General features: G+C 33.3%; 1 pseudogene; it reads right to left on the reverse strand.

Moving 5' to 3' along the window:
- Window positions 1–36,034: 36,034 nt before the first annotated feature.
- On the reverse strand, window positions 36,035–37,620 carry LOC141514989 (aspartate--tRNA ligase, cytoplasmic pseudogene; annotated as a pseudogene).
- Window positions 37,621–67,885: the final 30,265 nt, after the last annotated feature.

Consider the following 67,885-nt stretch of genomic DNA (forward strand, 5'->3'; position numbering starts at 1 on the left):
GACTGTCTTTACTCCACCATCTTGGCTCCCTGATGAATTCTTTTAATGATTGTTTTACCCTCTGGTTCTAGTATATTTAGGGCCATTGTCCTTGATTATTTCTTCAAAAATGCTGTCAGGTTAGCATTGTACATACAAAACTTTGATAAACATGTCTACAGATTTGTCATTAATGGTATGGAGAATTACGATTAAGGGAAAGAGATACATAGGAGATAAACTTTTAAAGAATTTGTTCTTTCATCTTAAACACTATTTTCCCTATTTGTTAGAGAGATTTTTTTTGGTTTGGCTTTTGCAAGGCAGTGGGGTTAAGTGAATTGCCCAAGGTCACACACATAGGTAATTATTAAGTTCAGAGGCTGAATTTGACACGGGTCCTCCTGACTCCAGGGCCTGTGCTCTTTCTACTGTGCTATTTAATTACCCCTAGACAAACAGATATTTTTAAGGCAAATGTTTCGCTTATCATTTTTAAATAATATTTATGTTTTTGCATGTTTTTGTGGGTTTCCATATATATATATATATATATATATATATATATATATATATATATATACACACATACATGTATGTATATATATGCACACGTGAGTGTATTTTTAAATTCTCTATGTTTGTAGATTGATAGTGTATGATATTTATAGAAACATGAATATATTACAGGAAGATCAATTAATAAATCAACCAATCTCATCCTTTAATTTTTAGCAAACTGATGCCCAAATATATGAAGTGAATGATCCAGTATAACATAATAAGTTCTATGTTCAGGATTTGTAGAAAACTCCTTTAACTATAAATTTATCTCTCCTTCCACTGCAATATACTATGTCTGTCTAAACCTCATTTTTTAATGTTCTCTATCCCTCCATTCTCTTTTTTGTGAAAATGGAGACATGATGACAGCTATATTATTTTCTTCAAAGGGCCCAGGGAGAAAAAAAAAAGCGAGATGTTTGGACATTGCTTGGTTTGTAATAGGTTATTTGCCCTTGAAGAGGATGGAATGGTTTGATATAGCTTTTGGACAGAGAGAGAGCCTTCTGTTTTAATAATGAATTTTTATTTTAAATGAAACTGACTGCTTGTATAAGTACAGAACTACCCGAGTGAATATATCTAATCATCTAGAAAACAGAGTGCCCTAGGCTACAAAATCGGAGGCAGTTCTAATCCCTTTGGTATCTGTTATATTATTTATATTTCACTCTTTATATTTTTTCACTTATACATATACACACACATGCATATACAGACACTTTCTTAAGCAATTATGTTGCATTTTGTATAACCCAAGTTTCTAAAGAAGGAGCCAACTTGGTCTTGTTGAAGATCTCTGTAACTCTCACATGAACTCCCTGACTTTCTGGTTGCTGTCATAATTACTAATCTCTGGTTAACAATGAAAGTTTCTCATCAATTTCTTATGCTCTTATGATGATAATATTATTAAGGGAGAGCTGGATAAGTTTGTTGTTGAGAATTATCCTCTTCAAAGCTCATTTAGCAGAGTGTACAGTCTCCTTCCAAGATACATTTTTCACTTCACTTAATAAAGTCTAGCAATCATAAAACTATATCATATCATAATTTGGAGTGACCTCAAATGACTTCTAGTGTAATAATATCCCTTATTTCATTTATGAGAAACTTAATTTCCAAGGAGCTATCATATATCTAAGGACAATATTTACTATGCTTTAGAATTCCATATGTTCTTACATGTATACATACACATGTGCATATATGTCCACATGTGAGTATATGATAAATACACCATTTGTGTGTATATATATATTATTATATATCCACTAATATGTTATTTTATCCCAATTCATTTGTCATTAATGCAGTAGAATTGAGGGCCAGTGTTGAGTTAAAACTGTGAATTTATCTATATAGGAAACTTCAACATTGAAATGTCATCTACTGATACAAATTTATAATTCATTTATAAATCACAGTATTAAAGGTACCTGAAGGAATATGTATGTTTGTGTGTTTGTGTGTGTGTGTGTATATGCATAAGTGAAGTTAATTGATTTTTCCATACTTACAAAGTCAATAAGCATATCTTGAATCTAATCCTTTCTGACTTCAGGGTTTGTCCTCTAAACATTCTCCTTACTGCCTCAGCTTTTAATGAGATATAAATTCTTCATTGAATAAATAACCAAAACACAGGATAGGTAATCAGGAGAAATGAATTCTAAATCTGGTTTCTATTATGACCAAAATTTGTGAACTGATTTCCTCTCCTCTATAATAGAGACTTTGGACTTGATATACTTTTAGAATTTTTAAGCTTTACATGAGACTTCATTTGTCTATTAATTTGAAAAGTTCTGAGTAGCCTAAAATAAAAAGTATTTATTTAGACCATACAGAATGCAGTGCACTATATTAGTAATTGGGATGCAAAGACAGAAAATGTACTTGAGTTGATAAGGACATTACTTGCTCCAATATATTTGATGAAATAAAAAAACATAAAGAACAAGTAACAGCAACAGCTGGATTCCTTAAAAATAATAAAGATTACATATTTATATTTAAATACAAACACATATACATACACATATATAATCTATCTATATAGATTAAATATCTATCTATCTATGTATATATATGTATGTATATATATATATATATATAGAGAGAGAGAGAGAGAGAGAGAGAGAGAGAGAGAGAGAGAAAGAGAGAGAGACATAGACATTCATATATCACCACTCTAAGAGCTAGAAGGTTCCCTGATTTAAAAATCATGCAAATTGCACAGCAGTTAACCCTTAGCTAGTTCGGCAACACCACTGGTGTTCTTTGAAAAAGGGAGACATTTTCTAATGAATTAGTAGAAGCAGAAGTAAGCCTCAGAGGTGTGACTTTGTAAAAGAACTACCCATTGAAGAAGAAGAACCCAGAGCATGACAGGGAATAACTCTTCACATCTTAAAGATGAGGGTATTTCCGTTTCTGTGTTTCCCTGCACCTTAGTTATAATTTGAAGTATTTTAACAAAGTTGCCCTTTTTGACCATTGGTAAACACTACAACCATTTACCTATGTATCCTTATGCTAAAGAATATGTTTTTTCTTGCTGTAATTTATTCTCCTTGAGTTTAATTTCTTTGTATTTATCCTTTTTTTTTGTATTCCCAGTGCTCAAATACAACGTTCTTCACATAGTTAGGAAAGAGGAATAAAGTTAAGGTCTGTCCTTCTCATTTCACTGGTTTAGGAAAGGGCTAGATAGAAACCTTCTCTACTCACTTGATATTTTGTCTACAACTTAAATATTTAGATTCCAGAAAGGTAAAGAAATTTGCTAGGATCATACAATCTGTGTATCAGTGTTAGAAGATGAACTTGTGTCTTCCCACCTTTAATGACAGAATTCTATAGCAAATGAGGAAAGAATTGGGGAAAATATCAAGGTGTTTTATGTTAAAAAGAAGAGGAGAAAAAGGAGTTCAGATTGACTGAAAGTTTGGAAGTGTTTTGGATATATTTTGAAGTTATCAAACCTTCAATAAACCATATCTTCCTGACTCAATCTGATTGAATTTCCACCAAACCTAAGATATGCCTTATGATATACAATGTATAACCAGGTAAATATATAAATGAGATACAAGAGAAGATGACCAATATATGTTATACTGTTGTATAAGGCAAATAAGCTGAACCTTGAAGATAGAGATCCTAGGAAATGAAAACAACTTTGTGCAAGGGTACAGAAGTGAATGGTATTTGATTTATTTGAGACTTGATTTGTCATTAACTCTTTCCTAATTATTATTATTTTAGTACATGATGGGAATTGGTAATTGTTTGTTTGTTCGTTTTGGTTTGTCACTTTGATTTTTTTTTGCTTTTGTTTTTATTCCTCTTCACTTATTGGAACTCCTTCTCCAGTCCCCAAGCCATACTCTTGACAAGTTCACTGCTACCTTCTCTCTTTTTTAAATCTCTAAAGTCACAGAAACTTCCCATTGATTCTGATGCATGTGTAGTGGGTTACTGGTGGAGATTTAGCCCAAAAGAAACTAGTCATGCCCACTAAGTCCATTATGACTATATGGCACTTTAGGGCATGTGACATATTTTCACATACATTCTGATCCTATCTGGTCCTCTGGGAGGAAAATAATAGATAGGAAAATAAAAAGATTTCATATCTTTGGCTCCATTTTAGAGATACGAATTCAAGGCTCAGAAATGTTAAATGATTTCATCCATGCCAGATAAGTAATAACTGCTGTAGACAGGCAACTTCAAATATCAAGCTTTTAAAATAGAGATCCATCCTTTTCATTCAAGAAATCAACTTAAAAATCATTAAATGTGGGGGAATATATGAAACGTGACTTGACTCATTAATCTTGCCCCATTCAGGTCATCAGAAAGGTTTGCCCAACTTTCTGACCTCAAAATCCTCAAATCAAAAATTGATTTCTGAGAAATACATTGCAAATATTATTTTTCATCATCTCATGGGATTTTTTTCCTTTATGTGCAGCAATTACAGTTATAAAATATTGATGCCATACTTCCAGGGGTAACCCCTTGGCACATAGCAGAATGTGAGAGAACACTGCATTACTACTTAAGGCAACTGTACAGCAAGATGCCATAAAAGAAAATGTACTGCTGAGAAAGTCAAAATTAAAGAGCTTGAAATGTATCTCCTTGTACTAAATAATTTATAAATGCAAAGATGTCAACTGGGGGAGGAGGGACAGAATGTTGTAGAAAGCATACTTGATTCAAAAATATTAACATGTGATGATGCTGTTGAATATTTTCATTCATGCCCCATTCTTCATGACTCCATCTGGAGATTTCTAGGCAAAAATATTGGAGTGGCTTGCCATTTCTTTCTTCAATTCATTCTACATATGAGGAAATATGAATAGAAGGATGAAGTGATTTGCCAGTATGTAAGGCCAGATTTCAGTTCAGAAAATGAGTCTTTCTGATTTAGGGAAAGTCTACACCTTGCACCAACAAGATTCCTTTAAAATATTTTGTTATTTATCGGTTGTTGCTGACTCTTCTTAACTTATGTACCATTCATGGGGTTTCATGACAAATATACCAGAGGGGTTTGTTATTTCCTTCTACTGGAAATTACAACAATAGCTGAAGTGATTTATTCTGGTTTACACATCTTTGAACTCGGATATTTTTGATTCCAGGCCTAGCGCTATATCCATTGAGATATGAGAGATATGAGTTAAAATCATTCATTACCCAGAAAATTCCTGGATATTTCTAGTCTTCACTTACCCTTGCATTTGAGATTCTTTTATTTCCCTAAATTCCTTTGCTGTTTGTTCTTACTATTTTTCCATTCTTTCTGAGATTTCTTAAAGTTGCCCCAAGCTGTCATGTGTATACTTTAAAGACTTCATGAGTTTTTCAATTCACTACTCCAGCTTCAACAATAATTTCATCACTTACTTTTAGATATATGCCATCATAAAGCATAACCAAAATAAAATGAATCAAAAATCAATATCCACTCTGTACAATCCATGCTCCTACTGGGGTGGCAGGCATCAAAATCCCATTTCTTTTTCATTGGACAATTTCTTTTCCTATGTCACTGTATTGTATCCTAGAGAGACTCCTCATATATGAATTCAAAGTATAATTATCCAATTTCCAAATTGTCTAAAGTGATTGGAAAATTATCCCCTATGGTACTGACTTCAGATTCTGACTTAAATAATTCTGATATTGCAGCTTGATCAACTCTAGAGTTTTACCCAATGGGAGAAGCTTATGTGTACGTATCAAGTCATTACCATTGCATGAGAGAAATATAAGGTTGTTCTGAATATTTCATGAAAGTCATGATGTAATGCAGTAATCTGGACAAAGACCACTGAGGGAACTAAGAGAAAAGGGAATTGATTCCTATTATAGGATTCAAACTACACATACAATAGGAACATTATAAATGTTTGTTGAATGAATTTTGAAAAGTTTATTCTTTTTGCAGGGAAAAGTACTATACTCAATGTTTTAGAAAAGGGCTGAATAATTTCTATTATATCACTATAGCAGAATTCAACTGTGCTATGAAAAATAATAAATATGAAGAAACAAAGATATGAAAAATATATGTGCAATAAAGGAAGGAAGAATTTAGAACACTAACAATGCAAGGTAATGATGATAATAATGATGATGATAAGAGCTATTGAAAATTAATACAAAAATAGATTGCTTTAATTTACATTTCTCTGATAAGTAATGATTAGGAGCTATTTTTCATATGACTATGCATTGCTTCGATTTCCTCAGCTGTAAATTTTCTTTCAATAACCTTTGACCATTTGTCAATTGGGAAATGGCTTATTTTTTTGAAAATTTGACTCATTTCTCTGTATATTTTAAAAATGAGTCCTTTGCGGGGGGGTGGAGCCAAGATGGTGGCATGAAGGAAGCATTTCATGAGAACTCCAACCCCCAAACCCCAAAAAAGCAAGTAAAGGATGGCTCTAACCAAAATTTAGCTGGGCAGAACTCACAGAAAGATTAGTGATACATTTTCCCAGTCCAAGATAAGATATAACTTCCTGGAAAGGTTTGCTTCACCAGGACTGGGGGTTGGGAAAAAAGCTGTGGTGCACCCCAGCCCAGCCCAGCCCAGAGATCACTGACAACAGCTTGAAGGGGCAGAGAGAATTCTACTCCACCAGAATGAGTGTTGGGTGAGGAGCACACGCAGAAGAATCTGCAAGGAGAATCTGGAGAAAGCAGCCTGCACCCCCCAGAGAAGATAAGGGAAGTCTGCAGAAATGTCTCTGCTCTTCCTGGGGTAGAACTCTGCTGTTTTCCTACACTCACTTATTGCAATTTGGGTTTCCATACTAAATAACCAAGCTGGATCTCTCCTTATAGCCCGAGGGCAGAGGGCAGTACTGAGGTCATCTGCATACCAAAGAACAGGCTAGAAAGCATAAAACCTTGGAAAAATAAAGGTCCCAGTGGGGTGTCCCATTAAAAAAAAATAAGCCAAAAGCCTTGGAAGTGCTGTAAATCAGTCTTGTACTGAGGAAAAGAGTAAACAACAAAAAAAGAAGACTGATCATAGAGAATTACTTTAGTCCCAAGGAAGATCAAAACACATACTCAGATGATGACAAAATTGAAGCTTCCTTATCCAAAACCTCCAAGAGAAATAGAAAATGGGCTCAGACTATGGATAAGTTCAAAAAAGACTTTGAAAAGTAATTAAGGGAGATAGAGGAAATATTGGGAGGAGAAATGAGAGCAATGCAGAAAAATCATGAAAACCAAATCAAAAGCTTGGAGAAAGATATACAGAAGAATGAAGAAAATTTATGTTAAAAATCAGTTTAGGCCTAATGAAAAAGTAAAACAAAAGGCAAATAAGGAGAAGAATGATTTAAAAATGCAGAATTGGCCAGCTGGGAAAGGAGATAAAAAAAGCTCTCTGAAGAAAATAACTCCTTCAAATGCAAAATGGAACTAAAGGAAGCTGATGACTTTGCCAGAAATCAGGAAGAAATAAAATTCTTCCAAAAAAAGCCCAAAATTAGAAGAAAATGTGAAATATCTCACTGGAAAAACAACCAACCTTGAAAGCAGATCCAAAAAGAAATAATTTAAACATTATTGGGCTATCTGAAAGCCACGACAAGAAGAGCCTAGACTTCATTTGTCAAGAAAAAATACAGCAAAATTGCCCTGATATCCTAGAAGCTGAGGGTAAAATAGAAATCAAGAGAATTCACCAGTCACCCTCTGAAAGGTATCCCAAAAGAAAAACTTCCAGGAATATTTTAGCCAAATTCCAAATCAAAGAGAAAATTCTTAAAGCTACCAGAAACAGACAATTCAAAAACCGAGGGTCCATAATCAAGATTTACACAGGATCTAGTAGCATCTACATTAAGGATGCGTAAGGATTGGAATATGATATTCTGGAAGGTAAAAGATCTTGTTTTACAACTAAGAAACAGCTACTGAGCAAAACTAAACATCCTCTTTCAGGGGAAAAGATGAACTTTCAATGAAACAGGGGACTTTCATACTTTTCTATCGAGATGACCAGAGCTGAACAAAAAGGTTGATCTCCAAGTACAGGACTCTGCTGAACCAAAGAGGGAGTGGAAGAGAGGGAAGAACTATGAGGAACTTGATGATGTTGAACTGTTTATATTCCTACATGGAAAGAAGATATTGATAATCACATGAACTTTCTCATTTATAAGAGCTGTTTGAATGAGCACATATAGACAGGACATAGGAAGGAGCGTAATATAATGGTATGATGTGGTAAAGTGATGGAGTCAGTGGGCGAAGGGGGAAAGTACTGCGAGGAAGGAAAAGGAGATGAAGAAGAAGGTGAGAGGTTTCACATAAGAGTCAAGAAAAAGTTTTTCAATGGAGTGGAGGGGGGAAAGGTGAGAGAGAATGAGTGAGCCTTCATTTTCATCAGAAATGGCTCAGGGAGGAAATGACATAAATACTTAATAGGGTGAGGAATTCTGTCTTGTCCTGGAGAAGGATGGGAGGAAAGGGACAGGATGAAGGGGAATGGGGGGAGGGAAGGGGGAAATAGGTGATAGAAGAGAGGGAAGATCGAGGGAGAGGGTACTCAGATGCAACACACTTTTGGACAGGGCCAGGATGAAAGGAGATAGAGAATAAAATAAATGAGAATGGGGAGAAATAGAGCGGAAAGACAGCTAGTAATAGCAACTGTAGGAAAAATATCGAAGCAACTTCTCTGGTGGACTTATGATAAAGAAAGCAACTCACCCCAGGGACAGAGCAATTGAAATCTGAACACAGACTGAAGTACATTCTCTCTCTCTCTCTCTCTCTCTCTCTCTCTCTCTCTCTCTCTCTCCTTGAGGTTTCCCATTTTCTTGGCAGGGAGGGGGTTTATGTTTATTGTTATGTTTACTCATAACATTCAGTTTACTTCAATGTAGGGCATGTAAACAATTTAAACACTGTTGGACAGCATTCTGTGGGGGTAGGAAGGGAGGAAATTGTAGAATTCAGAGCCTTGCAAAAAATGATGGGTATGTATTACTATTGTATCTAATTGGAAAAGAAATGAAATGTCAAATATATAAAAACAAAAGAATTACCAAAAAAAAAAAAGAACTGAATCTTTTGTCAGAAATACTAGTTGCAAAATTTCTTTCCCAATTAACTACATGTCTTTTGATCTTGGTTACTGTAGTTTTGTCTGTGCAAAAGCTTATTAATTTAATACAAACTAAATTATCTAGTTTGTTTTTCATGAAGTTCTCCATCTCTTCCTTGGTCATAAACTGCTTCCCTTTTCATAGATCTAACAGGTAAACTAATCCTTTATCTTTTAATTTGCTTATAATATTGTTATTATGTATAAATGTTGTATCCATTTTGATCTCATTTTGGTATAGGGTATAAGGTGTTAGTCCAAGGTTTGTCCATAGTAACTTTTATCAATGAGAGAGTTTTTATCCCAATATCTGAAAACTTTGAGGTTATCAAACAGCAGATTACTATAATCATTTCCTGCTGTTGCACCTAATCTATTCCACTGATGCACCTCACTATTTCTTAGCCAATAACATATATTTTTGAAGCCTGTTGCTTTATAATGTAATTTTAGATCTGGTAAGGTTAAACCACATTCTTCTGCACTATTTTTTTCATTGAGTCCCCAGAAATTCTTGACTTTTTTTCTTCACATAATTTTACTTGCAACTTTTTCTAACTCATTAAAGATTTTTTTTTTTGCAATTTTGATTGGTAGGGCACTAAATAAGTAGTTTAGTTTTGGAAGAATTTTTATTTTTATTATATTACCTCGACCTATCCATGAACAGTTGATGTTTGTGCCATTATTTAAATCTGATTTTATTTGTGTCAGAAGTATTTTGTAAATTCTTTTTTGAAAATTTTTTGAGTCTGCCTTGGCAGATAGAATCCCAGCTATATTATATTGTCTGAGGTTACTTTTAATGGGATTTCTCTTTCAAGCTCTTTCTGCTGTATATTGCTAGTCATATATACAAATGCTGATGATTTATGAGGGTTTATTTTATATCCTGTTGCTTTCCTAAATTTACTAATTATTTCTCGTAGTTTTTACATGACTTTGGGGGATTCTCTAGGAATGCCATCATGTCATCTGCAAAAAGTGAGAGTTTTGTCCCTTCCTTCCCAATTCTAATTCCTTCAATTTCTTTTTATTGTCTTATTGCTGAAGGTAGCATTTCTAATACAATATTGAATAGCAGTGGTGATACTGGTCATCCTTGTTTCACCCCTGATATTATTAGGAATGTTTCTAGCTTATCCCCATTATATATAATTATTGTTTATGGTTTCAGATATATACTGCTTATTATTCTAAGGAACAATCCATTTATTCCTAAACTCTCTAGTGTTTTTAGTAGGTATGGGTGCTGTATTTTGTCAAAACTTTTTCAGCATCTATTGATAGGATCATATGATTTCTGATAGCTATGTTTTTGATATAATTATTTATACTAACAGTTTTCCTAATATTGAACCTACCCTGCATCCCTGGGATAAATTCTACTTGATTGTAATATGTTATCTTAGTGGTAACTTATTGTCATTGTTTTGCTAAGCTTATATTTAAGATTTTTGCATCTATATTCATCAAGGGAGATAGGCTTATAATTTTCTTCCTCTGTTCTAAATCTTCCTGGTTTAGGTATCAGCTCCATATTGGTGTCATAGAAAGAGTTAGTCAGAGTTCCTTCTTCAACTATTTCTTTCAAAGAGTTTATATAGAATTGGAACCAATTGCTCCTTAAATATTTGAAAGAATTCACTTGGAAATCCATCTGAAAATGGAGATAGTGTTAATTAGGTAATTAACTTCCTATTCATTTAATCTAGGCTACTTAAGAATTTAGTAAATATTCACCTTTTAAATGCAGATTGTCAAATTCATTGGCATAGCATTTGGCAAAATAATTCAATATTATTACTTTAATTTCCTCCTCATTGGTGGTGAGTTCACTTTTTCCATTTATGATACTAGCAATTTGGTTTTCTTTGGTTTTTTTTGGTAATTCAATTGACCAAAAATTTATTAATTTTATTAGTTTTTTCATAAAACAAGATCTTGGTTTCATTTATTAGTTCAATATTTTTTCTTGCTTTCATTTTTATTAATTTCTCATTTAGTTTTTAGAATTTCTAATTTGGTATTTAAATGGGAGTTTTAAATTTGTTTGTTTTCTAATTTTTTTACTTGCATATTTGTTTCATTGATTTTTTTTCTTTCCCAAATTTATTCATGTAAGCATTTAAAGATAAACTATATCAATCCTGACAGCTACCTTGAGTGTATCCCATAAGTTTTGGTATGTTGTTCCTTTACTGGTGTTATCTAGGATGAAAGAATTCATTTATAACTTGTTACTTGATCCACTCTTTCTTTAAAATGAGGTGCTCAGTTTTGATTTAGTTCTGGGTAAAAATCTCCTTGGCCCAATATTGCATTTTATTTTTAGTGTAATATGATTTGAGAAAGATGTATTCACTACTTCTGCCTTTCTCCAACTGATCATCAGGTTTTTATGTCCTAGTACATGGTCAGAGTTTTTCTGTAAGTGCCATGTACTGCAGAAAGAAAAACTATAATCCTTTCTCTCCCCATTCAATATCCTCCATAGGTCTATCTTATCTAGTTTTTCTAACAATTTATATACCTTCTTAACTTCCTTCTTATTTATTTTATAATTAGAATTATCTAAATCTGAGAGCAGGAGTTTCAAGTCTCCCAGTAATAGAGTTTTGCTGTCTATGTCTTCCTGTAGCTCTTTCAACTTCTCCTCAAAGAATCTGGATGCTGTACCATTGGTTGCATACATATTTGGTATTGAAATTATTTTATAGTCTATGGTACCTTTTAGAAAGATATAGTTTCCTTCCTTATCTCTTTTAATACTATCTGTTTTTGCTTTTTTTTTTTCATTTCAGCTGAAGCAAAATTTATTTTGCTCCAACCTTTTACCTTTACTCAATATGTATCTCTCTGCTTCAAATGAGTTTCTTGTAAGCAGTGTATTGTAGGAATCTAGTTTTTAATCCACTGTGCTATCTACTTACATTTTAAGACAGAGTTCATCCCATTCACATTCAAAGTTACAATTACTGACTATTTATTGCCCTCCATGCTATCTTCCTTCTGTTGGAATAGCAGTGGTGATAAGAGGCATCCCTGTTTCACCCTCAGTCTTACTGGGAATGCCACTAGCTGATCCACACTGCATAAATTGTTTCTTCATGGTTTCAGAAACATACTGCTAATGATTGTAAGGAACAATACATTTATTCTTATGCTCTCTAGTGTTTCTAATATGAATGGATGTTGTATTTTGTCAAAGGCTTTGTCAGCATCTATTGAGATAATCATATGATTTCTGTTAGGTTTGTTATAGATATAGTCAATTATCGTAACAGTTTTCATAATATTGAACCAACCCTGCATTCCTGAGCTAAATCCTGCTTGGTCATAGTGCATTATCCTAGTAATAACTTGCTGTAATAGCATTGCAAAGATTTTATCTAAGATTTTTGCATCCTTATTCCTTAAGGAAATTGGTCTTTCTCTCTTTTGGCTCTTCCTGGTTTAAGTAACAACATCATAATGGTGTCATAGAAGGGGTTAGGCAGAATTTCATCTTCATCTATTTTTCCAAAGACTTTATATAGAATTGGAGCCAATTGTTCCTTAAATGCTTGATAGTACTTTTGAATCCATCTGTCCCTGGAGATTTTTTATAAGGCAGTTCAATGATAGCTTGTTGAATTTCTTTTTCTGAGATAGCGTTATTTAGGTATTTAATTTCTTCTTCACTTAACTAAGGCAGGTTATATTTTTGTAAATTATCATACATTTTAATTATTTATCAAATTATTGGTATACAGTTGGGGAGAATAATCCTAAATTATTACTTTAATTTCCTCCTCAATTAGTGGTAAGTTAACCTTTTTCATTTATGTTACTAGCAATTTGGGTTTTTTCTTTCTTTTTTAATGAAATTAAAAAGACATTTTAACAATTTATTGTTTTTCCATAAAACCAATTCTTGGTTTTATGTATTAGTTCAATAGTTTTCTGGCTTTCAATTTTATTAATCTCTCCTTTAATTTTTAGAATTTCTAATTTGGTATTCAATTGGGCATTATTAATTTAATTTTTTTCTAATTTTTAGTTGCATGTTTAATTCATTGAATTCCTCTTTCTCTATTTTATTCATGTAGTCAGGTAAAGATATAATATATCCCCTCATAATTGCCTTGGCTGAATCCCATAAGTTCTGGTATATTGTCTCTTCATTCTCATTATCAATGAAGAAATCATTAATTCTCTTTATATTTTGTTATTTGATTCACTTATTCTTAAAATGAGGTTATTTAATTGCCAATTGGTTTTAAGTCTGTCTCTCCATGACCTTTTATTGTATATGATTTTTAGGGTATTATGATATGAGAAGGAAGTATTCACTGTGTCTGCCTTTCTGCATTTGATTATAAGGTTTTTATGCCCTTGGTCAATTTTTGTGTAAGTCCCATGTCCTGCATTTTCTTTTTATTCCCCATTCAGTCTTCTCCAAAGATCTATCATGTCTAGGTTTTCTAACATTCTTTACTTCCTTAACTTCCTTCTTGTTTATTTTATGGTTAGATTTGTCTAAATGTGAGAGAGGGAGATTGAGAACTTCTACCAGTAGAGTTTTGTTGTCTATTTCTTCCTGGCCCTCATTCAACTTCTCTAAGAATTTGGATGCTATACCACTTGATGCATACATAATTAGTATTGAAATTTCTTCCTTGTCTATTTTACTTTTTAAGAAGATAGAGTTTCCTTCCTTATCTCTTTTAATGAGATCTATTTTTTCAGTGCTTTGTCTGAAATAAGGATTGCTACCCCTGCCTTTTTCACTTCTATGGATCTAAATATATATTCTGTTCCAACCTTTCACTTCACTCTCCTTCAAATGACTTTCTTCTAAGCAGCACATTGTAGTATTCTGGTTTTTAATCCACTCTGCTATTCACTTACGTTTATTGGGAGAATTCATCCCATTCACATTTAAAGTTATAAATATATTATTGCCCTCTATGCTATCTTCCCTCTGTATTTTTCCCTTTTTTAACTTTATCCAAATTCTCCTGTATTTTACTTCTGAATACCACGTCCTTCAGGGTGTTTGCCCTCTTATAACCAGACCTCCCCTATCTTTGCCTTTTCCCTTTGCCCCTTCTTCTTTCCCTTCCTTCTGTTAGTTCTTCTTTCCTGACCCTCCTCCTTTTCTCTTTTAATATTTGAAAGATGAATAAGCTTATTAACTTAACTGCATGTGTGTATATTAATCCTTCTTTGAGCCAAAATTGATGAAAGATTTAGGTGGTTTTCACCTCCTCCATTCTTCCTGTCTATTGCAATAGGTACTTTGTGTCTCTTCTTGTAATGTGATTTACTCCATCACTTTCTGAATTTTGTGGATTTGAATTCTGTTAAGAGGCTCATTTTGTAATAGTTCTGAAGGAAAGCCAGGAGACCCAATGCAGTTCCTGGCTTCTCTCTGCCATCTTGTCTGAAAGTTCCCAGTTACATTATTTAAATGTATAAAAGCAGAAGCTCCAAAGCTACAAATAAATTAGTATTAAGTATATAATTTCACTCATCACAGATTTATTCCTTGAATACAAAATCTGAGACTAAGTAGTATATTTAATCCAGTTACCAGAACCTGAAAACCTAACATAACAAATAGGCCATAGGCACAGAAAAATGGAATTACTTGGAAATGATATTTTTTTATACTAAACATAAAAAAGACCTCTCATCCCCTTTTGGTGGATATCAAAATTGAGAAAAATGCATTGGAACTTCAAAAGGACTGAATATTTAACTAAAGGATTCATATAGATACTGGTAGAACAATGAGTATCACATTAAAAAAATGAATGATGGAAAATAAATTTATCCAAGTTTTATACCATGTCCACATAATTAATATGGCTTTCCTGACTCTAGAGTGAGTTGTTCTTCAACTATGCTATGCTTCCTCATTTATCTATATACCTATATCTTTTATATAATGACAGCTTTAGAAACTTTGTAAATTTTTTCCTGAAATCTCTGTTGACCCAAAATTAATAGTACTTCCTATTTCATCTAGTGAGTTACTCTCTCAGAAAAAGAAAGAAAGAAAGAAAGAAAGAAAGAGAGAGAGAGAGAGAGAGAGAGAGAGAGAGAGAGAAAGGAAGGAAGGAAGGAAGGAATGAAGGAAGGAAGGAAGGAAGGAAGGAAGGAAGGAAGGAAGGAAGGAAGGAAGGAAAGAAGGCAAAAAGGAAGGGAGGGAGGAAGAGAGGACTGATGAAGGGATAAAGTAAGGAAGAAAAGAAATAAATAAACAAAATAAAGAAATAAACTTGCTTTGGCATGACCTGTTCTTTAGGAAAACTTACTCCACTGCTTCCATTCCATATGGTATTCACATACCATATTTTAATTTCATATATGTTTTAGAATATTAGTCTATATTGAAGTTAAATAGAGCACCTTATGATTACAAGCTCTATTCTCTTTTTCTTTGTTTAATTTTGGTTTTTTGGCAGAGGTAAACAATGATAATTAGTATATAATTTGTTTTTTTCCATTCCTCTGGTACACATCCTGTTCTTCATGATCTTCCAAAGATCACCCCTCTGTAATCCCAGCAATTGTATATAGTCCATCTTGTTCTTGTCACCTGACCTCATTTAGAAGAGTTATATTCTACCTTACATTATATTCTATTATCTTAGATTTTGTCTATTTGAGAAGGAATTTCATTTCATCTTTTCCAGACTTAAGATCAGTATTTGAAGAAGAAAACAGAAGCAAAGTAATAATTTTTAGACTTGTTTGTCATATTCAGCCATGATTATAACACCATTTCTACATTACTACCAGAGAGCAATCTTAACTGTTTTTAAATTTTCTTATTCTCCACATAAATAAAAAAAAATTTTGGCCTTTAATTATTTACTGTCATTAACAGCTTATTGTTTTTGGTCATTTTTTTTTTTAGATTTTTCAAGGCAATGGGGTTAAGTGGCTTGCCCAGGGCCACATGGCTAGGTAATTATTAAGTGTCTGAGGTCACATTTGAACCTAGTACTCTTGACTCCAAGGCTGGTGCTCTATTCACCATGCCACCTAGCCACCCCTCACTGTGCCACCTAGCCACCCCTCTGGTGATATTCTTAAAGAACTCTTTATCTTGTAAGTTACCTTGAATTACATTGATTTTCTATGCACATCAATATATTTTAATCTAAGATTTGGGGATTATGTTTGTAATTATATGTCTCTTTTTAATTTTTACTTGAATCATTTTTAAATGTATATGTGCATCATAGTATTATTACTTTTCTAGAACTTCTCCTGGAACTTTTTTGAAATGTAGTCCTTCTTATAATTTCTCTCTGAAATTTTAAAATATGCCCTCCAGATGTAAACAATATATTATGAATAAGAACATGGATTCAAAGCCAGTTATAAAAATGAGTCCTCTTGTCACCACCTGTAGAGAATTCATTGGACATAAAATTCTTGATCTCTGGAAATATACTTAAAATCTTTCCAAATTATTGAAAACTGTCAGAACCTGCAATTTGCTGCTATGGTCTTGGATAAATTGGGTGACCAACATGTCATAATCTATTACCAGATGTAAGGTCATCTTTGAAAATATGACTTTGTATTGTTATAGGTATTTTATGATTTTAGTTTTATTTGTATAAGATATGGTTAGTGTAGTGAAATGTGATTAAGAAATTAATCTCATTTAAATGGATAATCATAAAAATCTAATTAAATATTCTGAAAAATAAAACTTAAGATCTTCACATAAACATCCATAAAAACTGAATCAATGTCCTTCTATCCTTATCTTTTCTATGGTCCTCAAAAGGTTCTTTTTTATATCCTTTAAATCCCTGAGATAAAACTTGTTCTTTCATCCTTCTCCCTGTTAAACAAAGTCTATTACATTGTTATTCTCTTCCTTCCCTATAGTCATCCACTTCAATTTCTATTGTTTCTTTTTAAAATGCTTCATCATTTGATTCTTTTTTTCCCAATGAATCTTATTCAAATAAAGCCTTGTCCTCTAAACACACACACACACAAACACACACACACACACACACACACACACACACACACACACACAAACACAAACACAAATAGTTTTGTGAGACAGATGGGCAAAAGTATCACATCTATAGCCATATTCCAAACTAAATTCTAACCATACATTATCTTATATCTCTACCTAGAAGACAGAAATCTAAAATAATGATGATACTGATGATGATGATGATAATAAAAGCAATGATGATGATGTTGATGACATTGAGAACAGTAACTATAGAGCTTGCTCTGTATTATATAGTGCTAAGTACTTTATAATTATTATCTCACTTGATCATTACAACACTTCTAGGAGATAGGTTCTTCCTATCCCCATTTCACAAATAAAGAAATTGAAGGAAATAGGATAGGAAAAGAAGACATTTTGGAGGACACTTGTATCAATCTATTTATCTTATATCTCATAAAATGAAGCTCAGGATGCTTAAAGGACTTTCTCAAATTCCATAGTAGAGAAACAGCAAGGGAGATTATTAACCCAAGACTTTATCTTAAGACTATATATTTTTTTCACTCTTCTACCTGTTCACCATCTGTTATTCAGGATCAGCCTTGGTCCTTGCAATAAATCTGAGTGTAATTGCCATTTGATTTCATTTTCATTTATGTCATTGTGATTATATATATATATATATATATATATATATATATATATATATATATATATATGATACCCCCCCCACAAAAATACAAAACCTCATGAGAAATAAAGTGAAAGAAAAAGAAAAAAAATATGTTTCAGTCTATGTTCTGATAACATCAGTTCATCTCTGTCTTGGGTGGATCTCATTCTGTATCATAAATCCATCATAGAAGTTATTTCCATATTTTTTACAGTTGCTGCTACTTATTGTAATTCCTTCCATTCATTCTTCCCCACTACCAACTATTATATTTTCTCTTTCCTTTCCCTCTGTCCTTCTTCAAAAATGTGCTGTGGGGCAGCCGAGTGGCAGAGTAGACAGAGCATAAGCCCTAGGGCCAAGAGACCCCAAGCCAATATCCCACCCCAGATACCCAGCAACCACCTGGCCCCATTGTCCTGGACAGGCCATCCAATCCCACCACCTTGCAAAAAGTGAAAAAGAAAATGTGTCGTATTTAACAATCCTCTCCTATGATCTACCCTCTTCTTTATCACCTTCATCCCCTCTCCCCTTCCCCTGCCCCTCTTCCCTCCTTTATCTTCTAGCAGTCTATACCCTATAATTGTGTATGCTGTTTCCTCTATGAACAATTTCAGATGAGAATGAAAGCTTCCTCATTCCCCTTTGCCTTCATCCCTTCCATAACATTGCAAAAACTCCATGAAATATCTCATCCTATTCTACCTCTCCTTTCTCTTGCTGACCATGTGGCTAGAGTAAAAGTTAAGAATTGGACAGATATTCCTTTGCTCAGCTAATATCACTTAACTTTGGACCAAAAGTTATAGAAAAATAAAAGCCTTAGTGAGTATCATAAAGAATGAGTGGCATATGCTCTATACTGTAAAAAAATGTCCCTTTTGATCCATGTAATAGATATAGTTGTGTATTGATACATATATAGATTCGCATGTATACATATATATATATACATGTTTGTATATATAAATATGAATTTGTGCAAAAAGATCAGAACTGAATGGAAAATTTGATCTTTAAATACAAGATTTGAGAGATTCATAAAAGGGTGAAGAGAAAAATGTCAGTAAGACTAAAGAAAAAATGTTAGTCAATAAAACTAAACAGTAATACAATACCTGCAATTTGAGAATTGTGTTCTTCTTAGGATAGCTGAAAGGAATATGATTAGAGAATGGGAATATAAATTGATAATAATATGATGCTACTTTAGCACATGAAGGTTGTATTTTGATTGGGTAAGCTTAAGGGAATTTCCTTGAACAGTGTGGGTATGAATTGATAATGATGGTGATAATGTTTATCTCTCTTGAGAATTGTACTTCTATCAGGATAGATGAAAGTATTATATAACAGTGTGGGGGTACAAGAAAGGGATAACGAAATTAAGATACTCAAAAAGGATTATTTTAGGAAAAGAATGTTGAGGTATCAAAGGATAATTAACACCACATGAAGAAGCACAAAGGATAAGAGAGGAAGTATAAGAGGAAGAAGGGAGAGTGTTATCAAAGAATAAATCTTACTCTTAATAGGTTTGACTCAAAGAGGGAACAATAGACATTTCCAATTGGGTTTAGAAATTTAACTTAACCTGCAGGGAAGTGGGAGGGGAAAAGGAGAAAAGAAGGCAGCAGTCCAAAACAAAACTTTGGTGAAGAGGCTTAAGGAGAAAGAAGAAAGAAAAGAAAAAATAAGGAATGAAAGGAAATGAAAGGAAAGAAAAAATTTGCACAAATAAAGCCAATGAAACCAAGATTAGAAGAAATGTAGAAATCTGGGAAACTGTTTTCCCAATTAATGTTTCTGATAAGACTCATTTCTAAAATATATAGAGAACAGAATCAAATTTATAAGAAAATAATTCATTCCCAATTGATGAATGATCAAAAGATATAAAAAGAAAATTTTAAGATGAAGAAACTAGAACTATCAATATCATAAGAAAAAAATGCTACAAATCTTTAGTCATTAGAGAAAGGCAAATTAAAACAACTCTGTGATACCACCTCACATATATCAGATTTTAGCCAATAATGAAATAAGAAGTGAATATGTGATATTGAGGTTGCAATAGTAGTAGGGAGAGCACTTTCATTGAAGCAGTGGCCAGAAATAATTTTGAAGGTAAACAAGAAAAAAATAGAGATAGTGAAACAAAAACAAAATTGGTTTGAGAGAAATACACAGTTAATAATAATAACTAAGAATCTGAATGGGATGTGTTCACTCATGAAATGTAAGTAGATAGTAGAACAGCTTAGAAAACAGAATCTGACACTATTATGCATACATATGACATTCTTATAAAAAGAAAGATAACCTCAATTAAAATAAAATCTTGAATCAAAAAGTATATGCTTCAACTGAATTTAAAAATAATAGTTAGCAATTGTGATTTCTGAGAAATTACTAGCAAAAAATACCTAAATAAAAGAGATAATCTGAAAAATTACATTTTCCTAATAGGTGCCATAAGTAATGAAATAATCGTAAGACTGACAGTGTTTCTCTACTAAAGTTCTCATTTTTGTCATATACAAGGAAGTGAGTTGTATTTCTAAAAAGAAGTGTCAAACTCCAATTGAAAAAAAAAAAGATAAAATCAAGTGAATAGACAAGTTTCAGAAGAAAAAAATTAAGATTGTTTATTGTTATAATGCTTATTATATATTTTATATAATAAAATAAATATGTAATAATATAATGTTTAATTAAAATGTATATACTGTCTACTTAGAGATATGCATCTATGTAAAAATAAATAGTGTTCTAAATCATTATTGATTAGAAAAATACAAATGAAAACATGTCTGAAATATTACCCCACACCTATAACATATAACAAATCTGGGAGGGTCGAGGAAACAAGAGGTAGATTAATAAACTGTTGGTACAGTTGGAAGCTGGTTCAACCAATTTGAAGATCAATTTTGTTATTAAGCTCAAAGGGCTAAAAAACTGTGGGATATCACAATTAAATCTATATCCTGAAGAGAACAAATAAATAATAAAAAGAGCCTACATTTACAAAACAAGAGTTTCAAGCAACTCTTTTGTGATTTCAAAAAGTTGGAAACTGAGAGAATGCATATTAATTGAGGAATGACTGAATAAGTTGTGACACATGATCATAAGGGAGTTCTATTTTATCAAAAGAAATGACAAGAGGGTGGTTTCAGAAAAAAAATAAGGAAGAATTTAGCAAGACTATGTGAACTGACCAAAAATGAAATGAAATAAATGGAAGCTTGTGGCAATGATGATTTAACTGGGACAAATTTGGTAACTTTGAAAAATCAGAAATAAGTCATGATAAAAAAAAAGTGCTGAGAGAAAACTAATGAACTCTGAGTAAAAATTGAAATATAAGTATCTTGCTTAATTATATTTCATGTTTCATTATATTGAGAATAAGTAAATGCTTTCTTTAATTCCCATGTATAATTTAATATTATTAAAAATTAATGAAAATTTTGTTTGTGCTTGCAAGTGAGGGGGTAGGGGTGAAAGGGAGAAACAAGTTGAAACTCAAATTGAAAAGAAAACAAAGTTAAAATAAATAATAAATTGAAAAATGCAGCACTCTTTTCAGATTAAAAAAAACAGAAGACACAGTAATGTAATTTTTCTTAAATTGAAAACAAAATCAAGAATTAGTATAGCAAATGTTATTCCAGTAAAATTACAAGCATGATAATAATATCCATTTTTACTATAATTATTAAATATTTTGCTAGAAAGACTAGCTATTACATTAAGGTAAGACAAAGAAATTGAAGTGAATAAATGCAAACAAAGAGGAAATAAAACTAGTATTTTGTTGTTACTGTTGCAAATAATATAATGGTAAAGATAGAGAATCCTACAGAATCAATTAAACATCTATATAAAACAAAGAAGACTTTCAGCCTATAAATATATTCCAAAAAATCCAATGGGAAGAGATAGAAAGAAAAAATTGCATTAAAAATAGAAAAATTAAGAAAATAATTGAGATTCTATCTGCCAAGACATGCACAAGAACTGTACATGAACAGTTTATAAAATACACAATTAAAGACATTCAAAAATTTGATATAATATAATAAATATAATAAATATATTGTAATGAATATAATATAATAAATGTAAGATGATAAAAAAGATGAGTATAATATAACATAGTACATAACATAATAAATCTAACAAATCTAATCTATCTAATACATCTAATATAATATAATCTAAACTGATATGATATGATAAAATATAATATGATATAATATAATTGGATAGGATAGGATAGGATAGGATAGGATAGGATAGCATATTATATAATGCAATGCAATGCAATACAATACGATACAATCTAATGTAATATAATGTAATCTAATATAACATAATATAACATGACATTACAAGAATGAAATAGCATAACATGCCATAACATGATATAACATGACATGACATAACGACACAACAGAATATACAATATGACATGACATGACACGACATGGCATGACACATCAAGACATATCACAACATAATATGATATAATACAATATAATATAATGTAACATAACATAATATAATATAACATAATGTGATTGATATGATATGATATGATGACATGACATGACATAATATAATATAATATAATACAATATAATGTAATGCAATACAATGTTACACAATGTAAAACACCATAACACAACTTAACACAATGGAACATAACATAAAATAATGTAACCTACTACAACATGATATAACAGGATATAACATAACAATACACAACATGATATAACATGATATATGCTATAAAATGATACAATGTGATATAATATAAGATGACATAACATGATATAATATGATGTGATATAATATGATCTAATGTAATGTAATGTGATATGATATGGTATGATATAATATGATCTAATGTAATGTAATGTAATGTGATAATATAATATGATATAATGTAATATAATGTAATTTTTTATAATGTAATTTTGTATAATTAAATATTGGTGAGGTTGCTAGCAGGAAAACTAGCAGAGATATTTATTCATAGTATCAGACACTTATTTATAGCAGAAAACCACAAAAAATGCATATAAGATAAAACAATGCTATTTCTCAAACTTGTGCAGGAAATTACCTATAAGGATGTAATCCAGGTCAAGATGTTCAGGGCTATCACACAAGTGCTATATAATATAATGTCATTATATTTATTGACATATCAATGAAACTTCAAAATAATTACATTATAAAAATGTAAAAATATTAACACAATTCTTTTGCAGGGGAAAAACAGTCAAAAGTATTAGAGGGTTTTTTTTACATGAGAAAAAAAAGCCTGGAAGTACCAGATATGAAATCATTAGGATTAAAAAAGTTATAACCATCAAAACAATGCTGTAGTGGCTAAAAAATAAAAAAAAAAGTTGATTAGAGGGACAAATTAGGTATATAATATTCATAAATAAATGATACTAGTAAAGTAATGCTTAGGAAATCTAAAGCTCTAAGCTATTAAATCAATAACTCATTATTTAATTATAAACTGTTGAGAAAATTGGAACATAGTCCTGCTGAAATTACACTAATACCAACAACCAGCGATATATACTAAGATAAGCATGAAGTGAATGAATGAGGTTTTATTTCTGCTATGGAATTGAAATCTCATTTATTTATTTATTTGTCTGTTTGCTTAGAATGAATGGATTCTTTTTTTTTGCTTGTTTTTTTTTTTTTTTTTGCAAGGCAATGGGGTTAAGTGAGTTGCCCAAGGTCACACAGCTAGGTAATAATTAAGTGTCTGAGGACTCATTTGAACTTAGGTCCTCTTGACTCCAGGGCTGGTGCTCTATCCACTGTAGCACCCAACTGCCCCAAATAAATGATTTCTTGAAGAAGGATCATTTCCTAAGCAAGTTAGTGAATCAGGAAATCAGAAGCTTGTTAGATATTTGGGAAACAAGAATTAATAAAAAAAATAAAAGAAAACGTGAAATATCTCACTTAAAAATATTGTCCTGGAAAACAGATCCAGAAGAGATAATTTAAACATTATTGGGCTACATGAAGATCATGACAATTAAAAAAAATAAGACTAGACTTCATTTTTCAAGAAATAATCCACAAAATTGCCATGATTTCCTAGAAGGGGAAAATGAAGGTATCTACTGATCACCTCCTAAAAGTAGCCAGAAATAATTCAATTAGCATGGTGTTATAGTCAATATAATACATGATTTGTCAACATCCACATTAAGGTCTCATAGGGCTTGGGATATGATTTCTGGAAGGCAAAATAGCTTGGGTTGCAACCAAGAATAAAACACCCAGCAAAACTGAACATAGTCTTTCAGAGGAAAAGATGGACATTCAGGGAAATAGAGAACTTTCAAACCTTCTTGTTGAGACTACCAGAGCTAAATAGAAAGTTTGATCTTCAAGTAGAGGACTCAAGTGAAACATAGAGAGGGTGAATGGGAAGGACAAATTATGAGGCTTTAATGATGTTGAACAGCTTATATCCCATCAAGGAAAGGTTATACTGTTAATTCATATGAACCTTTTCATTTATTAGAGCAGTTAGAAGGAGCAGGAAGGATGGAGCTCTATATGAAGTAATATATTATAAAGTTACGAAGTGGGGGGAACATGGAAAAATGGAAAGGAGAGATTGAATAGACTAAGATAATTCATGTAAAAGTGACAAGAAAAAAATTTTTCAATGGAGTGGAAGAGGTGAGGTGAGGGGGAATGAGTGAACTTTTATTCTCATCATAAGTGGTTCAGAGAGGAAATAACATACACACTCAACTGAATATAGAAGTCTGTCTTACCCTGGAGTGTAAAAGGAGAGGAAAGGGATCAGAGAAAGGGGAAAGGAAGAGCAAGAAACTTGGAAGGGAGAAGAGAGGGCATAATGTGGAAAAGGGTAGTCAATATAATACACTTTTGAGGATGGGCAAGGTGAAAGGAGAGAGGGAGAACAGAATCAATGGAAGTGGGGAGTAATAAAATTAAGAGAAATATTGTTAATAATTGAAACAACTTCACTGATGGACTTATGATAAGGAATGCATCTCATCCCAGAGATGATCCTATCTGAACAGAGACTAAAATAAAATTGTTTTTTCTCTCACATTATTTTTCCTGAGGTTTCTCTAACTTTGTGAGAAGAGGGGGGGGGGGATTATATTTACTTTACAACAAGTTTATCGTATTAATCTTAAAATAAACAAATAAATTACATAGCAAACTAGATCAAATTTAAATTCTTCAAAGAATAAACAGTAAAAAGATATAAATGGACTCTTCGAAGAAGAACTACAAACTATTAAAAGCCATATGAAAAGTTCTTTAATTTGAAAAGAGTTGTGGAAATGTAAATTAAAAAAAAAAACTCTGGGTTACTACTTTGTTTCCATCAGATTTACTAAGAAAACAATGAAAAGGAAAATGACAAAAAGTGAAGGAGATATGTATAAAGAGGTATAATAATATATATTACTCTATAAATTTATCCAACCACTTAGGAAAATACTTTGGAACTATGCAAAAATGACTATTTCTCTATATATTCATTTTACCCAAGCAATGCCACTATGAGATCTATTCCTCAAAGTAATTAATGAAAGATGAGAGAAATTGCACATATACAAAAAAGATATTTAAAAGTTAGTTTTGTGGTAGTAAATAATCAGAAATGAGGAGTTTCCATGTGTTTGGAAAATGACTAGACCAGATATTTGACAGGATATGAACAAGAAAGAATACTGCTTTGCCATACAACAAATAGAATGATTTTAGAAAAAAAATGCTGAGAAGTATTAAGTAAAATGGACAGAACCAGAAGAACAATCAACAAGATTTAGGAATCATAAAGGTGAAGTATAGGTGCAATGTTTATATGTGGGATGCAGGAGGGATTCAGCTCAGTAGGAGAAAGAATTACAAAAGTGAAAATGGTTTTTGTTTTTATTTTTTTTTTCTGTTTCAATTTGCCAAGCTTTTATCACTTCAGGAATGCTAAGAAAAAAACAAATAGTCTTTGACTTCAAGAAGCTTAAATATTACCAGGAGCAATTCAAAATGGCTCTTCCTATCCTCATAAATAATTATTTAGATTTGTATATACTTCTATACATGATTATTAAATATCATATATACATAAATATATGTTTTTATCAGCATTATCTATGTGAATAAATGTATATAAAGACATTTTTATATAAAATTGATTTGAATAAATCTAAAATGGGTGATTTGGAAAAATATGTGACCAGAATAGAGATGAGATAGAGTCAAGCTATATAGGTTTTAACTGAAAAAAGTTTATATTTTTTTGTAAAAGCAATGAAGGCTTGAACTATAGTTATGGATATATAAGTAGAACAAAGTGTATGATTATTACTGAGTTACAACTATGAATAGAAATACCCTTGTGGGAAGTAGAGCCAAGATAGTTTAGTAAAGAAATGAATTTATGTGAGCTCTCCCCCAAACCACTCCACATACTTTTAAGATATGATTCTAAAAAAATTAGAAAGGGGAAGAACTCACAAAAAGAGGCAGTGAAACAATTTTCCAGACCCAGATAACTTAGAATGTTGGTAGTAAAGTTCTGTTGCACTTAAGTGAGAGAGAAGTGGAACCCAGCATGGGCAGCATCACCATAGGCCCAAAAATCCAAGAGTAAGCTTTGGGGTGATTATGTCAGAGACTAAAGTGGTGATTTTCAAATATCTCACCCCACAGAACTCAAAGATAGCTTAGCTGATCAGAATGAAATTGCACCAAAGTGAGAATAGAGCGTAGTTTAGCATGGACTGCACCAGCCAAATACGATCCCAGCAAACAGAAACAAGTCTTGGAATCCACTGAATAAAAATTTTCTTCTGGAACTCATACCATAGATGTTAAGGGAGTCAGAAAGTGAATATAGGGGTCTCTTTGCTGGCACTGAGGGAGAACTTTATTGTTTTATCTATACATGTGGGCAAGAATCTTGGGAGATAGTCCCAGGGTAAAGAGGAGCAATAGTACATCAGAAGTAATGAACAAAGAGAGAGAGACTATTCTGACATTGTTAAGAAAATAATACTTGTGATCACTAACATACCAGAGCATAGACCAGGAGAGCAGAAAACATCTCTCCTTAGATCATGGTACCTTGAAAGAACTGAAAACTTGTAGGTTTCTAGAAATATCCTTGATAAAAGCTATACAAAACCCCTGACGCTGTCAATGTTTGCTATAAACTGGAAGGCCTTCTTTATCAGAGTTAAAAATTCAGTTAATAGGTGAGGGAAATTAACAAACATAAAAAAATAAATCTAATGATAGAAAGTTACCATGGTGATAAGATAAAAACATAATCAGAAGACAGGAAAGAATAAGCTTCTTCATTCAAAGCCTCCAAGAAAATTATAAATTACTCTATAGTTATAGAAGAGCTCAGAATGAATTTTAAAAATCAAGCAAAAGAGGCAGAGGAAAAATAGAAAAGAGAAATGGATGTTATGTAAGAAAATCTTAAATACAAGTCAAGTGCGTCATAAAGAAGGCAGAAAAAAGTATGGAAGAAAAAGCACATTAAAAAACAGAACAGGTCACATGGTAGGGGGCCCAAAAAGTCAGTGAAGAAAAGAATGTGCTAAAAAAGCATAATTTCCCAAATGGAAATAGTAGCACAAAAATCACAAAAGAAAAGAACTTTAAAAGCAAAATTGCTCAAACAGAAAATGAGTTACAAATGTCACTGAAGAAACTAATTCCTTAAAAAATTAGAACTGAGTCAATAGAAGTTAATGCCTTTCTGAGAAATAAAGAAACAATAAAACAAAAACAAAAAAGAGAAAAATAAATAGGAGACAATGTGAAATATCTCAGTAGGATCAACTGAATAGTTCCAGGAGAGATATAAAAAATTTATTGCACTATTTGAAAGTTATGCTCAAAAAGAACCTTGTAGTTCCATTTCTCTTCAGTAGGGCAGCTTCTACTACAAGAATAAATAGTGGCATGAAGCTAGTATAATCCTGGAGTGAAAAGAAAATACAGAAACAAGTTTTCAATTGTATACATCATCATAGAAAATCTTCAGTAAAGGTTTGTCTCTTTTGGAAGCAAAAGGGGAAATAGAACTCAGATGAGCAGTATAACAGGAAAGTCAGTGGGAGGACTTAAGGTACCAAACAGTTGAGATCCTCGCAGCTCAACCAAAGTACTGATCCCAGTAGTTAGAGAGAAAGCCATCAGGGAGAGTCCTACACCCAGACAAAGTCTGAAACCTGGGAATTCTGGGGCAAAAGACAGAAATGAGTTAGGAACAAACCACTGAAAAGGCAATGACTTGACCAATGATAAGTCAGTGATTAAACCCTAGACTCAGGACAAAAAAAACCTGACTCTATATTTCCTATACCCCAGAATCAGAGTGCAAGCAGTCATGATGAGAAAAAAAGTAGAAGCAAGAAGTAAAATGGAAAATATTATTGAGAATCATGTAGGAAAACCAACTGAAAAGAGAATGGAGCTCTTCAAAAATAAAATTGATGAACTGGAAAAGTATGGCATCTTATCTATAGCTCAAATCAACCAACTGACAAGGGAATGAAACTCAGCAAAAATAAAATTAACCAACAGGAAAAGGAAAAACAAAAGTTACCTGAAGAAAACAAAACCCTAAAATTAGAATTGTATAAATATATTAACAATGAATCTATGAGACACCAAGATTCCATCAAAAATTCAAAAGGTTGAAAAATTGAAGAAAATATGAAATACCTTTTAGGGGAAAAATAACCTGGAAAATAGATGCAGAAGAAGTAATTTACAAATTATTGATGGAAGAGAAAGCCTACAACAAAAAAAAGAGCAGGGAAAAATATCTTCCAGGAAATTATCAGAGAAAACTTTTCCAATATATTAGTTTGAAAAGACAAAATAGCTCTTGAAAGAATACACAGGGGGTGGCTAGGTGGCGTAGTGGATAAAGCACTGGCCCTGAAGTCAGGAGTTTGCCTTGCAAAAATCTAAAAAACAAACAAAAACAAATACACAGAACTCCTCCAGAAAGAGACCCCAGGATAAAAACTCCAAGCACTATCATAGTCAAATCCCAGAATACTCAGATAAAGTAGAAATGATTGCAAGCAGTCAAAAAGAAGCAATTTAAAAAGAAAAGAAGTACAAATAGAATTTCACAGGACTTATAAGCTTCAACTTTAAAGGACCTGAGGACCTGGAATATTGGAGGGTAAAGGACCTTGAATTACAATTAACAATTTATTACCCTACAAAATTCAGCATGTTCTGTTAGGGGAAAAGATGAATGTCAATTAAATAGAGGACTTTCAAAATTTCCTGATAAAAAGACCAGAACTGAACAGAATTCGATCTTTAAAAACTCAAGAGATGCATCAAAAGAAAAATGATAATGGGTAAAAAAAAAAAAGCATTAGTTGAAAACATTAAACAACCTTACAAAGGAAAATAAGAATTGTAACTTTTGTGAACCCTACAAGGGAAGAAAAATTTGTAATTCTCTTTTTAATATTTAATATTTACTTATTCTCATTTTGTACAAATTTTTTACACCTTAATACAATATTCTTCTTTAAAAATAAACAAAATACCCCCTCCACCAGAAAAATACAGATTCGCTTGAGCAATAAAGTAAAGGGGAAAGGAAAAAATTAAAATTTAAAAAAGTAATAGTAATAATTGTAGGTATGGCCAGGTGGTGCAATGGATGGAGCACCAGCCTTGGAGGCAGGAGCACCTGAGCCCATATCCAGCCCTATACACCCAACAATCACCCAGCCGTGTGACATGCAAGCCACCCCAACCCCACTTCCCTGCAAAAACCAAAAAGAAAAAAAGAAAAAAAAGACCCAAAATAAAATATAATAGTAATAATAGTAGGGGTGACTGGGTGGCGGACAGAGCATTGACCCTTGAGCCAGGAGCACCCAGGTCCAAATCTGGCCTCAGACACTCAACAATCACCCAGCTGTGCGGCCCCAGACAGGCCACCCAGCCACATTTGCCCTGCACCCACACAAAAAAAAATAATAATAAAAAAATGTGCTTCAGTCTTTGTTCCAACACCAACTGTCGTGGGTGGATCACATTCTTTATGATTAGTCCATCACAAAAGTTACTTCCATATTTTTCCAACGTTGCCATTGCTGATTGCAACTCCCTCCTTATTTCTCCAATACCATGTACTATATTTTCTCTCTCCTTTCACTCTGACTCTGCTGTAGGGTCGCTGAGTGGTGCAGCAGACAGATCACTGGTCCTGGGGCGAAGAGGCCCTGAGCCCCCATACCACCCCTTAGGCCCAGCATCCACCTGGCCCTATGGTCCCAGACAGGCCATCCAATCCTAGCCCCTTGCAAGAAGTAAAAAAGAAAATGTGTTATATCAGACCGCTCTCCCCCCGTGGTAAATCCTCTCCTCTATCACTCACATCACCCCTCTTCTCCCTGTCCCCCCCTCTCCTTCTTACTCCAGATGCCTATCCCCCATTGAGTATATATGCTGTTTCCTCTCCTAGCCACCTCTGATGAGAGCAAAGATTCCCGCATTCCCCCTTGTCTTCCCCCACTTCCATATCATTGCAATAGCTCATTGTAATAAAGAAAAATCTTATTATATGAAAATCTTGGCCTATCTCCCCTCTCCTTTTTCTTTCTTCCATTATATTTCCCTGTTTTCTATTGACTCCATTTTTACACCATATTTTATCTTCAAATTCAACTTTCTCCTGTGCTTCAACTATAAAAGCTCCCTCTACCTGCTCTATTAACTGAGAAGGTTCATATGAGTATTATCAGTGTCATTTTTCTATGCAGGAATACATGAAGTTCATCATCATTAAGTCCCTCATATTTTACCCTTCTCCTCCACTCTCTATGCTTCACCTGAGTCCTGTCTTTGAAGATCAAACTATTCAGCTCTGGCCATTCAAACAAGAACATTTGAAATTCCCCTAGTTCATTGAAAATCCATCTTTTTCCCTGGAAGAGGACATACATTTTTGCTGGGTAAACATTTGCAATTCTTGAGAATTGCATTTCTCTTAGAATAGTTAAAAGTTTGAATATAGTTGAAGGGATTGTACTTGATGAATATGTGTAAGATAGCTTCTTGTCCTTCGTTAATGACGAAGATCAACATCAATAACATCAACATATTTGAGACAAATTACTGTGTATCTCACTGTGTCTGATCAGCCCAATACAAGTTCAGAAAGCTCTTCCACAATTCAGCCACAATTTATCCAGGTGAACACTTAAAAATCTCACATTTCCTTTGAGCTACTTTAATTCTGCCTTGTTCATAGACTTCAGCAAATTCGCAGAAGAGGGCACCCTATGCTACATGGTCAGTGAAAGTGGTTTCCATGCCTTACATTTGACTTTCAGGGTGAATCAAAACCTAGAATACTTAATTAAATACATAATTAAATTAAAAGTGACCTTCTTTACTAGATATTAAGAAGTTTATAGTACAATAGAGGCAGAGAGTGACATCCTACTTAGAAGAGTTGGAGGTAAAGAGATTAGGAAGTGATCTTATTTTAATCCATACTTTGGTTAAGGATGGTTTATCATGGCTGGGGACAGTGGGAGAGAGAATCCTAACTGATTGGGGAAGGCTGTAAGGCTATGGTTGGAGGACTATAGAAATAGAGGCAGAATGCATATTTAGAGGGAAAGGATATGAAAACATCATGAAGGGTTTTGCGTTGCTTGAAGTTTTGACTACAGGTCGAGGAAGTATAATTGGTGTATGTGGTGGGGTACAAATAGTTCATGAAATTATTTGACTGTGCATGATGCTTTGGCTCATGAGGATTGTGTGTCCATGGAGGGGCATGAAAAGGGGGTAAAAGGTACAAAGTGATTATAATGTGATGTGAATCATATCTCTTGAGAAGTGTGTTTCTAATGAGACAAAAGAGGGTGGATATTCAGCAACTATGAGACAATGCTGCTTATTGATCAATTGAGCAATCAATCAACCTTTGATTTATTCTACTATGAGAACACTTTTAATGGGTCAGATAAAAGGAGTATATTTTGACAAAGAAGATATAAACACAAGAAAGGGTTAAAATAATAAAAACAAAAAAGATGGATTATAGTGGGAGAAGGCTAGGCAATAGTGGATAAATAAAACAAACTGAAGAGGCACAAAGACTTATTACAGTAGAGAGTAAGAAGTCATGGTGTGAAAGATGAGTAAGTCCCCAAAAAATAGATTTGCCTCGGAGAGGGAATAATATTCATTCCTAATTGGAATCCCTACAGGGAAATATTGAGGGGAGGGGACAGAAAGAAAAGGGAAGAAGGGATTGACGAAAGGAAAGGGGATGGTTTCAGTGAAAGTAAACTGCCTATCAACATTTCAGAGACCTAAGACAACCATATTAGACTGGCAATGGCCAATGTTTTCACCATCCAGAGGAAGAGAAACAAAATAAAACAAAACAAAACACAAAACAAAGCATCCTTCAGAATTTGATGAACACTTATAAAAATTATCTCTTATGTATCTTAATCCCCTGGTCCTAATCCCTCATTCTGAAAATGACTAATCTATAAATGTCTTTATCAAAAAACATATATATACACAATATAACTTGTCTGTTCATCACTGAGGGGGGATGGGAAGGGAGAGCGGATGGAAATTTTGTAATTTAAAAATATAAATATGCTTTTGGATTAAAAATAAATATGAAAATGAAAATTTTTATTAAAAAAAGAAAGCAGCCATAGCAAAAATTTAAAAGAAAAGTTAAAGGGGAAAGAGAACAAAACATAGATTAGGTGGAAAATGAGTAAAGGAAAGAGAAAAGTACAAATGGTGAAGGATAACAAGGAAGGAATTAAAGAATTAGTAATCTAAACTGTAAATGTGAATGGAATGAGCTCTCCTATAAAGCAGAAGCAGATAACTTAAAAACGATAATTCTGCAATATGTTTATTGCAAGAAACACATTTGAAGCAAAGAGATATACACAGAGTAAACGCTGGTATCTACCTATTAGCTTTGGCATCCATAGAGTTGACTTTTACCTGTTTGTCAGAAGCACCTGATAGTTGCAACTCTCATTTTCCCATTCCTATAACTTTGCTGAAGTACTTGGGAGCTACTGGTCTTGTGTGTTATTAGCTCCTGCGTTAGACTAGGGCTCATGATTTTACCCCAGGTTTGCTGGGGAAAGACTTGTTGCAGGCTTGCTGAGATGTTTCCTCTTCTATACTGTACTTCCCTTATATCCAATGGAGACAAAACATTCCTATGGACTTTGCAAGTGTCTTGGGCTAAAAAATTGTTTGACCCCAACTTTTGGCTGATTCTGTACTTCCAGGATTTGTCTTGGGGTACTATTTTATGTTTGTGTTAAAGTGAAATGGGAGAGTCTCAACAATTACTTGCTTGCTACACCATCTGGACTCCAAGAAGTCAGATTTGAACCAATTTTACTTTTAAAGGTGTTATTTCAGTCAGTAACTGTGTGTAAAATTTAACAGTCTATTTATTCTATTTTCATTTTTTTCATCATTTTCATCCTCCCTTCCAATATTACTCTATTCCTCTTATTTTTTAATGCTTTCAGTTTACATTACTACAAAGGCTTTTAATTGAATAATAGTATATTGTATGATTGTTAAAAAAAACACATAATATTTGGGTTTTTTTTAATTTTAGAAAGGTTTTATTTATTTTGAGTTTTGCACTTTTCCCCCCAATCTTGCTTCTCTGCTCCCACCCCACAGAAAGCAGTTTGCTATTCATCATTTCAATAGTATGAATTGATCTAAGTTGAATGTGATGAGAGAGAAATCATATCCTTAAGGAAGAAATATGTAGTATGAGATATAACAGAATTACATAATAAGACACATTGGAAAAAAATAAAGGTAATAGTCCTTGGTCTTTGCTTAAACTCCACAATTCTTTCTCAGGATACAGCAGACATGCTCTGTCACAAACACCTCAAAATTGTGCCTGATTGCTACCCTGCTGGTATGAGCAAGTCCATTAGGTTGATTATTACTCTCATTTTGCTATTAGGATACACAATGTTCTGTTTCTGCTCATCTCACTCAGCATCAGTTCATGCAATTCCTTCCAGGCTTCCCTGAATTCCAACCCCTCCTCAGTTCTTATAGAATAATAGTGTTCCATCACATACATATACCACAGTATGTTAAGCCATTTCCAGTTGATGGACATTCCCTCAGTTTCCATTTCTTTTGGCACTACAAACAGAGCTGTTATGAACATTTTTGAACAAGCGATGTTTTTAACCTTTTTCATAATCTCTTCACTATAGACAAAGTACTAGCCTTGCTGGATCAAAGGGTATGCATATTTTTATTGCCATTTGTACATAATTCCAAATTGCTCTTCAGAAAGGTTAGATGAGTTAACAGTTCCACTAACAATGTATTAGTGTCCCCGATTTCCCACCTCCTTTCAAAAATTGATCATTTTCCTTTCTGATCATATTGGCCAGTCTAAGAGGTGTGAGGAGGTACCTCAGAGATGTTTTAATTTGCATTTCTCTAATAATTAGTGATTTACAGCAATTATTCATATGATTATGGAATGCTTTGCTTTACTCATCTGTAAATTACCTTTGTATATCCTTTGACCATTTGTCTATTGGGATAGGCTTGTCTTTTCTTTTTTTTTTTTGAAAATTTGACTCAGTTCTGTTTAGAGATGAGTCCATTGTCATGAAAATTGTTTCCCAATCTACTATATTTCTTTTGATCACAGCTACAATGGTTTTGTCTGTGTGAAAGCTTTTGTAATATTCTCCATCTCTTCCTTGATAATAAACTAAATACTTCACTTTCCATAGATCTGACAGGTAAACTAATCCTTGATCTTCTAATTTGATTATAATATTGTTTTTTATATCAAGATCCTGTATCCATTTGGATCTTATCTTGATATAAGGTGTTGGACTAATCCAAGTTTCTTCCATACTACCTTTCAATTTTCCCAACAGTTTTTTATCAAAGAGAGAGTTTTTATCCCAGTAGTTGGACTCTTTGGCTTTATCAAACAGCAGATTATTTTAATAATCTCCTGCTATATCACCTAATCTATTCCACTGATCCACCACTCTATTTCTTAGCAAATACCAGACAGTTGTTTTTTTTATGACTGATGATTTATGATATAATTTTCGATCTGGTAGGACTAAGCCCCTTTCTTTTACATTTTTTTATTAAATCTCTGGAGATTCTCGACTTTTTATTTCTCCATATGAATTTAAAGACAATTTTTCTAACTCATTTAATTAATTTTTGGGAATTTTGATTGGTAGGGCACTAAACAAATAATTTAATTTTGGTAGAATTGTCATTTTTAGTATATTTGCTCGGCCTATCCATGAGCAGTTTATATTTGTCCAGGTATTTAAATCTGATTTTATTTTTGTGAGAAGTGTTTTGTAATTGTTTTCAAAAAGTTTCTGAATATGCCTTGACAGGTAGAATCCCAGTTATTTTATATTGTCTGAGGTTATTTTGAATGATATTTCTCTTTCTAGCTCTTTCTGGTGCATCTTGCTAGTCATATGTAGAAATCTTTTTTTTTCCAATTTTAGAATTTTATTGCAACTCAGTTTTAGAATTTTAATAACAGTACAATATTTCATTAAAATTTTGCGTTTTTTACCAGCATCTTCACCTGCATTACATAATATCTGAGCATAACTTTTAAAAATTAAAATGTTACTATTTCCTACTTTTTCTATGATACTCTAGTTAGAAAGATGATAATGTTCCATAATATTTTTCCAGGCTGTTTTTGAATACCATCACAATTGTTAAAAATTGGCTGAAATATTGAATTTTAAAGACATATAATTTTATGACCCTTGTAAGATAAGAAAAAAGTTTTTATTGCACAACCTTAAAGTTTTCAAATGTTAAATGCCTAGAAATTTGTTAAAATTTGAGAGAATGGAATATGAATGAACATAAATATGAAGTTTTCATGCAAAATATTTAAGTACTTCCTATCAGAGAATGTCCCAGGACAGTTAAAATCCTTTCTAAACTACACTTAATGAATCAAAAAAAAATTTGTGGCTCTTTAGAAGATATTTATTCTATCGCATATTTTGAGCATTCAAAACAATCTAATCAACAGCAGGTTACTGGACAGAATAAAAAAACAATTTTCCCTAAGGTGTTAATCTTTTGGGATCAAGGGGGAACATGGATGTCTGACGAACATTGTGTAATCCCAGGTACAGCATGGTAATTCGCTCCAAACCAATGCCACCACCCGCATGAGGAGGAGCTCCAAAACGGAAGGAATCGATATAAGCCTTTATTTTCTCCAGGTCGATTCCATGATGTAAAGCCCTCTATGTTAGTAGTTGAGGATCATGAATTCTCTGAGCTCCAGAAAGAATCTCTTCCCCTCTCATGAACATGTCATAAGAGTTAGACTGTTTAGGATTTCTTGGGTCAAGCATAGTATAGAAAGGTCTCACAGCCAAAAGATATTTGTCAAGAATATAAAAATCAGTATCTTACTTTTCTTTTACCAGACGACCCAAGAGTTTCTCATTTGGTGTACTCAAATTTTCTTCATCTCCCATTTCTACTCCAGCTTCCCTAAGCAAAGCCAATGCTTCACGATATTCTAGTCTCAAATTTGGCTCCAAAAATTTGAAAGGTTCACAAGGGAACTGCTTGCTTACTGTCTGAATTTCAGTTTGAAAACTTTCCTGAAGTCCTTTAAATATTTGTACCAATGTGTCTGCAATTTCATCTACTACTTCATGGTAATGGTAATTAAAAGCCATTTCAGTGTCCAGATGAACAAACTCTGTCAGATGCCTATGTGTATTTGAGTCTTCAGCTCGGAATACTAGTCCAATACAGAAAACCTTTTCAAAATCAGCACAAATACACATCTGTTTATATAGCTGTGGGGACTGAGCCAGGTAAGCACTGCTCTTAAAATATGATACAGTAAATACATTGGCTCCTCCTTCACTGGCAGCTGAAATGATCTTGGGGGGTTGGGTTTCTACAAATCCTTTGTGAATTAGAGTTTCACGAAAGAGGTGGCAGATACCAGATGGAAGTCGGAAGATTGCCTGACTAGTTGATGTCCTAAGATCGATGACTCTATTATCTAGTCTTGTATCCTGATTAACAGTAGCTCTTCCATCCTCTTCTCCCTCCACTTCAGGTCGAACTGCATCATCCAGTTGTAAGGGTAGTCGGGGTTCAGCTAAATTAATCACATAGATCTTTTGAACATGAAGCTCAGCACCTTGTTGTGTACAGCTTCCAATTTTCTGATTCACTTTCCTCACAACACCTTCTACGTTCACGATGCTCTCTTTGTCGATATTGGCAGCAAATTTTACCATTTGCTTGCTTGCATGGTCTCCCACAGCCACAAGAGCCTGGACATTAAACTGCTGCTGACATAGTACTCTGCTTGTGTGAATTCTGGCACGAACTCAAACTACTTCATCAGCTTTTTTATTGTCAGGTCTTTAACCCGAACCAAAATTCTGTCTGGTTTCTCTTGTGACTGTGTCACTGAAGATATCCCATATCTTTCTTTAGCATAATCTTCCGCCGCCTCCATGACCTCCCGCGGCTTCTCCTGACTCTGGCGGCTGGCGCTGGGCATCGCGACGACCGGACCGTGGCGAGGGGGCCAGGCTTCCTCCTAGGCTTCCACAACTAGCGGGCTTCTCCCTCCCCAGGATGCTGCTCCCGCCCCATATATAGAAATCTTGAGGATTTATGAGAGTTTATTTTATATCCTCTTACTTTGTTAAAGTTGCAAATTATTTTTAGTAGTTTTTAGATGATTTTTTGGGATTCTCTAGGCATATCATCACGTCATTTTCAAAGAGTGAGAGTTTTGTCTCTTCCTTGTCTGTTCCATTTCCTTCAATTTCTTTTTCATCTCTTATTGCTGAAGCTAACATTTCTAATACAATATTGAATAGTAGTGCTGATAGTGGGCATCCGTGATCTTATTGGGAATGACTCTAACCTATTCCTCATTGCATATAAGGATTGTTGATGGTTTCAAATAGATACTGTTCATTATTCTAAGGAACAATCCATTTATTTCTATGCTCTTTAATATTTTTAGTAGGAATTGGTGCTGTATTTTGTCAAAATCTTTTTTAGCACCTATTGATATATTCATATTTCTGATAGGTTTCTTATTGATATAATTAATTATACTAACAGTTTTCCTAATACTGAAGCAACCATGCATTCTGAGGTAAATCCTACTTGGTCATAGTATATTATCCTATTGATAACTTGTTGTAATCATTTTGCTAAAGCTTTATTTAATATTTTTGTATCTATATTCATCAGGGAGATAGTTCTATATTTTTCTTTCTCTGTTTTAACTGTTCCAGGTTTTGGTATCAGCACCATATTAGTATCATAAGAAGAATTAGGCAGAGTTCCATCTTCATGTATTTTTACAGAGAGTTTATAGAGAATTTGAATGAGTGGTTCCTTAAAAGTTTGATAGAATTCACTTGTCAATCTATCTGGAATTAAAGATTTTTCTTAAGTAGTTCAATAATGGCTTGTTGAAATTCTTTTTTTCTGAGATAGGGTTATTTAGGTAATTTATTTCCTGTTTACTTAATTTAGGTAAATTATATTTTTGCAAACATTCCTCCATTTCATTTAGATTATCAAATTTATTTGCACAGAGTTGAGCAAAACAATTCTGAGTTATTAATTTAATTTACTCCTCATTGATGGTGAGTTCACATTTTTCATTTATGGTACTAGCCATTTGGTTTCCTTCTTTCTTTTTTCAAACAAATTGATCAGATGTTTAACAATTTTATTGATTTTTTTCATAAAATCAGCTCTTGGTTTTATTTATTAGTTCAATAGTTTTTGTGCTTTTGATTTTAATAATTTCTCCTTTACTCTTTAGAATTTCTAATTTGGTATTTAACTGGGCATTTTTTAATTTGTTCTGTGTCTAATTTTTCATTGCATATTTAATTCATTGATTTCCTCTTACTCTAATTTATTCATGTACTCATTTAAATATATAATATATCTGCTGACAGTTGCCTTAAGTGTATCCAGAGGTCTTGATATATTGTTTCATTATTGTCATTTTCTAGGATAAAATAATTAATTCTATAATTTGTTATTCGATTCATTCATTCTTTAAAATGAGGTTATTTATTTTCCAATTAGCTTTGGGTCTATATCTTCCTGGCCCAATATTGCATATGATTTTTATTGCATTATGATCTGAGAAAGATGTATTAACTATTTATGCCTTTCTACAATTGATCATTAGGCTTTTATGCCCTAGTACATGGTTCAATTTTTGTGTGCCATGTACTACAGAAAAGAAAGTATATTCCTTTCTATCCCCATTCAATTTCCTCCATAATTCTATCATATCTAGGTTTCTAAATATCTATTTACCTCCTTAAATTCCTTCTTGTTAAAGTTAGTTTTATCTAAATCTTGCCAGTAGCATGTTGAGGTCTCCCACTAGTAGAGATTTGCTGTCTATGACTTCCGTAGCTTCTTAAACTACTCTTCTAAGAATATGGATGCTTATATCATTGGGTGCTTACCTATTTAGTATTGAAATCACTTTATTGTCTATGTTACCTATTAGGAGGGTTCCTTCCTTATCTCTTTTAATGCTATCCATTTTTGCGGCTACTTTTTCTGAGATAAGGATTGTTATCCCTGCTTTTTTTTCACCTCAGCTGAAGCAAAATATATTTTGCTCTAACCTTTTACCTTTATAGGTATCTCTCTGCTTCAGATGAGTTTCTTGTAAGCAGCATATTGTAGGATTCCAGCTTTTAATCCACTCTGCTATTTACTTATGTTTTAAGAGAGAGTTCATCCCATTTACATTCAAAGTAATAATGGCTAGTTCTTTATTGCCTTCTATGTTATCTTCCCTCTGTTTTTATTTTCCCCTCTTTTTCCCCTTGATCTATATCCCAGTGTTTTGTTTCTGAATAACACCACATTCAGTGTCTTTGCCCTCCTATAGCCAACCTCCCTTCCCCTTTTTTCTTCTTTCCACTTGCCCCTCCTCCTTCACTTCCTTCTGTTGAACCCTTTCCACCCCCTCCCCTTTTCCCCTTTTAACACTTTAAAGGTAAGATAAGTTTCTTAACTGAGTGTATGCATGTTAACTTAAAGCCAATCTCATAAGAGTAAGTTTCAGGCAATTCTCACCTCCATCCTTCTTTCCCTCTTTTGCAATAAGTCTTTTGTACTTCATAATGTAATGAGATTCACCCCATTCTGTCTCCTCCATTCTCCCATCTCTTTACTGATCCCCTTTTTAAGGAGGTATTGTTTTCTTTTGAGGTTTTTTGCAAGGCAAATGAGATTAAATGGCTTGACCAAGGCCACAAAGGTAATTATTAAGGATCTGAGGCCAGATTTGAACTCAGGTACTCCTGACTCCATGGCCAGTGTTCTATCCACTGTGCCACGTAGCCTCCCCAGGAGGTTTTGTTTTTAAATCATTCTATCTGAGACACAGAAAGGTCTTGATTGTCCATTACTTTGGGCTGTTCTCCCTAGTAGAATTACAGTTATTGAGAGTTATTAGAGTCTTTCTTCCAGTTAAGGATATATCCAGTTTCATCTTATTGGCTAACTGTTTCTCAAATAAGTCATGCATATCCATGTGTTCTGGCTAATTAAATTCTTTGTCATAGATTTACTATTCTTGAGTGTTGTTAAAGTCTTTCTTTCAGGTAAAGATATTGGCAGTTTCATCTTATTTGATAACAGTACACACACACACACACATACATACACTTTTATTTATTTATTTGTTTGTTTGTTTGTTTGTTTGTTTTAGTTTTGGCAAGGCAATGGGGTTAAGTAGCTTGACCAAGGCCAAACAGCTAGATAATTATTAAGTGTCTGAGGCTGGAGTTGAACTCTGGTACTCCTGCCTCCAAGGCCAGTGTTCAATCCGCTGTGCCACCTAATCGCCCGCTCCATACACATTTTAAAAAAAAAATTACCTTTCCATATGTCTCTTGAATCTCCTTTTTGAAGTCCAAATTTTCTACTAAACTCTGCTCCTTTCATCAGGAAAAGTTGAAAGTTTCCTATTTCATTAAATGTCTATCTTTTAGGGGGCAGCTATATGATGCATTGGATAGAACACTGGTCCTGGAGTCAGGAGTACCTGAGTTCAAATTCTACCTTAGACACTTAATAATTCCCTAGCTGTGTGGCCCTGGGCAAACCTCTTAACTCCATTGCCTTGGAAAAAATCCAAAAATAATGTCCATCTCTTGCCTTGGAAGAAATAGTTCAAATTAGCCAGATAGCGGATTCTTGACTGCATTCCATACTCCCTTGCTTTTTGGAATATTGCATTCCATGCACTTCGATCCCTTAATGTTGATGCTGCCAGATCCTGTGTGTTCTTTACTATAGCTCCTTGCTATTTAAATTGTTTCCTTGTGGCTTTTTGCAGGGTTTTTGCTTTTATCTGCTAGTTCTGGAATTTGACTACAATTTTCTTTGATGTTTTCATTTTGGGAGAGGATTGATGTATTTTTTCCACTAACTACTGTGCCCTATGTTTCCATGATATCAGAGCAGTTTTCCATAACTAAATCCTATATATTGAGTCCATGCCTTTTTTTCTCTTCAATGTTTTCAGAAAGAACAATAATTTTTAGAGTATCTTTCCTCCAACTTTTCTCAAGATCAGTGGTTTTGCTGATGAGGTATTTAGCATTTTCTTGTATTTTTTCAATTTTTTTAACAAATTCTTGTATTCTAATGAAGTCATTGGTTTCCATAGATTCCATTCTTTTTGGAGGGAAGAATTTTCTTGATTTACCTTTTGCAACTCCTTTCCCAATTGTTCAATTCTATTTCTGTAAGAGTTTTTCCTTTGATCATTTGGGGTTTTGAGAGAATTATTTTCTTTTTGTATTTGTCCAATTGTATGTTCCAAGGATTTTTTTTGTTGTTGTTGTTGCAAGGTGTTAATTTTCTCTTGGTTTTTTTTTTCCTCAAATTTTCCGATTTATTCTTAGAATCCTTCCTTATTTCTTCAAGGAAATATTTCTGTTCTGGAGCACAAATCAAATTCTCCTCAGGAGTTCTATGTGGCTCTAAATTATGGTCTTTTCCTTCTATGAATTTATGTCCCCCCCTTCCACTTGCCTTTCTTCATTTTCCTAAATTTTTGTGTTGGGGAGGGGCTGTTTCACAGAGCTTTGGTATTGAGACTCCTAGAGGCTTTACTCACTGAGTGTAGTATCTCCAGCTGGCCAGCAGAAGGTGCTTTGCTCACTGAGTGGCTAGTAGAGGGTTTTGCAGGTTTTTCCTCACTGATTTTAATATCTTTTCCCAGCCAGTAGGGGCTGAGAGGGGCTGGAACCTGCCCTCCAACCCTTCCTCTAAGTCCCAGACTGTTAGTCCCAGGGCTACACTTCCTCTGTCTGGCTGTTTCTTAGAGAGAAGTGGTTCTCAGAGTGAAGTGGTTCCACAGCAAATTGCTTCCTACAGTGAAAGTCTCTGGGACTAATCTTAGATTAGTCCAGCTCTCACCCCTTCACCACTGGATTTTGCCACTCTGCACTTGCCACACCCCCAATTCCTGAAGACAGACCTTGAGTTACGTGTTGTATTTCTAGCTTCTCTTTCTGTGTTTTGTCGATAGGACTTCCATTAAGAGGTTTGTTTTATCTTGTTTTTCATGGAAGATCAGGAGACCTATCACAGGACCTGGCTTCTCTCTGCCATCCTGGGCAGAACTGTCCTTAATATTTGTTCTTTAAAATTTTCTTTGTGTGGTATTTTGCCCATAATACATGGTCAAATTTTGTGAAGGTCCTATATATATTTGAGAAAAATATCTGTCATCAATAATCTATCTATCTATCTATCTATCTACCTACCTACCTATCATCTATCTATAGCTATCCACATATTTGTATATCTATGTCTTATTATTAATGTTGTTGTTTGTTCTTCATTATTGAAGAAAACCCTGTTACCATGCATGTGAATTGGGTTTGAGTGAGGGGATGCTATGCAGACTCTCTTCTGCAAAGACATCTGGATCTAATGGTCCCAATATGACACAAGATGACTGGAGATGGTTTTGGATGTAAGGAAATCAAGGTTAAGTGATTTGTTTGATCCTAACTCTAGGGCTTTTATTCTTTACACTATGGCACCAAGTTGCCTCCTTACACAAACTCTCTCTCTCTCTCTCTCTCTCTCTCTCTCTCTCTCACACACACACACACACACACACACACAACACACAAACATATACACATTGATCTGTCTCTATCTATCCATCTATCTCTCTTTTAATTACCATTCAATATTTTCAAGAGATCTATCATATCTAATTTCTCTAAAATTATCATCTTATTTATTATATGGATTTCTGAAATTAACTTCTCCTTGGATTGTATGGATAGAATAATCATGAACAACATAAGGTAAGTCAAACTCCTTCAGTGTATAGTTTTGCTATTTATTTTATTAGTAGTTTATTTTACTTTTCCTTTAGTCATATGTATGCTATGCCATTTCTGAGTATATTGCTGGTTTTGGTATCAATTCATTATCTGTGCTAATCTCTAACAAATATGTTGTTTATATCTTCAAATTAAGTCAATTTTTGTTTTTGTTTCATTTGAGATTATGACTGTTACTCTTACCTTTTATTTCTATTTTTACCAAGGCAAAATAAATTTTTCCAACCCCTTAATTTTTTGAACCTATTTTTAAATTATTTTTTGTCTTTCTGTTTCAATTGCTTCTCAAAAAAACAGAAAACCATACACACACACACATACACACATATATTTATACACACACACACACACACACATATATACACACACATATATATATATATATATATATATATATATATATATAATATTTTGCTATCTTCTTCCTTTGTATGGGTGAATACTTTCCATTCACATTTGGAGTTATAATTTCTAACTGTCTTTCTGTACTAACTGTGAATTTCTTTAAACATATTCTCTTTTTCCCTTATATGAAATGAAGTTTTATATATATAGATATAGATATAGATATAGATATAGATATAGATATAGATATAGATATAGATATAGATATAGATATAGATATAGATATAGATATAGATATAGATATAGATATAGATAGATATAGATAGATGTATATATTTGTAAACTGTGACAATAAAGTTCTGAGACTTGTCTAAAAAATGGGTCTATGGTTCTTCAGTAGTCAAAGACCCTGAGCTAGGATCTATGGGACATTTAATACTAAAAGACAAGAATAGAGAGCAAAACCTCTAGCAACATAGGTATTTCTTCTTCTGATAGGCTAGATTTTCCAATTAATAGGTAAGGTAAATGACACCTCAGCTCTAATACATTACATATTTGGTAGATGATATCCAAACTTAGATGATGGGAGTTTTTCACAGTCTTTGAGAGTTGGTATTCTTTTTCAATTGTATCCAACTATTCTTGACCCCATTTGGAATTTCATTAGCAATAATTGCCATTTTCTCCTTTATCTAATTTTATTTATGAGAAACTAATGTAAACAGGTTAAAGTGAATTGCCCATTGTTCTACAATTGGTAGACTTCTAATATCAGATTTGAACTCTGCAAAATAAGCCTATTTGACATTAGGCCCAACTCACTAGCTCCAGGTAGCTAACCCTTGGGTATAGCTACAACAATTTAAATTAACAGGATTGGCCTTGAAGGTGCAGTTACATTATTGGAGTTCTAAGTCACAAGAATAGAAACTTGATTCATGTGAGCTGAGGTTACTTGAATCAGAAGAACAGCATTGTGACCCAAGTAACCTATTGTTACCAGAGCATATTTTCAGGGGTAAGGGATTTATACTCATTCAGGAAAAGGGAACGTTAAGGCTCTGCTGGCTTGATAAGGTTTTAACAATTAGAAGTAAAAATCAATTTTCAATTTCACAATTCTTTTCTTTGATTCTTTGGAGATCATATCTCCCATGAATCACTTCACCTGATAAAAGTTGTAAATAAGAGTACAGTAAAAATCATGTATTTCTATCAGTCCATAGTGTTTAGCAAAATTGAAGTATTCAATATAGAAGTAAAAAATGACATTAATAATGAATTTTGCTCTTTTTGAACCAAAAAAATATCTCAGGAATCAATTTATCAAAGAAAATTATGAGACCTAACACTAGGATAATCTGATGGCATAGCACAACCCACTTGAAGGACATACATGTAGTATGGATTAATGCTTCGCTTGTTTTATTGCTATAACCTTAATATGTAGGAATAGTGACTAAAGAAATTTTATCCCAGGTAGTGTATATTATGGCATTTCTTTGAGAGAGGGTGGCCTCAAAACAATCAGGCTTAATGCTAATGCTTAATACTAATTGATTATTAAATCAATTCCTTGGTATTTGAGAACACTTTTTGACCCTGACTTTATGAAAATTTCACACAATTCTTTGTATGCAATGACAAATCCTTTAGGGGCATTAGTAAATAGGTCTTATGGAGATAGAAACTTGTCTAAATGTCAATAGAACCAATTAAAACTGTTGTAGCAATTCCCATGACCTGCAAAGTAGTTCCATCACCTGAGAACTGAAATCATCTTCCAATGATATAGTGAGAAAGAACTAAAATGAAATGTAATGCTTTTTCACTGAAACATTGAGTCAATCAGGAGAAGACACATCTATGTTTCTTATGATTTTTGTCTGTCAACTTGTTATTTAAAAAAAGATTCCATCTTCTTTAATTCAGGGTCTTTGGCCACTGAAAATGGATTGACCACTTTGACTGCCAAATACCAGTCTTACAAAAAGAGAACATGTTAAAATTATATTTCCTCAGTTTACCTTAATTTCTATCATGACATGCCCTGTCCTTTAAAGTACTTTTTTGCTTCTGACCACTGTATCCCTTAATTTTCTCTCTTTCCCCCCAATTTTGAGTATGTTTATTATTCCTTCTTGAACTAATCTAGACATGATAAAGATTAAATTTTTCTTACTTTCAGCCTCCATTTCCTTCCAAGTTGTATAAGTTCTTCTTTGTATACCTCATTTATGTGAAATGATTTTCCCATTTTCTCCCTTACTTCTCCTCTAATCTAAAGTATTCCATTCTCAAATTCTTCTTTTGATACCCTCCAAACATAATACAGTCATCACAGATCTCCTGTCTAATGATATTCTTTTTATGAGACCTGGGGATTATAAAATTCTTAGGGGTTATACTTATCTGTCCTTACGCTTTATAAAAACATAATCAATTTCTTATGATTTCTCCTTCATATTTATATTTTTACACTTCTGTTTAATTCTCTGTCTGAATGTCACATTTTTATTCCCCTCTTGTCTTTTCATAATGAATCATTTAAAATCTTTCATTTCATTAAATATCCATATCTATACTCTGTAAAAATATATTCAATTTTGCTGAATATTTGATTTGTGGCTATAGCCCTAGGGTTTTTGCCTTACAGAATATAAAACTACAAGCAAGCAAGCCATATCCCCATTCTTTTATAATGGTGTCTGCTAAAACTTTCATGGTCTTGATTGTGGCTTCGAGAATACTACTTTTTTATACTACAGATGTGAAATGCTGATTTGTAGTCAGTCTGTTATCCATTTAGATGCCTTAATTTTCCCATAACTGGCTATTAATTTATATACATCTTAGTCTGACCTTCAAGGCCTTCACCTTCTTTCACAAGCCTTCTTTACCAGAATGAAGTTATATTATTCCACTGCATTCAATATTATGCATCCAAAACTTGACCATCCTAGCATCCTATGAAAACATTCACTGATTTTCCATTTCAGGAATGTATACATACAATACTCTCTATGATGGCAATGTCATTTCCATTCCCATTCTCTGCCTTTCACATCTCACACAGTCTTCAAAATTCAGATCCCAAATCATGGACTTTTTGCTGATCTCCCACTACTTGCAGTGGTTTCTAAGTGAATCCTAAAACCTTAAAAAAACCATATATGTTAAAATGACATTTAAATGATATCAAAATAACAGAAAATATAAATTGGACACTTACGAGCTTTTATTCTTTAAGATATTAACTCTAATCTATAGATGGTTCAAGACAATGAACACATTTGAAATGACAAAGAATGGATCTTTTACGAATAACAGAGAATAGGGAAATTATTAACCTTTTTCGTGACCTGACCATGAAGTCTGCACAACAATTAAATTGTTCAAATACTGCTCAAAGACTATAATCCTTGTTCAATATTATCATCCCTTTTTTTTCTCTTCCTGATAAAACAAACTTCCTATCATTCTTCTTATTGATTTCCTGAGGTTGTAGTTTACATACAGGGAGATACCTAAGAGTCTTAATTTCTTACCAAGTTGACAAAGTGACTGATAAGTGAAGCCTGAGTAGTCTTTTAAAGAAATAAATCTTTTTACCTGGAATATTGTTTTGAGAATCTCATTATACTAAACATTTTTTGTCCATTTTAATCATGGCTGACATCACTATATGTCCTATAGATAACAAAAGTGGTGGAGAAAAAAGATGAGGGGTATATTAAATAACATGTCTTGGAGACCTAGGATCACTAGAAAATATGAAATCTCTCTATAAGGAGAGGCATAAAGATAGACAGCATATTCACAGAAACAAGAGGAAAGTTAAAGAGATCAAAAGAGGCAGCCCCTTTTCATTAAATAACCCGTACAAATAAATGCAATAGAAATAAAGTGATTAAACTTCTGGTCCATTACTTCTTTGTTCTGGAGACTTCTGGTGTTCTTCTGTGTCTCTAGAGTCTGCAAAATGACCAGACTTTTCCAGTATATTCAGGTTAGTTGTAGATAGCATCCTTTCTGGTAAAATAAATCTGTTAACACAGAACTTTAAACAGATCACAACTCATATTTTGAAACCTCTTTGACTTGCAATTGTCACACATACCTTATTTTGTATACAAAACATATAAAAGGTGAGTCTGATATATAGGGAAGTAAAATTGGATTGGTGACCATTATGCTTTTCTTTATATCTCCTGTAGGCAATGAACTCAATCTTTTGTCCCCTCTTTAAAAGACCTGGAATTAAAATTGAAAATGTAAGAAAATAGGGATTAGTGAAGATTATTAGTTAGAATTTTGAGGAAAAGTAAGTATTTTAGAGTTATGTCAATTACTACTATGGAATCTTTTTATTTTGTGTCATTCCCCTTCTACATAATGCAAATATAATACAAATAAAGATCATTTGGAGTTGAAGTGGTACTGGATTAAAAGAGAAGAAAATTCTGACAAGCACTGGGGAAAGTGGAGATGAATGAGAACATGATGAATAAACTCCAATGGTAAGAAAGGGAAGGTAATTCTGTGGGGGTTGGAAGGAGGAAAGCAAGAATAGGGATAAAACTGTAAAACTCAAAAATAAATAAAATCTTTCTTTAAAAAAAGAGAAGGTAGATGGATGGTAAATGTAAAAAATGAGGGGAATAAATAAAATGATTATACTAAATATAGTTTGTCCTAAATATAGCTTGTAATCATGGATAGTATGGGTCAATCTAAGCCTTTAAAGTCAGATATTTTAATGATTATCCTTTTGTCCTGTTATATACTGAAAATATTAACACATTGAAGTATCATTTTTTCAAGTTCTTTTCCTTCTAAGGGAACAAGTATAATGTATGGAGAAACTCAAAACTTTGTAAAATGGTCTGGGATTTTTTTTGCATTTCTAAAAAATAGCTGTAATTGAGTCATGAAAAAAGACTAGCACTATTATTTAATTTTTTGCATATAAATGTGGAAAATAATTTAAGGTTATACTACTTTTGTTTGTGTTATTAAATTTAGGAAAATTACTTTGAGTAGATAGAATTTGATTTTTTGAAAATGCATAATTTTAAGTTGTCTTTGGATCTTGCCTTTCCATTTCCTTTCCTCCTTACCATGTTTGAAATTCATAGAAAGAAAGTGGAGGGGGTGATTTTTAAAAAATCATTTTTAGATAATAGACTATAGGGAAATAAAATCTATTTTTACATAATCAGAAATAAGAGTAAGATTAAAAATAAAATAAAATCTTTACAAATTTCTATCTTAAAAATCTTATTTCCTATTCATAAAAGTAATTAATTTTAATTTAAAAGAATAAAAAGCAATTTCCCAATTGACAACGGTCAAAGAATATGAATAGATAATTCTCAAGATTAGATATCCAAAGTACCCATAGCTTTCTGAATAAATATTCCAAATCACTGATAAGTTGAGAAATGTTAACTGGGGTTCCACCTTACACTCATTACTAAACTATGACAAATGTTGTAAGGACCAGTGTAATACTGACCCTTTAATGCAATTTTGGTGGAGTTTTGAATGAACTTAGCATTTCTGGGAAGCAATTTAAAAATATTCTCCCCAAATTGCTTTACCTGAACATGCTTATTGACACAGCCATTGGTAACTAAATTCATAACTCCAAAGAGTTCAAAGAAATAAAAAGAAATCTGTTTGTAAAATTTCTATATCTATCTATATATGTATGTATGTATGTATGTATCATATATCTATCTATCGAAGCTTTTTACCTCATATTAAAATGCAACAGTTACACTAACAACAAACATACCTTAAAATTAAGGAGGTGCTCATCAATTGTGGAATAGAGTGCACAGTATGTGAATCTAATAGAATAATACTGAACTTTAATGCATAAAGAAAAACATGGTTTCTGGGAAATCTGAGGTTTGTGAGACTCAGAGTAAAAAAAGCATAACTATTACAACAATTTAGAGTATAATATCAACATTTTAAAAATGAATAATTCTGACACATTAATTGTATTTTTAGGAAACATAATGATCAAAGATGTTTCCAGAGTGGTCAGGAGCCCTTCCCACATATTGTCATAAAAGGTATATATTAATAATTAGTGACATATTTATAGTCACAATTGAAATTTCTTTGACTTGAATATGTCTATTTGTTAAAAGGTTAGTGTTATTCTTCCCCAATTTCCATGAGTAGAGAAGCATAATAAAATAATAAATAATAAAAAATAAAAAATAAATAAAAATAATAAATGCTTAACAATTAATAATTAATTAACTTTTTAAAAAGTCATCATTTAGTCATGATATAATATGGACTTGAACTGAGGTAGTGGTCAAATGACAAGAGTAAAAGGGATATTTATGAAAAATTCAACAGATATAGAATCATCAAAACTTCATAACTGATTAGTTGTAGAAGATAAGACAGAAAGAGGAAACAAAGATGATTCTAAGAATATTAGCCTGGGTGTCTTTCAACTTAGCATCTTCCCCAGTAGAAAATAGCAAGCTATAGAGGATCTTCTTTGAGGTCCTCTAAATTGAGCTTTTGAATAGTGACATATTTTTGAACTCAAAATGTGTTCCATTATGGACATGTTGAACTTGAAAGAGATCCAAGTCTAAATCATACTCTAAAAGAGATTATTATTCTCTATTAAAAGAATAGGTATATGTATATATAGTTAGTGCCCAATATCCCACCAACTGGGAGAATGCAGAATGGTGGTTTATTCTCTACTTCCAGCAGTGCTCTTTCTTCTGGAAGTAATCAAAGTCTCCCTTGGAGAAGTTTGTAGAGAGAAGAGGCTAGATATATCTATTCTGCCTCTCTTCAATGAACAGAATGATACCCATATGCTAAATATGAGTGACAGTTAAGGAAAAAAAATAACTTTCACCATATATTTCATTAAAACTTGCTAATAGACTGTTGATATTTAAATAAATTGATTTTGCACCCTTCATTGATTATCTTAATGAATAAAATGATACAGATATGAGTTAGCTAAGATCTTGAAAAGATTTTTTAGTAAGGTATTTTAATCTTTCTTTGTAATGATAGATATATATGAATTAAGTGTCATGGATGATTAAAATTAAATAATAGTTTAATGTCAGCATGACAGAAGGTCTCCAGTGATGTATCCCAGGGATTTATCTTGATCATTTGCTGTTTGTTTAACATAATTTTATGAATGACTTGGGTAAAAATAATGATGTATGTTCAACAAATGTACAAATAACACAAAAATGGGAGGGAAAGCTAATATACTGAATGCTAGATTATGAAACCTAAATGAACCTTTACAGGGTAGATATCTGACTAAATCAGAAATAGAAAATAAAAACAATAAGGGAAATTTAGTCTCACACATGTAGGTGATCACTTTCACAAATACTGGAGAAGGTAGGTATGGTTAACCTGAAATTATTCTAACAAGTATATGAAGGTTTTATTAGATGGAAAGCTTAATTTTACTATGCCTTGTGATAGGAAATCAATAAATAGCTAATTTTTGTTTAGGCCACATTAATAAATGCATAGCTCTAGGAAATGATGGTCTTGTTATTTTCTGCTCTCATCAGATATTGTCTAGGCACTGTAATAGCAACTCAGTTTCCCTCTCTCATTTACACAGATTACTACTAGTATAATTTTCTGATGTTTAAACAAATTGTCAAATTACAATCCTTTAAACACTTCATGACAGTTATCTATTGCCTGTTTCTTTTATTTTCTCTCTATGTTAAATAACCTTAGAGCCTTTGAAGCAAACTTCATCTTCAATTAACTTCAGGTACTTCGTTATACTGGTTTCCCTCTAATATACAAGTCTATCAATGCCCTAATTCTGCAGTACTCAGTACTTAATATGGAACGCTAAATATAGCTTGATTAAGACAAACTTTAAAGAGAAAACCACCCTCATCATCACAGATGCTGAACTTTTCTTGATACATATCAAGATTGCAACATTTTTGACTATCCCACCACATTGTTGACTCATAATTTACACAAAAATTAATATATCTCTTTTTTTTTCAGATAAGATCCTGTACGTTACTGAAATAGTGGAGGTCATTCTTCAATTATTTGTTTATTCTATTCTTCACAACATTGAAAATCAAAGATTTAGTGAATAAATTTGGTTATGAAGGTCCTCTGATTAAAAAAAAACAAATAATGTGATGCCCACCACTTCAGTCATTTTGTTTTGTTTTGCTTTTTTGTAGCACACTGTGGTTAAGTGACTTGCCCAAGATCACACACTTAGAAAATATCAAGAACCTGAGACTGCATTTGAACTTAGATCCTCCTGATTCCGATGCCAGTGTACTACACATTGTGTCACCTAATTGCTCTCAGTGTAAATCAATTTTTATTGCCTCATTCGTTAAATTAAAATCCACACTCTACCACTATGTTTTTCTGAGCTATAGGTTATCATGTTTCATCTTTCCATGTACTTGCTACTCTAGATAATTTTCCCAAGTCTATGTCTTTTATCTAAGGTATCTATTTCGATCCTCCCTCTTTACTAAAATTATTAATGTTCTTATAATTATGTGTATCCTTCTCTTTTACATTCAACTTATTTCTTGCTTCCTCCATTTCTTCCTTCCTTCCTTCTTTCCTGTCTGTCCTTTTAAAGATTTTCTTTCTATTTCACGCTAACTGAAATGTAGGGCTACTCACAGACTTACTACTGATCAGCACAGGAAATTTTATCTCCTCTATTTCTGAACTGGAAAGGTTTTCCCCTCATTAAGAAACCTCTTAAATATTTTTCTTCACTCCTGGAAGCTCATCCTATTAATGCTTAATTTAGTGTAGACACCTAATCAACATAATCCATTACAACCTGAGTCCAGTAAATGATTCAGGGAGAAGTTGCCAGAGATCTTTTATTGAACTCCAACTGATTCAAAGAATTTCCTTCAATTATTATATATTGAGTTTGGAAGAAGAGTTATATTTATATGTTTTTTTAATTTTATTTTATTTTACTTTATTGTTTTAACATTAATTCTTAAAATAATTTCATTAAAAAATTTAATGTTAGATCAAGTCTAAGTTAATGTTATTTTATAATACTTCCTACATCCAATAGGACAAAAATAAGAAAATATTCTGGCTTTTTTGTCATGTGTGTGTGTGTGTGTGTGTGTGTGTGTGTGTGTGTGTGTGTGTGAGTAGGGATAGGATAAAGATAATTCTGTGACTTTACAGCAATTTGATAACTTTGATCATTCATTTGATATTGTCATCCATTTTTGATGAAGATGACCAAATTCATAAACAAGCTAGTTTAATTAAATTAAATTAAATAAATTAAATTAAATTATTTTGTTGGAACATTAAAACATTTTTGTGCAGAGTTCAATCAGCTACTGTGATTAGATTTTAAATTGTTTCTGTTTTCCAAATAAAATCATCCTTTTCAATTTCATCAAAGTAATATAAGTCTAGTTAAGGAACCTTTATAGAAGCAAAAACTGACCTCTTCTGTTGTACTTAATCAAAGAAACAAGGCGCAAAAACTTGATAGTTCACTTCTCCAATTCTTTTTTTTAGGTTTTTTGCAAGGCAAAGGGGTTAAGTGGTTTGCCCAAGGCCACACGGCTAGGTAATTATTAAATGTCTGAAGCAGAATTTGAACTCAGGTACTCCTGACTCCAGGACCAGTGCTCTAACCACTGTGCAAATTAGCCACCCCCAACACTTCTCCAATTCTAACCAATTAACTCTCTCAAATTAATTTTACAATTCCTAATAGTTCTTCTAAGGAAATTGAAAAGGGGTTGGGGGAGAGCTATGTGTTATAGTGGTTAGAGTGCGGGCCTTGGAGTCAGGAGTTCAAATTTGGCCTCAGTCAGATAATTACTTAGCTGTGTGACCTTGGGCAAGTAACAACCCCATTGCCTTTTCAAAACCAAAAAATAATAAAAGAAAAATGAAATTGTAAAGAGAATTTTAATAATGTTAAGTAGAAATTTCTGTTTATGACTTGGCAGTGTGACAGTGATGCACATTCAAATTCAAATGGGGCCAGAGATAGGACATTAACCAAGATTTGATGGGAAAAAATGATTGATTTAGATTCCAAGGGCTGTATTTCCAAGATAACTTTGATGGTTCTTATGGAATTTTAAGACAACTTTATTATCTTTCTGGGCCTCAGTTACTTTATCTTTATTTTGTAAAGGATTTTGCAAGGCAAATGGAGTTAAGTGGCTTGCCCAAGGCCACACAATGTCTGAGGTCTGATTTGAACTCATGTACTCCTGACTCCAGGACGGGTACTCTATCCACTGTGCCACCTAGCTGCCCCTTACTTCATCTTCAAAATCAGGTTTTGAACACTGAAATCCTTAATTATACATTCATTATCTTATGAACTTGTAACATTTTATTCCCTTCATTTTTGAAGAAAATATGACTCAAGGTACCTAGATTGCAGACCTCAGACTGAAATATTTCTTTAGAATATGAGATTTTCCAAAATTTTCCAATTCTTCACATAATCACAGGAAATAGCTTAGGCTAATTTTTCAAATACGAAAAATAACCATTACCAGGAAATTTTTGCACTGAAGATCTGGATAATTCCCATAATTTATCTTTTTCAAAAATAATAGAATAATTCATTGAATGGACAGACATATGAATGTAGATTATTGTTTCTATGATGTTACTTTTTAATTTAGTGATTACACAATTTAAATTATCAATGAAATGAATTATTATACATATTCCCACTAGACTACCTTCTCTTGCTTTTATTTGACTTTAATTTCTAATGATATTAGAGTGCTCATATGACTTTACTTATTAGAAAACCTATTCCTTCCATTTGTGAATAATTTGATATTATCTAGAAGATAATATGCTGAAATAAGAGGCTCTTCTCCTCTCAATTCAAAGAAACAAGGTAGAGAAAATTACTGTTCTAAAAACTTTGTAAAATTTTGTGATTCAAAGCAAGATTGTAAACATGATTTCACTTATTTCCACCCCATTCTAGAGAAAAGATAAAATTTGTGATAAATCATTGACTATAATTCCTTTCTTTCGTAATCTGTCTCTGAGTGCAATAAACATAAAGAGTATACTAGTTGGGACGACTAGGTGGCACAGTGGATAGAGCACAAGCCCGGGAATCAGGAGTACCTGAGTTCAAATATGGCCTCAGTCACTTAATAATTACCTAGCTGTGTGGCCTTGGGCAAACCACTTTACCCTGTTTGTCTTGCAAAAAAAAAAAGCCTAAAAAAGAGTATGCTTTAATGTTTGTAAAGCACTTCCTCAAAACAGTCATATTGAAATAGATATTGAAGTATTATTATCCCTGTTTTATAGATCATAAAACACTTCCCTTGGAGGTGGAAATATTTTTGTCCGATTCATGAGCATAGTAGAATCAGTATGGTAATAGAAAACAGGCCTTCTGACTTAAAGACAAGCAATTTTTTCCTTAGATCATTATAATCTTATTACATTTGAACAGTATAGTAATTAGATATACAAATACATTTTCAAAACAGAAAACTAGATTTCATTTGGTATCAGTATAAACTTGAGGCCAATGTCATCAATATCTCAGTTCTAGGACAAATCTAGGTTCTGAAGTTTGATCTCTGCATGACAGATATCACTTGCTTACCTAAGTATCATCTGGCTGGTTTCTAAGGTATAATCTGTTTTAAAAAATTACACATACTCTCTCAATATAAATCTGGTAGTCTCTCCTCAATCTAGCCTCAGGGTATTACCTTGCATTCTTCTACCTAAAAACACCACAAAACAGTATGACAGAATAGGGAAAAATACTTAATTTAGAGGTAGAAGCAATATCAGAAATAATCTAGTGCTTGTCACTATTAATAATCATTGTTCCAATGAATCTGATGAACAATCAACTATCCTTTCCTTATAGATCTTAAGTTAAAGGAATCCATTTGCTCCCAAATCAGTATATTCAACTCCACTTAGAATAATAGAAACAGGTTTAAAAACCTGGCATTGCTACTTATAACATGGGTCAAGATCATCAAACCAAACATATTATTTGCCTCAATTTATTTTCTATGAAATGAGAGGATTAGACTAGAATATATCTAAAATTCCTTCACTTTGGAATTTTAAAAGAACATATCTGATTCCCACTGACATCTTCCATTTATCAACTTGAACAGAATAAACCAGAATAAACTTGTTTTTGTTTTTTTTCCTGATCTGTAAAATGAGAATATATAAATGTTTTTATTTGTATATCCAGAAGGTTGTAGGGAAGAGATCACCTTGTTAAATCTATAACACAATATAATGATGATCAGTGGCATTTTGGGTTTCTTCAAAAATGATGGATAAGTACCAAACAATCAATTGAAATTATTCTGCTGATATTAAATGCTATTATAGACATACAATGCATTTCATTTGACCTTAGTTTATATAACTTCCAATAAACTCCTCCTCTGATGAAAAGACAGAAGGAAACAATCATTTATTAATTTTATTTGTCAGTCCCTATGTTAAACTCTAGGTAAGAAATAAAAAGGGAAAAAGAAATATGTTAAAAAGCTAAGATCCTAATGAAGGAAAACCAAAATCAAAGGAGAGCAGTAATATCAAGCAGGGAACATATGGAGGCATAAAATTATTTGGTATGGGTGCAGGGTTTTGAAAACCATAAGCCCTATCAGATTGGTCAAGATGAGTAAAAGGGAAAATAATCCATGGTGGAGAGGCTATGGAAAGATTGAGACATTGATGTTGGTGTAGTTGTGAATGAATGTGAACAGATCCACCCTTTCTAGAGAGCAATATGGAACTATGCCCAAAGAGCCATAAATGTGTTCATACCCTTTGACCCAGTAATTGTGATTCTAGGTCTATATTCAGAAGAAATTATAAAAAATGAAAAAGTCCTATATATTCTAAAATATTCATAAGCAGCTCTTTCTGTAGTTTCAAAGAACTGAAAATTTAAGGGATGCCCATCAATGGAAAATAGTTAAACAAGTTTTGGTACATGAATACTGTGGAATACTATCGTTCTATAAGAAAGCATAAATATTTGGACTCTAGAGAAACATGGAATGACTTCTGGTATCTGATGTTGAGTGAAGGGAGTAGAACCAAGAAAGCAATGTACATATCAACAACAATATTGTAAGATGAATGACCTTGTTGGAAGCAGCTCCTCTCAGCAATTTGGAGAGCTTGGACAACTGTCTTAGACTGACTATGGACAAAGCTATCCCCATTCAGAGGAAGAAAAACAACACATAACAAAACACATACACATAAAAATAACCCTACAGCATCTGATGAACACCTTCTTAAAAATGATCTCTTATGTATCTCTTTCCCTTAATCCGAATTAATCATAGCAAAATAAATAATCTGTAAACATGTTTATCAAAAATATGTGTGTACAATGCTAACCTGATTGCCTAGGTAAAGGAAATAAGAAACAAAACATTTTCTGTCCTCTAGGAACTTGCAAACTACTGGATAGAAACAGTGTGAATGTAGAAAAATATACATAAATCATAGAGAGAATAAGTAGAAAGCTTCCATCTGTGGAATGAATATCAGCAGTGTCCAAATCACAAACCCTTGAAGCAGTAATAAAATACAGATCTCATGAGAAAAGTATAAAAGTAGGGGGTGGAGCCAAGATAGCGACATGAAGGGATCAAGTCTTAGGAGCTCTCTGATAAAACCTCATAAACTAAGGACTCTAACTAAACTTTCGAGAGACAGAACCCTCAAAGGGACCCAGTGAGGCAGTTCTCCTACTCAAGGTAACCTGGAAAAGAGCAGAAAGGCTCTGCTCCCTGGGCCGGAGGGGCGGCCCGCCAGAGGGGTGGCCCGCCAGAATCAAAGAACTTCAGGCTCCTGGAGGCAGCCCCCAGGGTACTGGGAGCCTCAGCTCACAGCTGTGGGGGAGTCTCCTGAGCTGCAACCCGGGGAGCACCCGCACAAAGTGGGAGAATAGCGGGGGACCTCTCCCAGAGCAAGCACGTGGAGCCCAGCCCGTGGGGCACACAGGGAGCAGCTTGGTCTTTCTGCAGCCCAGAGCCAGAAACAGAAGCAGGAGCTGCCAGTAAGGAGGAGCCCCTAGGGCATGAGCCCATTGAGCTGAGGGAGGGGAGTGAAGAGAGACTGCAGAGCTCAATCCTCTGCCCCTGGAACAGGACTCTGGAGCTCTGACCACATTCAAATCCTGATCACAGTCAAGATCCCCATAGAACAGGAGGGCCCCCCTCACCTCAGCCCCATGGCAGAGGGGCACTTATGGTCATTCACAGACCAGGAGGGAGGACAGAACCTCACACACTGAGACCCTTGTGGGAGTGTCCCAAAAGATCAGGAAGCACCCCAAAAAAACAGGCTTAGGCTGGGAAAATGCACAAAGAAACAAGAGGAAGACCACTGAGAAATATTTTGCAAATGAGTCCAAGAAGGATCAAAATACTCAGTCTGAAGATGAGGAAGCACAAGCTCCTGCATCTAAAGACTCCAAGAAAAAGCAGAAATTGGGCTCAGGCTATGGTAGAGCTCAAAAAAGACTTTGAAAATCAAATGAGGGAGTTAGAAGAAAAACTGGGAAAAGAAAGGAGAGAGATGCAGGAAAAAACATAAAAATGAAGTCAGCAGCTTAGTCAAGGAAATCCAAAAGAAAATGCTGAAGAAAATAGCATGCTAAAAAACAGCCTAGGTCAAATGGATAAAACAGTTCAAAAAGTTATTGAGGAGAAGAATGCTTTAAAAAGCAAAATTGGCCAAATGGAAAAAGAGATAAGAAAACTCTCTGAGGAGAATAAATCCTTCAGACAAAGAATAGAATTCAGGGAGACTGATGAATTTACCAGAAATAGGGAATCAATACTTCAAAACCAAAAAAATGAAAAATTAGAAGATAATGTGAAATATCTCATTGAAAAAACAACTGATATGGAAAACAGATTTAGGAAAGATAATCTGAAAATTATTGGAATACCTGAAAGTCATGATCAGGAAAAGAGCCTTGACATCATTTTCAAAGAATTACTACAGGAAAATTGCCCTGATATTCTAGAAGCAGAGGGCAAAATAGAAATGGAGAGAATCCACTGATCCCCCCGAGAAAGAGATCCCAAAAAACCAACCCCCAGTAATATTATAGCCAAGTTCCAGAACTCCCAAGTCAAAGAGAAAATATTACAAGCAGCCAGAAGGACACAGTTCAAATATCGTGGAGCTGAAGTCAGGATCACACAGGACTTAGCAGCAGCTACATTGTAAGCTCCTAGGGCTTGGAATACAATATACCGGAAGGCCAAAGAGCTTAGAATGCAGCCAAGAATGAACTACCCAGCAATGCTGAATGTCCTCTTCCAGGGAAAAAGATGGACTTTCAATGAACCAGGGGAATTTCAAAGGTTCCTTTTGAAATGGCCAGAGCTGAACAGAAGGTTTGATCTTCAGATACAGGACTCAGGTGAAGCATGGAGATTGGAGGAGAGGGGGGAAATATGAGGGACGTAATGAGGATGAACTGCATGTACAGAAAAATGATACTGATAATATTCATATAAACCATCTCAGTTAATAGAGCAGGTAGAGGGAGTTTTTATAGTTGAAGCACAGGAGAAAGCTGAATTCAAAGATAAAATATGGGGTAAAAATGGACTCAATAAGAAAAAAAGGAAATGGAGAGGGGGAATAGTCCAAGCTATTTCACATAATAAGATTTTTTTATTACAATGAGCTATTGCAATGATATGGAAGGGGGGAGGCAAGGGGGAATCAGGGAACTTTTGCTCTCATCAGAGATGGCTAGGAGAGGAAACAGCAAATATTCACAATGGGGTATAGACAACTGAAGTAAGAAGGAGGGGGGAGCAGGGGGAAGGGGTGGGGATGTGAATAAAGTAGGAGAGGATGGACCATGTGGGGACAATTGTCAGATATAACACATTTTCTTTTTTTACTTCTTGCAAGGGTCTGGGATTGGATGGCCTGCCCAGGACCATAGGGCCATGTGGATTCTGGGCCTAAGGGGTAGTATGGGGGCTCAGAGCTTCTTGGCCCCAGGACCAGGGATCTCTCTGCTATGCCACTCAGCGACTCTACAGCAGAGTCAGAGTGAAAGGAGAGAGAAAATATAGTACATGGTAGTGGAGAAATAAGAAAGGAGGGAGTTGCGATCAGCAATGGCCACGTTGGAAAAATATGGAAGTAACTTTTGTGATGGACTTATCATAAAGAATGTGATCCACTCACGACAGAGTTGATGGTGTTGGAACAAAGACTGAAACACATTTTTTGTTATTATTATTTGGGGGAGGGTACAGGGCAAGTGGGGCTGGGTGGCCTGCCTGGGGCCACATAGCAGGGTGATCATTGGGTGTCTGGGTCCGGATTCGGACCCAGGTGCTCCTGGCTCAAGGGCCAATGCTCTGACTGCCACCCAGCTACCCCTACTATTATTACTATTTTATTTTATTTGTGGTCTTTTTTTTTCTTCTTTTTTGGTTTTTGCAGGGCAGTGGGGATCTGGTGGCTTTCATGTCACATGGTTGGGTGATTATTGAGTTTATGAGGCTGGATATAGACTCAGGTGCTCGTGGCTCCAGGGCTGGTGCTTCGTCCATTGCACCACCTGGCTATACCTACAATTATTACTATTATTTTGTTTAATTTTAATTTTTTCTCCCCCCTTTTTTGCCCAAGCAAGTCTATCTATATTCATGGGGGGAGGGGTATTTTGTTTACTTGTAAACAAGTATATTTTATTAATGTAAAAACAAAGAAAAAAAAGAAATATTCAGAGTTCCATGCTGCTCCCCTCTTCCAACAGATTGTATTATAGAATGTCAAGGGGGTAAATTGCAAGCCACACCAAAACTTTTCTTATGTTATTACATCTCTAGTCCTCTTCAAGAATAAAGTTTGAACAACAAAAAAAAAGAAAAAGAAAAGTATAAATGTATAAAAACAGCTTATAATTTAATTTTAAAAAATTATTTCACTCCAGAATAAGTCAGTTTTTACTAGATTTCCTATTTCTGTTTATTGATATTTTATTTCAACATAATGTCCAAAAAACCAAAATGTCTTGAAGAAAACTATTCATTTATTCAATGTTATCATCAGTTGTGCTGCTCTGTACTCATAGTCCCTAAGGTTTGGGGCATCTTTTCTATAACTCATCAACAATTTAGAAGACACTTTGTTAAATTATCAAGTTCTCCCCCAAAAGTTTAAACAAGCTATAATAGCACTGAATTGCTGATGCAGTCAGTGATCACAGGGATCATCAGTAGACTCTTATGCATTATGATCAAGTGGATATTTTTGTATTACAAATTCTTATAGTAGATAATTCATCTGGTAACCATGTTGCTGGGAGAGTAGTCATTTTTAGAAAAGAGAAAATATGAAACATCCCAGGCAGGTTCCATTTATTGACCATAATGTTTTCATGAGGGCCTTTCCAAGTATTGTGCAACTAATATAAGGAAGAAAGCAAACTGTGTGGCATACTAGTAATTATCGTTGATTGTAAACCACCTATGGCAGTCATCTGGCTAGAAACTCAAAATCAGAGCCAGTCCATATGGCTCAGTAGGATTTTGAAGCTCACTAAGCCTCTGATCCATCCCAATTTGGACACTGCATTTGAAAGTTTTTCTGTAAATATAAAAAAGATGAAAAGAATCTTCAAGAGGAAATTCCCAGGAGTATTCTAAATATAAAGCATATGACTCTTTAGTTATTAAACAAGTAGGGCATATTATTCTCCCATGATTGAAAAGAGAAGGTTCATTTCTGAAGTCCCTGCTCAAAGCATTCTAAAAATAAGTTTACTGAATGTGTTCTTAAACTGATATGTATGGAAAGTATAAGGACCTAGAATGTTGAGATTCTTGGGAAAACAATATTAACAGTACAAGAAGAGGGAACAAGATGACAAAGCAATGGATACTTTATGGTATGAACTGGCAAATGCATATAACTGAATTCTTCATTTTTTTAAATTAAACTCAATCCAAATAATTGAGTCTCTATTTTTTTAAAATGAATGAAGGTTTACTTGGGCTAAATAGTAAATAATTGAAATACAAAATTAAGCATATTCTATTCTATTTTACAATATTTATTGATGATTGTCCTCTGAGTGACTTTATGATAAATTTATGGTCACAGTAAGGGAAGAAAGAAATGGGTGACATGATTAGACTTTATCAAGGTTATAATGAGTTTTATTAAAGGATATTTTCTTTAACGAGCACTGTTGTCAAGATAGTGAAAGAAAGTAGGTAGATGATTTTCAATTCTTTGACTTTATTCATTCTACAGTTATCTGAGATCACCTTTTCTGGATCCATAATATTTTTCCTCTGTTGATGATCTTTAATCAATTTTGTATATATCATTTTTACATAGGTGGAAAGTTATCCTCTATCAGTGTCATTTCTGTATTATACTATGAACTGCTCAGATGGAGGGAAAGGTCTTTTGTCTTTCTTTTTGTCTTTTTTCATTTAGTAAAGTGCCTATGCACAGTATTAAGTGCTTAATATTTATGACTAATCTACTGGATAGATACAGCTTATAGGAGAAAACATAGGAAGGGGAACAAATGATGTTTTGTATTGTTTTATTTTCTCCCAAAACATATGGGCATTGAAAGAAACCTGCTTCTCAAGTAAATTAGTGGTGGTAGAAAAAATATGGGGATTTCTATGTTATCACCAAGTAGATATCATTCAGTGTTTGCAGAAAAAAAAAAGAACCAGTGGTTTGTGTGAGTAGGGATAGGGCTGACTGAGATTGTTGCTTATATCCAGAAGATAAGTAACTTTCCCCCTTTTTTTTAAAAAATAAAATGAAATTGACTTTCAGCCAAGATGGTGGAGAGAAGACAGGAACTGTGCTTAGGTTTCCTGATCTTCCCTCATATATAATATAAAACAAACCTCTTAACAGAAATTTGATCAATAAAACTCAGGAAAAAGAAGCTAGAAGAAGAGCATGTAAGTCAATATCTGTCTTCAAGGATCATGGGTAACCTAGGGACAGAGAGCAGAGAAACTTCCTGGGAAGGTGTGAGACTGGGGCTAACATAAGATCAATCATGGGGGCAATGACTATGGGACACCTGGGGTGCAGAGGCTTTGGATGTGGGAATGAAGGTCTGGGGTGGTCTGGCAGGGATGGAGGATGAGTTCTAGTTCAGAGAGTTGCAGACATAGATCTGCTGTGCTCCTCTGGTCTGGAAAAACTCAGACTATATACAATCACATCAGTGGAGTCCTCTTTCAAGAATGAACACAATAATAGCCCACCTCCCTGCCCCACCCCTCAGGCTCAGGTGTGGGCAGCAGAGCTACCTCAACTAAATAGGGAGGGTAATTACCTTGCCCCACAACATATCCCATATTGTTCTAGAATAAAAGTATCCAGCAGCACAGTGCCTCCTATCCCCTCCAGGCCAAGGGAAGAGTCCTTATAACTTGGTAGCAGATACTCCAAAGAAAGCAATCAGCACCCTTACTGACTGGACCACTAGGAGTTATTAAACTCAGTGAGTGAAGCCTCAAGGGATCTCAACACCAAACAGCCCCTCTCCCAACACAAGATCTCAGGAAAATGAAGAAAGGCCAGGTAAAAGGGGCGGGGGGACCATAGAAAATTACCTAGATGATAAAAACCCTAACTCAGAAAGATCTAGAATCTCTGAGGAGAATATGATTTGGTCTCCAACCCAGAAAGACATCCTTGAAGAAATCAGCAAGGAGTCTAAAAATCAATTGGAAAATCTGGGAGTAAATTTACAACAAGAAAAGCAAATCCTTGGACAATACAACTGAACAAATGTAAAAAGAAAATAAAACTCTCAAAACCTCAATTGATCAAATGGAAAACTCTTTTAAAAATAGAATAACCAATTGGAAAAGGAGTGACAAAGGGTAAATGAAGAAAATTTTTCTCTAAGAAAAAAGAAAGTATTCTCTGGAAACTAATGTCTTCAGGAGACAACAATAATCTTTTAAACAAAAGCCAAAATTGAAAAAAATAGAAGAAAATATAAAATACCTCATCAACAAAACCAGTGACCTCAAGAATAGAACTAGGAGAAACAACTTCATAATCATTGGTCTCCTTGAAAATATTGAAGAGAATAAAACCCTGGATTTCATATGAGAGGATTTAGGGATGTAAAATTGCCCTGACGCCATGGAACCAGAGGGTAAAATAGTAATTGAAATAATACATTGATCCCTTCCAGAAAAGGATGCCCAAAATGAAAACACCAAGGACTATTTTGCCCAGATTTCAGAACTATCATATAAAAGAGAAAAATCCTTCAAGCAGCCAGAAAGAAACAATTTAGATACAAAATAGCTACAGTAAGGATTACTGTGTCAACATTAAGGGATGGAAAGGTCTGAAATGCGATATTCTGGAAAGTAAGGGAGGTTGGAATGCAACCATGGATAAATAAAGAGTAAAATTGAGCTTTTTCTTCCAGGAAAAAATGCTGGACATTTAATGAAATAAACTTCCAACTTTTCCTGAGGAAAAAGACAGTTTAATAGAAAATTTAGACTTCAAACAGGACACACAAGAGACACATGAAAATATCAAAAATGGAGTAAAGAAAAAAAAACTGTTACCAAGAAGACAAAAATGACTATATCCCTACCTGGGAGAAAAACTATAATAATTCTTGAGAATTGTAACTCTGTTACAGAGAAAATAATTAGCAAGAAGTTATGGGCATTTATGAGATTTTTGTGACTCAGATACAACGATTTAAAAACAAGATCTCCTTAAAAAGCAGGACAGTAAAGAGACAGGAAGATAGAGGAGAGTGAATGGAATAAATGTCATTTCATTAAGTGGTACAAAGGACCTATTACAATAGAGGAGAAGAAGGCGAGGGGTAAGATCCACCTGAATCTCACTCTCATCAGATTTGACTTAAAGTTAACATTCATACACTCAATTAAGTTAAGAAACTTATCTTACCTTTCAAGTAATAAAAGGGGAAAAGGAGAGGGGGAAGGAAAAGGGGAAATAAGAGAAGGAAGGAAGGAAGAAGGGACAAAGAGAAAGAGGAAAGAAAAGTGAGAGGAGTTGTATATAAGGGGGCTAACACAATGAACATGGTGTTATTCAGAAGCAAATTACTGGGGAATATGGATAAAGTGACAAAAAGGAGAAAAAAACAAACACTGGGAAGATAGCATGGAGGGCAATAAAGAATTTGTAATTATAACTTGGAATATGAATGGAATGAACTCTCCCTGAAAAAGTAAATGAATAGCAGAGTGAATTAAAAGCCAGATTGCTACAATATGCTGCTTAGAAGAAACTCATTTGAAATAGAGAGGTATATACAGAGTAAAAGATAAAGATTGGAGCAAAATATATTTTGATTCAGTTGAAATGAAAAATCAGGGATAGCAATCCTTATCTCAGACAAAGCAGCTACAAAAATAGATCTCATTAAAAGAGATAAGGAAAATATATCTTCCTAAAAGGTACCATAGACAATGAAGCAATTTCATTGCTAAATATATGTTCAAAAAGAGACATAGAATCCAAATTCTTAGAGAAGAAGTTGAATGAGTTACAAAAAGAAATAGACAGCAAAACTCTATTGGTGGGAGACCTCAACCTCCCTGTCTCAGATTTATATAAATCTAACTATAAATTAAATAAGAAGAAAGTTAAGGAGTTAAATAGAATGTTAGAACATGTAGAAATGATAGACCTTTGAAAAAAAAGTTGGATTGGATAGAATGGAATATACTTTTTTTTCCCTGCAGTACATAGTACTCGCACAAAAGTTGACCATGTACTAGGGTATAAAAACTTATTAATCAAATGCATAAAGGCAGAAATAGTCATTACATCTTTCTCAGATCATAATGCGAGAAATATCACATGCAATATTGGTTCATGGAGATATAGACCCAAAACTAATTGAAAACTAAATAACCTCATGTTAAAAAATGAAAGGATCAAACAACAAATTTTAGAAGAAATTAATTATTTCATCCTAGATAATGACAATAAAGAAACACCATGCAAAAACTTATGGGGATACAGCCAAAGCAGCTCTCAGGGGATACATTATATATCTTTAAATGCTTAATTGAATAAATTAGAGAAAGAAGACATGAATGAAATAAGCATGTAAATAAAAATATTAGAGGAAGAACAAATTTAAAAAACCCAATTCAATACCAAAAATTAAAGGATAAATTAATATAATCTAAAGCAAGAAAACTATTGAACTAATAAACAAAACCGAGTTGGTTTTATAAAAAAAAACAATAAAATTGCGAAGGTTTTGGTTAATCTGATTAAAAAAAGAAAGAAGAAAAACCAAATTGTTGGTATTATAAAGAAAAAAAAAAGGTGAACTTATCACTAATGAGGAGGGGATTAAAGTAATAATTCAGAATTATTTTGTCCAATTCCATGCCAATGAATTTGATAATCTAAGTGAAATGGATGAATATTTTAAAAAAATATAAGTTGCCCAGGTTAAAGGAAGAGGAAATTAAATACCTAAATAACCCTAACTCAGAAAAAGAAATTCAACCAGCCATTATTGAAAAAAATCTCCTGGGCCAGATGGATTCACAAGTGAATTCTGTCAAACATTTGAGGAACAATTGGTTCCAATTCTATATAAACTCTTTGGAAAAATAAATGAAGACAGAACTCCGCATAACTCTTTCTATCACAACAATATGGTGGTGATAACTAAACTAGGATAAAATACAGCACTGATTCCTAGTAAAAATACTAGAGAACATAGGAATAAATGAATTATTCCTTAGAATAATAAGCGGTATCTATCTGAAACCATCAACAAGCATTTTATGCAACAGGGATAGGATAGAGGCATTCCCAGTAAGATCAGAGGTGAAAAAGGATGCCCATGATCACCACTATTATTCAATATTATATTAGAAATATTAGCTTCAGCAATAAGAGAAGAAAAAAAGTATTTGAAGGGATTAGAATTGGGAAGGAAGAGAGAAAACTCTCATTCTTCACAGATGACATGATGTTATACCTGGTGAATCCCCAAAAAATTATCTAAAAAACTACTAGAAAGAATTAGAAATTTTAGCAAAGTAGCAGAATATAAAATAAACTCTCATAAATCCTAAACATTTCTTTATATGACTAGAAAGATGCAGCAGAAAAAGATAGAAAAAGAAATCCCATTCAAAGTAACTTCAGACAATATAAAATACTTGGGAGTCTATACACCAAGGAAGACTCAGAAACTTTTTGAAAACAATTACAAAAGACTTCTCATATAAATAAAATCAGATTTAAGTAACTGGGCAAATATAAACTGCTCATGGATAGGCAGAGCTAATATAATAAAAATGACAATTCTCCCTAAATTAAACTACTTATTTAGTGCCCTACCAAAGAAATTTCCAAAAAAAATTGCTTTAATGAATTACAAAAAAATTGTAAATAAATTTATATGGAGAAATAAAATTTGAGGATTTCCAGGGATTTAATGAATAAAAGTGCAAAAGAAAGTCGTTTAGCACTACCAGATCAAAAATTATATTATAAAGTATCAGTCATCAAAACTGTCTGGTATTGGCTAAGAAATAGAGTCATGGATCACTGGAATATACTAGGTACAATAGCAGCAAATGATTATAGTAATCTGCTAAATAATAAGCCAAAACAGTCCAACTATTGGGATAAAAACTCTTTCTTCAATTAAAACTGATGGGAAGATTGGAAGTTAGAATTGCAGATACTTGGGTTAGACCAACACTTCATACTCTATACCAAGATAAGATCAAAATGGATACAGGATTTAGACATAAAAAACAATATTATAAGCGAACTAGGAGATCAATGAATAGTTTACTAATCAGACCTATTGAAAGGGAAGCAGTTTATGACTAAGGAAGAAATGGAGAACATCATTAAATCAAACTAGATAATTTCAATTCTATTAAATTAAAAAGCTTTTGCACAGACACAACCACTGTAACCAAGATCAAAAGAAAGGTAGTAAATTGTGAAAAAAACTT

Source organism: Macrotis lagotis, chromosome 1, assembly GCF_037893015.1.
Source record: "Macrotis lagotis isolate mMagLag1 chromosome 1, bilby.v1.9.chrom.fasta, whole genome shotgun sequence".
Lineage (NCBI taxonomy): Eukaryota > Metazoa > Chordata > Mammalia > Peramelemorphia > Peramelidae > Macrotis > Macrotis lagotis.